This window comes from Cupressus sempervirens, chromosome 2 (genome assembly GCF_028749045.1).
Source record: "Cupressus sempervirens isolate cs-2001-9-10 chromosome 2, ASM2874904v1, whole genome shotgun sequence".
In the NCBI taxonomy this organism is placed as follows: domain Eukaryota; kingdom Viridiplantae; phylum Streptophyta; class Pinopsida; order Cupressales; family Cupressaceae; genus Cupressus; species Cupressus sempervirens.
In genome coordinates this window covers 195,375,858-195,447,946 of record NC_143119.1, presented here as the reverse complement: position 1 = coordinate 195,447,946, position 72,089 = coordinate 195,375,858, and positions in this window count along the sequence as shown.

The following is a 72,089-nucleotide window of genomic DNA, read 5'->3' as shown; positions in this document are numbered from 1 at the left end:
TGTCAAGATCTTGTCCAAAAGCATGTTGACTTATCCTCCGATAGAACAAAAAATCTTGCCATCCCACTTATTCCCCTACATGATCCACTTTTACCATCCCCTCCATATCTAAATCCTACCATCTTACTTACTCCATCTCAAGATCCCTTTCCCTCGGCCCACCCAACTCAAGATCTTATCCTCCCATCTCCTCTACTTCATGATCATACATCTCCCATAATCCATGATGATAGATCCATCGAAAAAGAACTAATTATCATATTTGAAGCTCCAACTCCTTTAGCTAGTAATGGACTCACATCTTGTGTTCCAAATAATGAACATCATATTGAAAAAAGAAATGAAAATGTATTTCTAGATGTTGGTATCGCCGCTATTCCTACATGGTCCCAAGTCCTTCCATCTCCACCCCAAAGTTCCCATCCATCTTATTTCGCATCTATTTTGGGCCCTCATCCTGCTCCTTATCTCCAACCCTCCATTTTGGGTCCATATATCCCTTATCTAAATCCCACACCCTTTCCATCCATTTTGGGTCCTTACATACCTAATATGAATCCTTTATCCCCTCCATCTATTTTGGGACCTACACCTTCCCCATTTCCATCTATTTTGGGCCCATATCCTTCCTTCCCTCCATCCATTTTGGGAAATTATATCCATCCATATCCTATGTTCCAATCTATCCTTCCATCCCCTCAAATCCACCAGCTAGATCATCAAAGGCACTCACCCTTGAATCCCTTCCAACCTTTAAACCCTATCACTCCATCAATTATCCCTCCATCTCCTCCATGCTCTTGTTCCCATCCCATGGCTAATAGAAGCATATTGGATGCCAAAATACAAAAGCATAAATCCAAAAATCCACAAAAATCCAAGTCTCAACATGTCCCTTCTAAAATACATGTTCAAAACAAGAAACATTTAATCCCAATCAAAGAAAAAGTCAAGAGGCCACAAAAGCCCAAGCTAAAAAAGTCAAAAATCATGTGGATACCCAAGATGCTCATAAAAGAAATGCATCTCAAAGAAAAATCTCAATTGGCATCCATTCATGCTACTCAAAAAGCCTCATCCATCCATCCTTCATCCAAATCCCCATATAAGCATCCTTCATCCCCCCAATCCACTTTTAGTCCATATGCTTCTTATCCTAAATTTCCCATCCTCCATCTTCCAACTCTACTTTTAGTCCTTATCTTTCTCTTCCTCCATTTTCTCCTCAACCTTGTTCAAAACCATCTTTCCCACTACCTTATCACCTCTCAAGGTGTGTGCCAATGATGATCTTTCCATTTTCCTCATCCATTTACCCACAAGCCTTATGTCTTCGCATCCATTATCTGTCAAACTCCCACCCACCATTCCACTTGTTCAATCCAATCCTTTTTCATCCATCCTACCAACATCTATGAGCCAAAAATAGGTAAAGAAAGCCAAAATCATTCCAGCTAAGTCCAAAGTCAAAAAGTCAAAAAAAAAGTAAAGAAAAATAAAGCGTCCACTAGTGAAAACTTGGCAATTCAAGTGCCTTGGACAAGTACCATGATGAAAACTTGACAAACAAGCGTCATGTGTAATCCAGCCATCCCTAGCTTAGCCTATCATCCTCATTCTTTTGGTCACATCTTGTCATCTAGCTCCATCTTCCAATTTATCCACCTATCTTTCATCCTCCAACTTTTATCTATCACTATCTACTTATCTTCTACAACCTCACCCCATCATCCCAACTATCATCCATCTCCCTAGCCCCTTCACCTTTTTCCATCCTAGCTTTAATCCTATCACATCCATCGTAAGACGTCCTTTCGCATGTCATCTTCTGACTGGGGGCACTATATTCCTTGGAGATCTTGTCTTGTCCATCCTCCATTGTCATTGGTATCTCGCTCTACGCTATCCTCATGCAAATCCAATGTCATCCTCTCATTAGCCATTCACTCTAGCGCCATCTATCAGCTCAGCTACCACCAACCCTAGCATTGTCCCCATCCTTGGTCGCAGATCTATCATCATCATTGGATGCATCCTTGCACATCCATATCTTACGCTATCAACTCATCCTTAGCTTCTGCATCTTGCACCAACTTGAGCCATCCCGCTATCTTATCATCTGGAGCTCTTGTACAGCTTGTAAATAATCTTGTATCCAATGCTTGTATCATACCTTGTATCATAGCTTGTATATCCAATCTTGTCCAAGACAACTTGTACATTTGTACCATATCTTGGTTCGTCAGCTTGTACATCCTCTTTAGCTTAGTATCATTGTATCTATCCAGCATTCGTGTCAGTTCATCCTCTATCAGCATCTTGCACCCATCGCACATCTTGGTTAGCTATTCCAATGCATCCTTTAGCTAGATTTCCTGTCACCAAAGTGTTATCTTTCTTAGTTGAGCTTGCCAAACGCATCACTCATCCAAATCCACTAGCTTAGGTGCTCTCTGATAGGTCCTTGCAGGACATAGCTTTCCTCATGTCTGATCTTGGTCTGTTAGTACCCTATCCTACCCATCTCGTTGGCAAACGGTTCTCTTTTGGATTTTCGCTTTCTTTTGATTTGGACTCTTCCCTGTTAGGTCTTGAAATATCTTTTCCAAGAAATCTCCTTGTTCCCTCCTCAAGGTTTCCATGATCTTCCATATCATGGTATACTATGAATGGGGCAATCAGAGCATAAGGTCTTGATCATGTCTTTTTCTTGTTTTCTTTTCTGCTTGTGGGTTACCCAGTGTCATTTCCACACTGCTTCCTCTGGGATTCATGTGTGATACTGGGGCAATCCTTGCATGTTTTTTTTGATTCAGTTCGTCAGTCCTCTGGAGAGTTGGTGAAAAGGCCTTGATGTTCTTGGTAACCTTGGAAATTAACCAACAGTCCTATAGCAAATCTAGTGCTCAACTACATGGTGGTACTTCTCTTTGAAGTATCCCCCTGCTCAAAAAGCTTCAATGGTTTTCCTTCATCTCCATTATCCCCCATCCATATCCAGCATTCGTCTCTCCTACCTTAGCTTATGCATCAATATCTCTTTGAATCACTCCTCACCTTTAGCTTTAGGGATCCACAATCCTATTCTTAGGGATCCACCAATCCAAATCAATCCACCAAGCCTCATCTTTCGAGATCCACAATCCTAGTCCTAGGGATCTCCGAAACTCATCTTCTGCCAATCTGACTCTTTGAAATCCTGTTGCATCAGCTTTTTAATCCCCTCATCCATCTCCCCATCCTGGATTCCTTTTATAGCGCTCTGCTCCTTCATCCTCTACAATCCCTGAGATCTTAAGCTTGCTTCCTCTTGTGCCTCTGATTCTCCCTTTATCATTCTCCCATAGTGAGAGTTTGAGCTGACTAAACCTCTTCTCTTAAGCCAATTTGAGTCTTCTTTCTCATCTCAGATTCTTGTACTTTTCAAGAAGTCATCGAGCCTTGCTTTCTCTCCCCACCGCCTTCTTGAGGGGGCATCTTGTAGTCCATTCTCTCCTCTTCTGCTCTAGCCTTGGGCATCTTATTTTCTTATCTTTGATGCCATGCCACTTGCGGCATCACATCAAAGAGGGGAAAAATGTACACACCTAAAAACCTTTAGAAAATAAAGTATTTTTATTTTTTGAAAAATTCTTGATGACATCATCATTTATTAATTAATTATTTTATTTATTTATTTATTTATTTTTATGCCATTAAATCCCTTTATCTTAATTAAAAATATTTAATTAAGGAATCCCTCCCAAAAATGTTTAAATCTTATTTAAACATTATTTCTTTATTTATTAATTATTTAATTAATAAATTGACCAAAAAACCCAAAATAAATAAAAAATTTATTTTTTGCCCAAAACTTGGCCAATTTCCTTAAGACCACTAACCTCTTCCAAAATCTTCTAATCCTTCTTTAATTTTGATTAAAGGCTAATTCCATCATTTCCTACCCCTAATCCCAACTCAAAATATTTAATTAAGATTAAATATTGATCTTCATGTTTATTAAAAAAGTTTTAATAAATATCTCCTCAAGCCAAACCCTTGAAATAAATAAAACTTTATTTATTTCCTAAAAATCTAATTTATCCTCATCTTAAGAAGTTCTAGACTCTTCTAGAAAGTCTTCATCCTCATCCTAGGAAATTCTAGACTATTCTAGAAAGTCTTTATCCTCATCCAAAGTCTAGACTCTTCTAGAAGATGTCTTTAAACCTAATCCTAATCCCCTCCTAACCTTGTCACATTTTCTAAACATGGGTTAAAACTTACTAACCCAAGCCAAAGTTAACAAATATCTCCTCCTTCACCCACCCTCATTAAATGCCATCTACTTTCCTATCCCTAAGCTAATCCTAAACCATCCTAATCCATCCTCTAATAATTTGCACAATCCTAAGCAATCTTAAAACCTTCTCAATCAAGCCCAAGTCAAAATTGCTCTCATCTCCCTCAAAATATCTCAACCATAAAACTTTATGAAGCCCACTAGGCCATAAATGACTCTTCCAAGCCTTTTTATTGCTCTTACAAGCCATTGTGAGGGTCTTTATGAAGATTTTATCCTTTGAGCCTCCTTTATTGACTCATCCTTCCCCTTTCCTCCATCCTCTAACCCTGTGACATGTGTCACTCTCTGATTGGTTGTAAGGAAGCACAATCCATGTGCTCTCCTCTCATGCAATCTGAGCCTTCCATAAGCTTTTTCTCATCCTTGCATCCTAGCCCTTGATCCCTCAAGCCCGTTGCCTATTTAAGGAATCCTCTCCCAAGCCATTTTAACACAATCCATGAAGTAAATTCATAATGCCATTTTAAGAAGCCATTTTACATCAAAACTATACACCCACACCCAAATTCCAACTCCATTTGAAGCTCTTTTTGAAGCATAAGCTTGAGCATACATCCTATCTATTTAGACAAAGCTACTCAACAAGAGAGCTTCTCATTGAGAGAGCCCATTAATGGCTCATATTCTCAATTGAGAGCTCATCTTAGTCTATCTTGAAGTTTATGAATTCTATTTAGTTTGTAGAAGCTTTATTTAAATTTGGTTTCTATTAGCATACTAACATTGCTCATATACAGCGACTTCATGGGAGGATGCAACACAGATGTGATCTCAGTACCCTTATATTTTTTATGAACTCCAGGAGGAATTTCATGCCTAGTGGGGGAGGATTTAAGGCCTCACCCCTACCCTTCGTAGCATAGTGATACATTAATTATTTTGATACTCATGACTTAATGTGTCAAGACACTATTGGATATATTGAACATATTATATTATTTCATGTTGTGTGATGTTTTACTTTGAGATATTTCATTTCATTTAATTCTTTATGAACATATAAACTAATGAAGTAAGTGAATGTAGAATTAGCACTTTGAGTATGCAATTCTAATGATTAAGTATATGAGTAGAATGAGATAAACAATTGATTATTTGAAAGATGAATGTTTTAACTTATGAGATTTTCCTGATATGTTATATACATATGTGCATGTGATTTTCTTGAGCAACTGATGTGTGCAATCAATGTGTAGGATATTTTGGCCAAGAGATCTAAAGGAGAAACAAAACTGAACCCTATTTACCATTTGTGGAAACCTCGTTGTTTGTATTTTATTTGTACCATTAGATGTATAAAAGTATCTTTTTGTATTTAGTAAATATTAATGTTTCGTAATAGTGTTCTTATAGTGTTGCTTGACACTCATGAATTGTATATGCATCCCAACATGATGGTTAGGGATTAACTGAGTAACCTAAAGATCGAAGTCAGACTAGGTTAGTGACCCTATTGTTAATTAGTTTATAATCGAGATTAATTACCCCCTAATCTGAATTAGGGTTTAATCTACATTTTGAAAGTTGTTAGTAAGTCCTAAAAATATTCCTAGCATTTGTTAGGTCCCAAATTAATCCCTAAGGCCTAAAATCATGAAATCTTAATACCCAAGGGGTATGGGTATAGGTTGGGGGCAGTTTTCACCCCCCTAGCCCCTTTTGTTGACTTTTATGGTCACTCAAAAACTCAATTTTTGCTTTGTTGCAAAAATTGATTGATTTCATCATGAGTTGAATGACCTTAATTCCACCTTAAGGTTAGCCTTAGGTCAAGTTGTGTTAGAAGCCTCTAGAACTTTTGGACAAGAGGGGAAGTTATTTCTTTTAGAAGTGGTTGATTTTAGGATCTTACTTAGAGGCAATTTTGAGAGGGTTTTGGTTGTTCACCCAACCTCTAGTTTTAGAGGGATTTTCAAAATTGAAGGGAAGGAGAGGAAAGCAAGCTCATCTTAAATTTTTTCAGTTTCCATAACCTATTTTTTTTAAGGTAGGAATATTTTACATCATTTTGGTTTCATGTTGTACTTCATGTTTCAGTTTCATTATTTATGTATGTATGTGTGTGTGTGTTGAGTATGTTGGGAGGGATTGAGATCAGGTTTTCTTAAATGTCTTTCTTTGTGTTTTGTTTTGAATTTTGGATCTTTTTTTTTGGAGTTTTTTGGCATTACTCACCCTCGGATAGGGTAGAAGTGGCCATTTTCAGGAGAAAGTCTTCAATTGGACTCCAACAGTATAGAGTCTCTTCTTGGGATGAGAAGAGGGAGAGTGGTAGGGTGTTATGGGCCCCTACCTATCAGTACAAACCACGTATGAGTTTTGGCATGCAAGAATGGAAAAATGAAAGTTCTTGAGTTATAGCCTCAATAGGGCATCTATTTCGATGTTGTGTCTAACATCTCTTGTTGGAAAAATCTACCTTCTCCCTAGTTTGGTTCAATGTTGGATCTATTGTGAAAACTTGGTATGAGAATAAATGTCTGATTTTGTCGTTATGTTATGATTGGTTGTCTCTTGGTCAGTTTTTGTTCTCTCCATGATCACCGTGATGTATTGCAATATTCAAAATGGATCCCTTGTTAAGGGCCAAGAAAGAAATTCAACTTGTTATTGTAATTTAGTTATGTTCGAGATTGAAATCTTGTGTAAAAATGTATTTTTAAAGTTATTGTTGGAGTGGCAAGGATGTCGGGTTTTGTTACTAGTTCTTTCTCGATGGAGCCTTAAATCAGGTGGTTTAATAGAAAAAAAATGATTGAGTAATCCTTGCTTATGAGATTTTTTCGTATTTTTAGTTATATGTATGTGTATCGAAAAAGAGATGAATTGATGTTTTACTCTTCCTATGGTAATTTTATGTTTTCAGAATCTTACTCATTCGATTTATGTTAACTAGATTAATTAGAAAGAAAAGAGATATATAGTTTTGCATTCTATAATCTAATATGATAAAAAAAAGAATATATTCATTGTTTAAATAAATAAAATAAGCTCTCCTTTAATATTTACAATTTACCTTTAGTCCTAGAGGAACTTTTTTTTTAAATATAGGACACAAAAGAAAACTATCTCCCTTTGGTGAATTTAAATTAGTTGGAAAAGAAAGAATAAATCCCATTAATATATATATATATATATATATATATATATATATATATATATATATATATATATATATATATATATATATTGCATTGAAAAATCTCACACTTAAAAAAAAATATAGACTTCAAAAAAAAATATTCACCCTCTTGTTAAAAAAAATGATTTGCCAAAAAAGTTTACACTTAAAAAAAAAGGTGCCTTAAAAAAAAAATACAAAACTCTAAAAGTAACAACTCTCTGGAGTTTGTATGGAGAAAATTAAAATTCTCCTTTTAACACAGAGAATCTAAGAGATTCTCCCAAATATCTTTGAGCTTATTAAATATTATATTTTTAAAAATATAAATAAAACAAAATAAAAATAAATAAATAAAACACATATGTTAAAACAAATATCCTCAAAAGAAATCCTAACTGCTCTACTTTTTAACATTACTTCAATCCTATCATACCAATTACCTCTTTGCATTTCTTCTCCAACTTGGAGCTTGTATTGGACTCTTTGGCCAACGTACCCCTTGTCTTAGTCAAATCAGCAATTAATTTGGGCAAGTCACATTAAAGTGTGACAATATTACTCATCACTTTCCTTTTTCACAAAAAACAAACTTTCCATAACGTGGGAGGAAAGAGGGGGTTGAGCATTTATTTCAGTTTGAAATTTTTAAAACTTCTTTTACACCCCTCTTAGCATGGGAGTATGTGGAGTGGGTAGGAATTAGTGTAAGGATGGGGTTAGTTTTTAGTAAAGGTTAGTAATGTTTGATTTTAAAAGTTAGTTTCAAATTAAAAGTAGTTATTTTAAGATAGTGTGTTTAAGTAGAGTTTTTTTTAGATTAGTATGTTTTTAAGTTAGCTAGTTTATATTAATTTAGTTTAGTTTAAATTTTAGTTAGTTTTTATTTTTTTTTAGTAATTTAGTTAATTCATTTTAGTATTAGTATAATTTAAGTTGTAATTCTTGTTTTTTTTTTAGTTAAGTATTTTGTAGATTGTAATTTAAATTAAATGTTTTTTTTTAATATTAAGTAATTAATATATTTTTAATTATTAGCTTACTTTAATATTAAATTTAACTTGGTTTTAGAATACTTTAGTATTCTTTTTAAAATGTTAATAAATTATAATCTTTTTAAAATTGTAGTTAGTGTAACTGTAGATTAATTTAGTGTTAGGTGTAGTGATTATTGCTTTTAATGTCAAATTTGTAGAAAATGTTATTTTGTTTTATTTTATTATCTAGTCATATTTAATTTAATATATATATTGTTATTATCTTTAGAAATATTTTATTTCTAATAGATTTATAGATTTAAATAAAATTGAGATTTGAATAAATTTTAATTAAAGTTTAATGGTGGACGTAATGTTATTTTAATTAGAAGTTCTTATTATTTCAAATGTTTCAAAATAATTTGTTTGGTAATTATTTAAATGACTATTCCAATTATTTAAATATTTTAAAAGTAAATAAAGGTGTTAATGAGTTAAACCTTTTAACTTACTAAAATTAGAATGTTTCATTAATTAATTGATTTAATTATCATTAAAGTTTATAAAAAAAATTATGTGTGTTTTTGCCCTCGATATTTTGGACATGACAGACACTTACTATTTTCTAATACTTGACATTGCTAATGCTTGGCCTATATTATACTTGACACATACTATGTAACTCAGCACTTATATTCTTGAACTACTCAATAGGTATTGAGCTTGACTTGTATAGACAATACTCAATGACTACACACTTACTCAGCTCCTATAGAGCTTGGTACACACATAATTATGTAGATGACTTGGCCTATATAGAGTAGCTTGGTCATAGTGATGACCATCTAACTTTTCCTAGTAAATGACTAAGTGTTTAATATTAATATACAACAATAGGTAGACATACCAACAATTTGTCCCTTTGACATTAGTGGTAAAAAATACTTTGTTACAATTACAATGTTACAAATACATTCAGATATGAGCACTCCTCCTATGTCCTATGACTTATGCCAAAATGAATAATAAATAAACAATGTTCAAATGAATACTTATCCACATATTTTTATTTATGACAATAATTCATTTCCCACTTGTTTTTTAACACTTATGTCATGGTTGTTGGGGTAGAATGGGTGGAAGAAAACCATATTTATGTTGGAATATTCAAATGGGAAGAATGCTTTTGAGAGGGGGGGGTGAATCAGAAGTATTACACTTCATCCATTAAAATTTTTAACTAAAAGTATATTACATGCATGTCAATGTTTGAAATAAACATAAAGTAAACACATGCATCAACAACACATAACACTAGATTTTAGTAACCCAGAAACTCTCTAGGAATAAGAAGGTAAAATTGGGGTGGAGATGATACCCACAAAATTACTCCAACAATAATTGTTTTGACCACTTCTGATGGTCTGCCCTATGAAAGACTTTCCCTGTTAAAGGCTTTACACTGTATCAATAGTGACCTGGTTAAAGGATTTACAAACACTTTTTATTAAGTGTCACCCTATTAAAGGATTTAATCACCTCTTCAAAGGATCTACAACCTAGTTGTTAAGCTAACCTATCAATATAGGATTTCCTTTCTAATACAATTGCTAGAGAATATTAGGTATAATAAACCTAATAGCTTACAATCCTTGATTGCTGAATTCAGGCACTTGATCTGCTTTCTCTAATCTTGATTTTCTAAAATCTGATATTTGTTTATATTCCTTGCTTTGTTCTGATCAATTAAATATCTAATTGTTGTTAGTGTAATTTTTTATTTTTCCTATTTTGCTAAGTTTTTCCTACACTTTTAATAATCTCTCTTAGGTTAATAAAGCATGTCTTATTAGGTGAATGGTTATGAAGTGTCACCTTCCTACATGTGAAAATCAATTAGCTATCTTGGGAAGATACTTTGCTATCTTTAGTCTGATAGATGGTTGCTCCTTATTGGTTAGTGTTGTCACCTCCTACCTCTTCCTAGCCTATATAAGCATGCTACCTGGCTTGTATTTGTATCTCTTATTTTTGCATCCTCTTAATGCTATTTTGTTTCCAGCATTTGCATTACTCTCTTGGAGACTAACTCTATCATGCTATTTTGATTTTGTATCATTTGCATTCATAGTTTAGATATTTACTCTTTGCACTAGTTTTCTGGGTTATTAATCTTTTCAGATTCTAACATGGTATCAGAGCTTTTCTATGTCCAAGAGTATATTTTAGTTTCCTTATTTGAGAGATTCGGGGGGGGGAGCAAATAAACTTTATTGTAGTTTTTTGAAAAATGAAGTATGCTCTTCTCTTGCATCTTTGGATGATCCTGAGAATCAGAAAAGTTTTGACAAAAACAGTTTTTCTCTGGGGTTTCAATCTCAAATCTGACAACCAACTTCCATATTTGGAGTTTTTAATCAGTTTTGCAGGTTCCAGCATGCCATTGATGGACTTAAGAATCTGATCCAGCATTTGCATGTAATATTTTGGTTGCTGGGGTTGTTTTTTGATTTTTGGAGCCATTTTTACTGTTAAAGGCATCTGATTTACACTACAACAACATCTTTTGTACATTAACAAGAAAAATGCTTTCTGGGTTTTGTTCGCAGCCCCGAAAAACCATCTGGGTATCTTTTAGATTTTGCATGCACGTTGTATATTTTTCAGAATTGAGCATGCAAAGCTACAACCATACCCCTCTCCATTGGCAATCGCAGATTTGGACGTAGTTTTCAAATGTCTCATTCTTGCTCATATGGACTCCGATTTTGATGATTCTTATTATGAATTTGGCTTTTTTTTTGTGCTTTATCCACTAGTGGAGTTGGTTTTTGATATTCATGCATGAATTCTTCAAAAATTGCAGATTCTCAGTCGTGACTATGCATAGTTCTCATTTTGAAAACTTCAGAGGATCATAACTTTCTCATACGACCTCGTATCGAGGTGATTCTTTTTTTGAAAGTGCATGATTTTTCGAGTAGATCGCATTGGTGCTATTTGTTTCTTTGATTATTGTGCCCAAGTTCCACTTTTAGCATATGCTCTTCATGAGGGTTTGTAATGCATTGAAATCAAGACCACTAAGTATTTATTTCTATTGGTAGTTGTAAATGCACTAAAATAAAGTGCAAAATCATATTTCTTTGGGGGGGTTCTTTGATTGAGTAAAGGAGGGTGGGGGGCATTATCGTGGTTGGGTTCTCTTCTTTCTAGCATTTCTTCTCTGCATTTCTTCATCATGGATCAAACAAATATGCCCATCCTAACTCCATACAATTACTTTGAGTGGAAATCATGCATGACAATTCACTTAAGGAAAGCTGGATTAAATAGGATAACTATGAGACTTGAAACTGAACCTGCTAAAGATCAAGATAAGCCTAAGTGGTTTAACAAATGTGATGAGGCATTTGGAACATTGTGTTTGTCTGTTTCTCCTGACTTGCTATTTCACATTGAGTCTTTGGATACACCAAATGAAGTATGGACAAAGTTAAAAATACTATTTGGCACAAAAGATTCAATGAGGGGTCATATGTTGGAAAATGAATTAATTAGTTTGAGTCCAAGAAATTTCAACACAATCCAAAATTTCTTCACCAAATTGAAATCAGTAAGGCTGCAGTTAAAACAATGTGGAATTGAAAAGAAAGATGAACAACTGATTCTTAGTGTTCTCTCTAAGCTAAGTTCAGAATATTCTGTGTTTGTCTCTACCTTCTATGCTACTAAGGGTGCACTTGGTACTCAATTCACCATGCCATCTTTAGATGATTTTGTTGTCAATCTCACTCGAGAACAGGACAAGCTAATCCAGATGGGCATTCTTAAGTCCTCTAAGTCACATGCCTTGGCTGCCAACCAAGGCACAAAAGAACAACAAGGACAAAGTAGTAACAACAATAGTAAGGACAAGAAACAAAAGAATAGCAAGGAGAAGAAGGATCAGATGCTAGTTTCTTCAAAAGCAACTATTGATACACCATCTTCCAAGGGTGATAAGCCTAAGAAAGAAAAGGTCAAATGTGCCTATTGTAAAAGACCTGGTCATGATGAACATAAATGTTTGCAGAAACAACTTGATCACTTAACATACATTCTTGAGAAGAATAATATCAGTGTTCTTGAGTCTATCAAACAAAGTTCTAATGAAGGGTCTAACAAAGAAAAAGAAAATAGCAAGGGGAAAGGAAAGGGCAAGGCTTTTTTGTAGTTGCTTCCTCACCATCCACTTGGGTTCTTGATTCGGGTGCTTCACACCACATGGCTTCATCTAAGGAAGAAATTGCATCCTTAGAGCCATGTACTATGCCTTCTATGTTGGTGGGTGATAACACTCCTATTGAGGTGTGTGGGAGAGGGTCTATTGATGTGGGGGATGGGGCATTCCATGATGTTCCTTGTGTACCCACAATGTCAACTAATCTCCTATCGGTATACCAGATCACTAACATAAGTTTAGACAAGCAGGTTGAGTTCACTCCTAGTTCAGTGGAGATATGTGAGGTTCACAATGATTCTACAGTTGCAGTTGGGAGAGCAGGTCATCAGTCACGACTCTATATGTTTTCTCACTTTGTTCCTAATCCTCCTTTGACTGTTTCACTCACTCACTCTAATGATGTGAGCAGATTATGGCATGAGCGGTTTGGCCATCTTAACTTTCACTACTTGCATTAGCTTAACCAGCAGAGCATGGTCACAGGGTTGCCTTCTACTTTGACATTGGAGTCACTTGGAATACATGATAGATCTTCTAATGGGTCAACTTCACTTGAGCAGTCTTCTACCTCCACTTCTGATGCAGAGAGTGATTCAGAGGACTCACCTCCTTCCTCTCCTAGTCATCATTTATAGGTTGATGATTCTCCTCTAGATTCTCCATCTTCTGGTCCACTTTGGGCTAGATAGACCTTGCAGTTTGCAGGTGATTGGGTTGGAGATCCATCAAACACCAAGTAGATTCGTTCACAATTCCAAGATGCTCTACATATCTTCATTGCTACTGCCTCAAATCCACAGTCCTTTCATGAGGCTTCTGGTATTTCTGAGTGGGATACAGCTATGCAGGAAGAGTATAGTTCCTTGATGAGGAACCACACTTGGGATCTTGTCCCTTTTCCTAAGGTAAGAAAACTAGTTCGATGTAAGTGGATCTACCGGACAAAATTTGCAAGCTTTGCTGGAGGTGCGGGATGCTTCATCTTTTGGGGGGCCCTCTTCCTCTCACTTGGAGTCCTAATTTTCTTTGGGGAGTCTCTTTTCTCTCTCTTTTGGGGGAATTTTATGTACATGGGTACCTCATCAGGCTTGACTTGTCGAGACCCATTTCTACATCCACCTAAGCTTCGCTTATGGGGGGGTGTTAGTGTAGTTTTTTATTTTTCCTATTTTGCTAGGTTTTACCTACACTTTTAATAATCTCACTTAGGTTAATAAAACATGTCTTATTAGGTGAATGGTTGTGAGGTGTCACCTTCCTATATGTGAGCATCAATTAGCTATCTTGGGAAGATACTTTGCTATCTTTAGTTCGATAGATGGTTGCTCCTTATTGGTTGGTGTTGCCACCTCCTCCCTCTTCCTAGCCTATATAAGCATGCTACCTGGCTTCTATTTGTATCTCTTGTTTTTGCATCCTCTTAATGCTATTTTGCTTCCAGCATTTGCATTACTCTCTTGGAGACTAACTCTATGATGCTATTTTGATTTTGTATCATTTGCATTATAGTTTAGATATTTACTCTTTGCACTAGTTTTTTGGGTTATTAATCTTTTTAGATTCTACCAATTGCTACTCTTTTCCTATAATTTTTTTCACTCTTCGCTCTGAATTTCACTATATCTTTCCATATGTTTCTTTTTTCATTACTTACAATGAGATTTTGTCTTCCTTATAAAGACTTTTGAAGACTTAGGGTTAGGTATGGATCTATGATCCATATTGAATCTTTATTTCTCGCTCATTCCTTACACTTTTATTATTTGTTGCATGCCTTCTCCATTTTTCTTATTGGTTGCATGTAGATTGCATAGGAAATATAAAATATTCTATCTTATCACTTAGATGCTTCGACATTCATCATACGTCGGCCATAAAAATGGTTTACATCTGAGTTTGTGCCTTTTCAAACTCATATATGCATTCTATGTTACTCATCACTTACTAATTCTTGATGCTCGGCACATATAAGAAACTAGCTCACTCGACTGCTCTAGTGATTTTATCCTGCTCGACATCATCTATGACTCAGCACCTAAATATTACTCGACACTTGTATCATGCTCGGCACTTGTAGTCACTCGGCACTTGATCTTCACTCGGCACTTAAAGATTGCTCGACACCTAAAGATCATTTTGCACCTGTTGGAATTCTAACTCGGCATACATAGTGTACTCGGCTTCAATGTAGAAAGTGGTTAAGTGTGTTGGCACTCAAATGTCAAAACCATTCTAAGACTAACAATCTCCCCCTTTGACATGAGTGGCAAAAACACTTAACTAAGCATTATTTGTCTGACCTTATAGGTACATAATTCATTCTGCACAAAATCTCAAAAACTTGTTCAAAAGTTTTGCAAGGAATAGTGTTCCTTAAAATTCTTATAACTCCTCCTGAGCTGATTGTGTCAAAATTCTTGTAACCAAAATTCTAATAAATCTGATACTCTTTAGCTATTTCTATACTCTGTACCTTTGTTATACAGTATATCTCCCCCTTTGTTATATCTCCCTTATTATATCTCCCTCTTTTTGTTTATCTCCCCCTTTTTGTTTATCTCCCCCTTTTTTGACACAAATGTCAAAGGGTACTAAGGGTTAAGACCATATTTTGCCAAAAATGCGCTATTTACCTCCATAATCATCTTGAAAGCTGCATCCCAATTATGCAAAGCAATTTCCAATTGCTTGTGTTGGATGGTAGTCTCTGCAGCAAGGTGAACAAGTCCATCTAGAGTAGAAAGATTAGGATCTTTCTTGAGAACAGTTTTAGCATAGGCCTATTCTTTATGGAGTACTTCCAAATGTGGGGTAATGGAGGATTGAAGTTGTATCAATTTGGCCTTGATGGTGGCCTCTTCTACTATCAACACAGCTACTTCTCTCTAGGTGTGAAGCATTTGATTAAAGTGCTTCTCACTTTGAGCTAGATCTTTTGGTAGTTACATGCTTGAAATCTTCAGATTCCTCTCCAGGCTCATTATTATTTGGCTTGTCTCCTATGTGAAGTATGAAAAGTCACACAACTTTTTGTACAATGAGAATATATTCTCAAGTACCTTTTTCACTTTGTCAAGCATCTTTGCCAATTCAACCTGGGAAAGTGCAATTTCACTATATATTTTCTCATTTACTTTCCCTTGGAATTTCCTTTCAGACCATTCCATAAGTTTTACATTAGTTTCTTGGTCTTCATTTGTCACCTGGTCAACAATATTTGATAATTGTTCCATTATATGCTTTGTCTCATCTAGTGACTGCAAATTGAAGGCATCCATAAAGATGTCCTTAATCTCATGTAATGTTTACTTTTGTTTATACTCCTTCCTAAGTATCTCCTACCTCTTTCTTCTATTATCTCCTGCCTCTTTCTTCTATTCAATGCTTCCTGCACCTCAGTGATTTGATCAATGCTTTTTTTTTTTGAGTCATAACTAGGCATCACTATCTCCTTATCTAATTCAGGGTCTCCATAGTGAAGCACCCTTGCAAATTTTGTAGTACTTGATCCTGGTGCTGACATTTGCAGTGGCATTGCATCATTGCTTGGTTGTTTTGAAGGAGTTCCTGAGGTAGGAAAATTTATCAATGTTTGTATTGCCTCCTACTCTTTAGGGGTTTTCTCTACTTCCTTCTCATTTTGTCTACTAACTTGATCAATTATAGAAATGTGAGGAAGTGCACCTTGTGTTTGTATTGTAGGATCAGATGTAATAGTTTGTCCTGTTTGTTCTATTTCTTTGTCTCCTGTTGTACTTGGCTTCTGTATTATGGTGTCAACTATTCTTGATGAAACAATTGTTTGCATTTGAAGTTGACCACTAGTAGCTGTAGAGATGATGGAAGGTGGTTCTTGTGGATTCACCTTATCTCTAACTATATCTTCTACTAACTTTTGTAATTCATCCACACTGACCAATACTAGATCTATACATAATTTTGTTTGTTCTGTGGATTTTTCAAGGATTCTTTTGAGATCCTTTGCAGTTAAAGGATTGATGTTCTGAGCAGAATTGTTAGGAACATCCTTTATAGTTATAGTATCTGCAAGTGTGATGGGAACATGAGGAGGGCTAGAAGGTGGCAATTGTGTGTCTTGCACACTCTAGTCTTGTTGCTGCTCCTGCTTAGTTGTTGTCATTTCATCTTGTTCTTGTGTCTCCTCCTCCTCAACTTTTTCTTTCTCCTCTCCATCTTTCTTTTCTTCTTCCTTCTTCTCTTCTTCTCCTTTTTCTATATTATTTACTTCTTCCTCCTCTTTCTCACTAGGCTCTTCATGTTCTGTGTTCTGTCCCTCAAGGGGATCTTCTTCTCCATCCTTGACAATAGTCAAACCATATATCAACTTCCATATTTTTGTTAACTTACTAACAACATCTTCAATCTTTTTTTGTAAGATATCAAAGGCTGTATACTTTGGTGTGAAATTTCCACTATTTTTCTTATTAGCCTTTGTTATTTGACCTCTTGTTAGGTTAGGCATCACCTGTGCTAAGGTAGATTCTCTTATCTCCTTGTCAATTTTTAGACAATAATGCCATTTGTTTTCAATTATCTCGTATAATTCTCTAGGCATGGTATTGTCTAGCTCTAGAGGTGTATACTTGAACTTAGCCATCATGGCATATATTGATTCTTCTATTTTTCTTTGCTCTTCTTTACTGAGCTTGTTGAAATCAATGCTTTTCAAATAAGTAAAATCTATATTCTTAATATTTTCACAAATTTTATCTATGGCTGATTTGGGAGGATGACTTACCACTATGAATTGGTTGATATCTTCTGACTTTGTTCTCTCCTCCTCATCAGAATCTTGTTGTGCTACATATTTTCTTCTTTTTCTCAGCACTTCACTAGTTTGGTCAATAGCTGTCTTCTTCTCTTTGATTTTTTCCTTGGCCTTTTGTGAAGATGCCCTTGTGGTAGCCCTTGTGACTGGTATCTGTGGCTTGGCTTGAGTTGGCTTAGCACCCTTCTTTGTTTTGGGTTGGGCTGGAGGTTGTACTATTTCCTTTCTTTTCTTTGGCTTGGCTTGGATTGGTGCTTCCTTGGCTTCTTCTTCCTCAGTACCTTCCTCCTTATCTTCACCTAGGCCTTGAGTCAATTCCATTTGGCCCTTGTTCATCCTCATCATCATCATCATCTTCTTCTTCTTCTTCTGCTTCAGCCTAAATTCCTTCACCAAATTTCTTCTTTATTTTCTTCACCAATTTATCTTTCTTCTTCATTATGGATGTAGTCTTTAACTCTGTTACAACTTTGGATTTAATAACATCATATGTGCCAAAAGGCTTGGCAGACTTGTCTATTTCTTCTGCAAGCAATGCAGTGATTGTTGTTGATGCTTCATCCACATCTAGTTCATAACCAAATGGCCTTAGCCATCTCACCCTTGGAACTACTGCTTAGATATAGGTGAAATCAATATCAACTAAGAAGCATATATCATTAATATATCTTTCCACTAAGGAAACTGGTATTCTTACCCTTTGCTTCATGGATTTCTTGAAATTCTCAAAATAGCTTGTCATATGGGCTTCATAGTTGTCACCCATCTGATCAATAAACTCATTAATTTGTGTAATTATAGTTTTGTTAGGATTCCAATTTACCTTTCCTATAGAAGGAAACTCTTCCATTATATAGAAGAATATACACATAAGAACTTAATCGAATTTGCATTGAGCACCTTTTGTTCTCCTTATTGCTCCTAGGTTTTCATTTATCTGTTGCAGCAAAAGTTCTAACAAATCATATGTGTGATCTCTCTTTACTAGTTTGTAGGCCACATCAATAGCTATGCATGGCACACTGTTCAATTTTCTAGATTGATAGAATTTGTGGGATATTATTCTCATAGAAAAATCTAGAAGAGGGTCAGTGATAGTATCAATAGTCGTACCCCACTTATTCCATTTTGCTCCTGTATTCTTTTCAATGATCTCTTTGGAATCACTGCTCAAGGTCTTAGTCTGATCTAGGGTTGGAAAACCTGTAACCCTATATACTATCCTTTTTGTAATCTTTACTGGACCTTTTTCTAGCCAAAAGCATCCATCATGAATTCTACTTAAAACAATTTGTATCCATTCAGTTTTGAATCCTATAGGGTAAACTAGGGCATTGGTCAAACCCTTTCTCTCGACTATCTAGAATTCATCCTTCACAATCTTGTTCTCGCATAGTCTGTGATAGGCTTTGAATATTTCAAGATCACTTATGGCACCAATTTTGCATTTATAACACTTCCATACATCCTACACCATGACTACTTTGGATGGAACAATGGATAATGCGCCAACAGGGTCATTTCTGTAGGCGACTTTTGGAATTGGCCTAAATTTGGGTTGTTTAACCTCATTACTGACTAGCTGAACCTCATGTCCTTCTTTTCCCTTGGGGTTCTTTGAACTAGAAGCCATTATTTTGATCTAGGGTTTTAAAGATTAAAAAACTTTTAACACTGCGTAGCTCGGCACTCGATAAATACCTTTGATCAACAAATTTTATGTTGAATCGCTATTGAAATCTGTACAAATGGCTTCAATGCAGTTCTTTGATCTCTCCTATGCTCTTCTCATCTTTGCTCTGCATTTGAATGGCAAGAAATGATCAAAAATTGACTTTATACCCTTCAAAACATAGCATTAAATGCTTAGTGCTTATACAGCTATAAACTTAGCACTTGAAGGTTTCAACATGACTCGCCATCAATTGACATTTCTCAACTTGGCATCAACCATCAACTCGATCGCTATTAGCAACTTGGCATGCGTTGGGGCTTTACTCGGCATCTGAAGATGACTTAACAGTATTTGCAAGAATTTCAAATTTTGACTTGGCATCTTTGCTTATGCTGATTTCTTCTTTGTAATACTTCTTTGTCTTGGGACTGATGTATGATATAACTTTGTATATCAATCCCATACACCTTTCTCATGCTTAGTTTGATGAAGTGTGATCACTTGACCCATTGGGTGAAGTGATTCCTTCACTTGATGTGTTGCAGTCATTTTTCTTCTTCCATGTCTTATTCATCTCTTCTCTTATGTGTTCAACGCCTACCTTTGCCTTCCCTTTGTTGAACTCAAAACTTGGTGCCTTAGACCTTGTTGGGAAATTCCTACTGATATGACCAATCTTCAAGCAACTGAAACATGTGGTTTGACTCAACCATCTGCTATAGTTTCCTCTAAAATGTGTCCTTATGCAATTTTCAGGAACATGTCCATATTATTGACAGTAATGATAGCTATACCTGGTGTTGTAATCCCAACAGTAGTGATTTCAATTGTCTTTTGTATTTGTTGGCTGATTTAATGTCCACATGGGCTTTGATCTGCATTCAAAGGCTCTATGTCCATACTTCTTGCAATTGTAGCAATGACCTTCAAATCCTTGTGTCTTGATAATCCTAGTTCTACATTTATGTGCTTGATATCCTTGCTTCTTGCACTTATGACAATAGCTTGCACTCTTAGGGTTATCAAGCTGATGGGCATTATTGCTCCTACACACATTAGAAGTGTGTCCTTTCTTACCACAGAAATAACAAGTAGGTTTGGTGTTCTTACCTTTCTTGTTCCTTTCTTCTGCAGTCTTGGATGACTCTCCTTCTTCAGTGTTGGTATATCCTGATCCTTGAGTGTCATTGCTGGACCTTGGGGATTTTAGTAACTGCTCAAAGTACTTGATGGCTTCATTAGGTTTGTTGAAGCTCTCTGAAATTTCCTTTTCTTTTCTCAAATTATTCTGCAATTGTTCATATTGCATCTTCAGTGTAGAGATCTGAATGTCCTTCATATTCGGCTCATGATGTGCATTCATCATCTGGCCTAAGGTTTCTAGCTACATGTTTGAGATTCTTTCAAAATCAATTGTCTTCTCCTCCAATCTATTTGTAAGATTTCTCTTGTCATCTTCTATCATGGCTTTTTGTTCAGTAGCCCTTTTCTTTTGTTCAATCACTTCACAAAGCATTATGGCTTGTGATTCTTGTTCAATCTTCAAGATTCTAATTTCTTCTACTTGAGATTTATTCATTTCCATTAGTTCTACTATTGTCACATCGAACTCTTTAGTATCACCATTGGAAAATACTTTTTTGGTATCAATATCCTTGTAGTTTATATCATTTTCAGCTATGGCTGTATCCTTCCTTCTTTTAAAGATTTTTGTAATTCTTCTCTGGCTTCCTCCAATTTGTGTAGAGTGAGTTGAACATCAATCACTTGATTTTCTATTATCTTCCCAAGTTTTAAGACCTCCATCTTTTGACCTTTTTCTCATGGCTGTTAGGCTTTTCCTTGTGAGAACTTTAGCTTTGATACCAATTGTTAGAATATTCAAATGGGAAGAATGCTTCTGAGAGTGGGGGGTGAATCAGAAGTATTACACTTCATCCATTAAAACTTTTAACTAAAAATATATTACATGCATGTAAATATATGAAATAAATATGAAGTAAACACATCCATCAACAACACATAACACTAGATTTTGGTAACCCAGAAACCCTCCAAGAATAAGAAGGTAAAATTGGGGTGGGGATGATACCCACAAAATTACTACAGCAATAATTATTTTGACCACTTCTGATGGTCTGCCCTGTGAAAGACCTGCCCTATTAAAGGCTTTACACTGTATCAATAGTGACCTGGTTAAAGGATTTACAAACACTTTTCATTAAGTGTCACCCTGTTAAAGGATTTAATCACCTCTTCAAAGGATCTACAACCTAGCTGTTAAGCTAACCTATCAATATAGGATTTCCTTTCTAATACAATTGCTAGAGAATATTAGGTATAATAAACCTAATAGCTTACAATCCTTGATTTCTAAATTTGGGCACTTGATCTGCTTTCTCTAATCTTGATTCTCTGAAATCTGATATCTATTTGTATTCCTTGCTTTGTTCTGATCAACTGAATATCTAATTGATGCTCTTTTCCTCTAAGTCTTTTCACTCTTCACTTTGAATTTCACTATATCTTTCCATATGTTTTTGTTTTCATTACTTACAATGAGATTTTGTCTTCCTTATAAAGACTTTCGAAGACTTAGGGTTAGGTATGGATCTATGATCCATATTGAATCTTTATTTCTTGCTCATTACTTGCATTTTTATTATTGGTTGCATGCCTTCTCCATTTTTCTTATTGGCTACATGTAGATTGCATAGGAAATACAAAAGATTCTATCTTATCACTTAGATCCTTCGAGATTCATCATACGTCAGCCATAAAAATGGTTTACATTTGATTTTGTGCCTTTTCAAACTCATATACACATTTTTTGTTACTTGGCACTTACTAATTCCTGATGCTCGGCACATATAAGAAACTAGCTCACTCGACTGTTGTAGTGATTCTATCCTACTTGGCATCATCTATGATTCAGCACCTAAATATTACTTGGCACTTTTATCATGCTCGGCACTTGTAGTCACTCAGAACTTGATCTTCACTCGGCACTTAAAGATTGCTCAGCACCTAAAGATCATTTGGCACCTGTTGGAATTCTGACTCGGCATACATAGTGTACTCGACTTTAATGTAGAAAGTGGTTAAGTGTGTTGGCACTCAAATATTGAAACCATTCTGATACTAACAATTTATTAATGAATGTTTGATAAACTTGGGTGATCATGGAAAGTGAATGATCTCATGTGGTTCTTCCTACCTCCAAAATGTGATTTTGCAACTATAATTGTGTAGCTAAGTCAATTAAGCTATCAACTACTGAAAGATTGGGACCTTCTTTAATAAGATCATGGAATGATTGCATCTCCCTTTGCATGACCTCTAAATTATGTATCAACATTACTTGTATAGAGATCAATTTTGATCTCATGTTACTGTCAATTATCTGAAGCTCAACCAATGTGCCTTGAGCATTCAATAACTTATTATAGTGATCTATACTAGATGTTCTTGGCTGCAAAATAATATTGTTAGATCTCTACATCTTAGCTTGACTCAGGTGCATTTTTTCCTGGATATCATTTATAAATCTTGGTACATATGAAAAATGGTATACAAACATTGTGCTTTCTATATAATTTTTGTCATAATCTATACACATTCTTGTAATTGAACTTTCTACTCAATAATTGTGATGGAAACTTTATCCAAAACCTTATTCTCAAATCTTCTTGCTAACCAATCCATTAATTTCTCATTGGATTTTATATTACCAACATTTACTTATTCAACAATATTTATAAGCTAGGTAATAATTGGGACAAATCATGCATAATTCTAACTAAAGTTTCAGTTCTTATCTTTTTCTCTTCTTCTTTTGCCTGGTGCCATCTTCTTTCTAGTATATCATATAAATCATTAGATATTTTCTTTTCAATTTTACTTCAAGCTAGCTTATGATTGAAATCATATCAACCATAGCCTCCTCAATTTTGGTTCTATCAGTATTATCCAATGCATCATATTTTAAAGAAATAAAACTTGATAATCCTAAAGATCTTCTAAGATCTGCACATACCTCATCAATAGAATTTTTTTTCCCTTTGGGGGGTCCTTTGACCAATCTTCTTCTCTTTTTTTTAGATGCACTAGGCTTGGTAGTCTTTACTACTCTTTGTTTTGCAATCTTCTTAGCACTAGTAGTTTCCATGGTTCTTGGCTTAGTTGGTGGTGGAGGAGAGAGGGGTGTCGCCACTGGTTTCTTTTTAGTTCTTTTAGCCTTCTTAATAGATGGAGTGACAACTAGGGATTTACCCTGTCTCCTTCTACTTCTTCCTCTTCCTCATCACCACTATATTTTTCTTCATCCTATCTAAGACCTTGTGTAATATACAATGGTTCCTTTCCCTTTCCTAGGGTGCCTATTTTGCTTCTAGGTCTTCAATCATTCTTTTCCTTTTCTTCTCCTTAGAAGATATCTTAATATTCATAATTATTCTAGACTTGGCTTCCTCATATTTTCCAAAATATTCAACCTTAATTTCATTTTTAGGTCATGATGAATAACTGGGAAAATTTTTCAAGTAGTTAAAGTTGGCTACTCAAAACCACATGACTAGATATACTAGTAAAATAGAGATTTGTGCAAACATGAATGGATATGGGAAAGTGTGTAGATGGATTCATTGGGATTTAAAAATTGGTACACTTGAAGCATTTTTAGTATTTAATCTCATATATCATAGATCCAAGGATATGACCTCACAAATAGGCCTCTTAATCATTTTATTAAACTGATATGCACCAACATGTTGAAAATTGCAATTGGAATCATTTTTGAAAAGTACTCAAATAGATTTGTGTATCATCTTAAATGGAAGCATTTCCATGTTAAGAATGTTTAGCCCTCTAATTAAGTGGTTTGGGGTCATTGTAAGTGCCTTGATTAGGTCTTTGCATATATCTAGTTGTTTCCTCCTATTTACTTCTCTCCTCTTGTTTCTAGCCTCTTTCTAACAACTTTCTCTAAGAAATTGAAGACTTTGACTTTCTAGGTCTATGACAACCTAATGGGCCAAGGTCAACCTTGACCTTGACCTAGTTTAAGGTTGACCTTGACTCTAACCTAGGGTAGAGTCAACCTTGACCTTGACTTCAGGTCCAAATTTCAAGTTCTGGAGGTTTCAGTATATCAGGATTTTGAAATTTTTAGTTTCTCACTTCTAGGTAAGTTGTTTATGATTTCAAAATGGTCAACTTTTAAATTGCATTTAATCTAGGTCCATTTCTAGGGGTTAAGATTAATTTGGATTTATTTATCCAATGTCATCCTCTCTAGAATTTTGTGCCCTAGATTACTACATAAGGAAGCCTCCTCCTCTAATTTTCTCTAATGCACATTATGATATTAGATAATTCATTATCTCCAAGATCAATCAAGAATTCCATCAAGAATTTTCAAGGAAGTATCCAAGATATTGTCTCCATTCAAGTTCTCTATTGAAGATCAAGGTTTCAAACATTCAAACCTTTGAAGGGATTTGGTTCAAGCATTCAAGATTCATCATTAAAAACCCTAGATCTAACCATTAGGGTGGTGTAATCTTCCTTCAAGATCCTTTGTTCATCTTCAAGATATATTCATTCTTCTCTCAATGTGGATTACAAGCATACAATCATGGAGGTTTTGATTTACATTTGGTAATGTTATGTTCAATCTTTCATACCAACATACTTGTTTACATTTGGAATATAATTGTATATCTATTGAATATCATAGCTTCATTGTTAGATCTACTTCTACTACATGCTAGCATTCTCTATTTCAATTATATTATTAAGGTTGATTCCAAACTAGGTTTTGACCAAGGAAAACCCCTCATCCAAACAACAAAACCATGTTTCTTGTAGGTATAGGTATTGGACAATGAATTGAAGTTCAGATCTGGATACCCTTTTCAGAAAACTTCTGAGATCCATGAATAGAATTTATGTTGGAGCAATGTAGGTCAAGATTAGAAATAAAGGGGTAAGATTGTGCCCCACTATCTAGATCAAAGTAAACCTGACCTTAGAAAGACAAACGTTTTCTAGGTTTTCTCTATCTTGACATTTCCAATCTAGAATAGGTTGCAGAATCCCCCAAAACTGAACATATGCATCAGAAAATAGGTATTTCTAGATCAATTCTATCATGAGGTATGTAAATTATCTTATCTAATTTCACATATTTCTAGATTGACATTACTTATTCAATTTCAACTATAAATAAAAATGAATGATGGGAATTTTAGATGCATTGTTAAATTTACATTTTTCACCTATTAAATTTGTCAAGAGCTCAAATTTAGAACATAACATGTATTTGACCCCTAGAATGAAATGGAGAAGGAATCGTCACATTTTGGTCAAGTAGGTCATAGTCACAATCAGTCAAAGTGGACTACTGTGTAATTGTCATAAAAGACAACTATGCAATTTTAACTTTTTGCAAATAGAATTGGCTTGGAAAACCTATTAGATGGATTCATCAAGGCTTAAAATTTCACATGGTTTATTTCATTTATGATTAAAATATGGTGAAATGACCATCTCTTCAAAATACTCAACCGATCATAATATTTTTGGTCTCAAACATGGCTTCTCAAACTAATTCAAAAGGTGGAAATATATGACAACAATAATCAACCAACTTTGGGAAACTCAAAACCCTATAAAAATTTATCAAAATGGATTGAAATCAAAAACATAGGCTCTTTGACATGTATACTAAACATCCCCAAAATGGTGAGTCCTAAAACTAAACTAGGTGCAAGATATTCAAATACAAAGTAGGCTTTGTCACATAGTTTGAGATATTGCCTCACCCATGCCTTGAGTACATCTATAGGCTAAAGATGGGAATGGGACAATACCTAGTGAGAGGTATGACTAGTTTTCCTCATTCTAGTTTTGCATGTGTCACATTGAGGGCCTAGGGTGTAAAGTGCCCAATCTAGGGTACCTCAATTCTTGAGGGTCTAGGGTCTAGTAAGAGACCAGTCCAAGGTAACTCAAGTAGTTTTACCATCTGATGAATAAACTCATAATAGAAACATAGAAACAAAGGGAAAATGCAAGAACAAGATATGGACTTCTTATTTGCACCACAAATGAAGAATTAAAGAATTCATAAGTACAATATGCTAACCCACATGGGCACCTTCAATACAATAATTTGTAAGACAAGCTGCAAACTATCACCCAGAGCTATCCTAGACAATGTTCAAGCCTTTCTTAAATAGGTAGTTTTATGCCACTTAGGAAGGTTCTAGATGCTAAAACTTAATACCTAGGGCCGAAAAAACCTAACAATACACAAAGAGTCAGCCAAATACATCTTTGAAAAATAATTTTAAAAAATTTCATAGCCCAACTTCCAAAGGCCATAACTCACGAACTGTTGCTCTAATTGGCCATTATAATCACTTTTTGCAGATGCTAGCTCCTAATCTATAGGCTCAAAACTACACTAGTGCCTCTCCATCAACTTTTTGAACCTCATCTAGGCAATCTAAGGCCTCCGACAGTGAGCCTAAAGATTTTTCTACAAAGCTTTCCACCAAAAATCTCCAATAACTTCTCTAATACTAATGCTTGAGCAATGAGATTTGTATGGTAGGCTTACAACTCTAAAATGAACCTTCTTATAGAAAATGAGAATATTTTAAACTCGTATGAAAAACTTACTTAAAATAGTAAGTTCCCATAAATAGTAAACATCCTATCTACTAGTCCTTATTAAAATGGAAAAGACTAAAAATAAAATATTTTTGGGTGATGCAAGATTGCCCTTGCACCTAGGATGCTCTTGCATCAGACATCTGGGGTAATTTAAGAACTGACCCTATCACATCTTAGATGTTCAAAAGAAAACCAAGACAATTAACCTCCTCTTTTGCTAGCCATGATGAATCCTCAACTGGTCTCCCTTTCCATTTGACTAGATATTCCTCATAAGTTTTGTTTCTGGTACTTTTTCCAACACAACTATCTAATATCTCCTCAATCTCTTTTGTAGCTAAACTAGCTGTTAGAATGCTCCACTTTGCTTTTGCAATTTCATCTCCATCACCTTCTTCATAATACTCTATCAAATCTAAAATATTAAATACTAGTGAAATATTCAATTCAGCAAGCAACTCCACTTCATACACATTGCTAGAATCATGCATCTTCACTATCTTGCACAGTCTAAATTTCTTCATCTTCTACTTATTATATGTACCCATTGGAAAATGCTCCTTTCTCAAATAAACCATAACTTCATCTCCAATCTGAAATTTCTTATATCTCCTTTTCACATCTGGCTTAGCCTTATACTGTGTATTCATCTTTATAATGTGCTTCCTCAACTCCTCATGGATGTTCTTCAAATGTTCAGCAAAATCTTATGCTTCAACATGTAGTGCCTACCCCTAGTTTTCTTTTTGGTATCATTGTCAAACTATTTTAGGCTAGTTTTATGTTTGATGATTAGTAGCATTATTTTGAGATTATCAGATATCATTTCAAATACAATTGATTATATGATGAAATCACTTGGTACTCTATACTTCATGTATGCATGATGATTATTATAGTATTTTTCAATTATTGATGATGTTTAGTTAGATGGATTATCATATGTGTTTTCTTATGGATACTTACCCCATACTGCATGTGTATGGTGTGCGTGTTTGTTTTCTTTATGTATGGCATTTCTGATGTGGTTAAGGAAGGGAGTTGTAGTCACCTGCTAGTCGGGATCTACACAATGCACCACTTCTTATCATTGCATGTTTAGCTTAGAATATTGTGTTTGTACATGTGTGGATTTTATGCAGGTTGCAGGTACTAGGTATTGACTTTCCTGAATTGCCAAGATGAGCGTACCCTATCACATTATCTCAATGGTAAGAGAGGGGAGATAAGTTCTTTAGTCCAATCCTAAACCCTTAAGCCATTTGTCCTAGTTAAAATTAGGCAAGTATCTGAGTTGAGTACCTTTCAAATGTGTCGAATGACATTAATTTGTGATTATAACCCTTTAGTTTAATTTTTTAAGTGTTTTTCTATGATGGATTTTCGTATTTTACTTTATGAGTCTTTGGTGTATTTTCTATGAATTAAGTCTAATTAAAAGATTAAATTAATGATTTAATTTAATCAAAAATTATTATGACATTTTAATATTTAATTAATTGAGAAATTAAATAAATAAAAAGAATTGATTTCAAAAAAAAAAGTTATAAGAATAAATTTAGAACATGATAATATTTATTTAATTTAATAATAATATATTTAGAGTTCATTTGTAAATAAATGCTAAATATTATTGTTATTTAAGTTAATAAATAGTTTATCAAATTAAACATTCAAAAATAAATTAAGTAAAAAGATATTAATTTATTAAAAGTGTTTAGATTGCATGATGTATGTATGAGGTTAAAATATAAGAAATTAATTAAAAGATAAAACAAGGGAATTTAATAAAGATATTTTAATGGCATAAAGTGCGCATGAGATTAAAATTTAATTAATAAATTTAAAATAGAAGTCAAGTGGAATTTAAATAAACTTATTTTATAATGCAATTAACATGCATTGAAAAGATAAAAGAAAGATAAAGAAAATTTAATTTGGAATTGAAGTCTGGTGAGCCAGGAGCTCTCTTGGGTGAACGTACAATTAGTGCCCCAATTTGAGGAGAGAACTCCTTATCACCAATTGAAGATTCATTTTTGAGAGATGCAAATTTTGGAAGCAAATTGGACACAAAATTTGGAAGGAAATTTTTGAGGAAATTGTTAGAGAGAAGTTGTTGGATAGAAATGAATTCTCTCGCAAATCTTCTTGGGCATAGTGATTAGCATTAGTGTCCAGGTAGATGCTTGTGATTATTTATACAATTTAATAATGCAAACTCCTTTCATGTCTTCTCCATGTTTGTAAAATGATTATTTAAATGATTATCTATGTTGAATGTTTCAATATAGTCAATTTCTATTATGGATGTTAAATCTTCTAAATGCATAGGGATTGAAACATCTTAGAATTCTCATCTAATAATTTTACAAATTAGATTGAGAAATTAAATCTGGGTAAGGTTTGAAAGAGAAGAAAAATCTAAAATAGGAAATTCGAATGGTTGATAGTAATTCTTCTATCAAGCTATATTTGCAAATGATATTTTATATATAGAATTTATATAGAATATATTTTCAAAAAAAAAGATATTGTCAAAATGTTGTTTTAAAAAAAATTAAATTAAAAATAATAATAAAATATTATTGGGGGGAGGTGGGGTCACCATCCCCCACCTCCCAACCCAACTTACCTTATTCGTCGACAAACTTGCGTCAACAGGGGGACGCATAGCCTTTTCTTAAAAGCCTATGGCACCTTGTAATGAGGTCGCACGGCTTATTAAAAGGATGATCGTTTATATTAAAATTTGTTTTGTTTAATAAATTTGTTTTAATTTTATTTTAAATTAATAATTTTATTATTAGTTTTCTTTTAATATTAGTTTTTAATTAATATTTTTATTAATGATATTTATTAATAAAGTTTTATTATTGTTTATTAATTTAAATAATAATGCATTTAAATATAGTTAATTTTTAATTGATAAAATTATTGATAGTTTATTAATTATTAATAACTAATAATTGTTGAAATATTAATATAAGTACTTAGTTTGATAATCATTAACTAATTTAATTAAAATAAATTAGTTTAATTAAATTAAATTAATGATGAATATAGTTAAATAAAAATTGTTTAGATTGGAATTACTTATTTATTTTAATAAGTTAAGTAAATAACTTGCGTTTAGATCATTTTAGAAAATTGATTTAAATCAAGTTGAGTAATTGGACTTTTATTCAAATATGGGAAATGGGTTAAACTATATGGATTAAGATGTACCCCTTTAAGTTCAAAAACTCACACTGAAATGAAAATTGGAACTTTACTATAAACTGACACTATGTGTATTCAAGACTAAACCAAAATACATACAACACAGTTGTTTGTATATTGTTTGTGTGTTTGGGGTTTGGGTTGACTAGAGTGTTGACCAATTTAGGACATTTACCAAAGGCTTGGGAGTTATGTGAATGTGATGTCATGTTGATGTTTTGATCTCGAATCTTTTTAAACCCAACCATGGTGATGTGAAGGTATGCTCTATGCTATGTTTGTATTTACTATTCATTATTGCTTTCTAGTGATCTTGTGTGACACTGAGGTGAATATATGACCTTCTTGATTTAATCATTTTGAGTCCTCAATCAGTTATTTTTGGGTTTCTTTCCAGTTGCTTTGATAGGACTGAAGTGTTTGCTATGTTCTTGATGATGTCATGTTGTGACATGTTTGACTTAACCATTTTGAGTCATTGATCAGTATTATTGGGATACTTCTCAGTTGCTCATTGAGAACCAATGGGTGTTGTGATTTATCATTTGATGCTTTCCACTTTCTCATGGAGAACTGATGTGATTATTATGGATTATCTTTGATGCTTTCCAGTCACTTGTATAGGACTGAGGTGATTTTATATGATTATTGATTTGTGCTTTTATTGAGCCTAGGGTAGGTTATTTATATGTAGTGTCGAGAAGTGGCTTGCAATGGGGGTTGAGGGCCCTAAGTGGTTTCAAGGGTAACCCATTGTAAGTTGTTTAATAAGTGAAAACATTACACTAAATGGGGATTAAAATGGACCTAATAAGGGTCTTTGTATATTCTCACTCATGTCTCAAGTGCTAGTATAAACTATGATGGGAGTAGAGAGAACACTTGGTTGTAACCTTGCATTCCATATTATGCCTTGTCAGTACGAGAAGATACTAGTGGCTGCATAGGAATCACTAGGGACCTAAACATCCTAAGAGACTACTCGGGTAACTCCAGCGTGATTCGTGCGATGACACTGGCCCGCTTACATAGTAGATTTTCTATGTGTCTTATGTACCTTTGGGAATTAGATGTCAATCTATCTTAGAACCTTTGAGTTAGATTACTTTTAGGATTTCTTAGACTTAAAGAGTACTTTTGATATGTGATTTGATATCTTGTTTGGGACTTGAGACTATCTCTTGAGCATGGTGGGAGTGGGCCATTTAGGTTCCACATAGTTGGGTGGTAGTGCTTTTTACTCTTACCATTGAGATCCTTCCATAGTCACCATGGCTAGAGCTTCCTTGTCTATATTTACTCTCATTCTATCTATGTATCATTTTGATGGATGGTTATATCTTTTATGATGCATGGATATATCATGTATGGTGGATGGTTTCATTTATTTTCTTGTACTTTTTATTATGGATCTGAGGAGGAGGATGTATTTATATTTCTACATATGTATATTCTTTTAAGCCTTTCATACCCTGTGACATGTACAGTGGATGATTGAGCATTCTGGATTTCATTTCCTAAGAGGCATTTGGAATAGATGTATATTATTTAGATGGACATTGGATTTTTTAATTATTCTTTCATGTGGATGTGGTAATTTTTAGACTTAGTATTATTTAAATTTAAATGTGACTCAACATCTTGGGATTCATAAGGAATGTAACCTGTTATGTATGCTTTTAGTTGATGTATGTTATTGCTTCCACTACTATGTGTTTAATGTATATGATTATCTTTCTTGCTTCAAAAAAAAAATTGGCAAACTTAGTAAAACTTTAGGTTAATTCTTTTGGATCCCTTGGTGGGGAGTTACACAACACTACTTATCTCTCCTTTATCCAACTACCTCAGTTTAGAAGCATTTCTAGGACTACTCCCATATACAATCTGGAATGTTGATTTACAAGTACTCCTATTGACAGAATTATTATATGAAAAATTTTCCTATGGTAAAATCATATCCCATCCATTTCGTTTATCTCCAACCAAGCATCTCATCAAATTTCCCAAACTGCAATTCATAGCTTCTATCTGTCCATCAGTCTATGGATGATGTGATGAACTGAACTTTAAATCTCTCTTTAACTTTTTCCACAATATATGCTAGAAATACCTAACAAATTTGGTATCTCAATCTAAAACTATACTCTTTGGAAAACCATGTGATCTCACCACTTCTCTAAAAAATAACTCTTCTACATGAACAACATCACTAGTATTTTTGCAATGAATAAAATGTGCTATCTTTTAAAACCTGTCAACCACCACAAAAATAGAATCATGTCTGCATTGTGTCCTCGGTAATCCAAGAATAATTTCCATGCTGATATCCTCCCATGGCTTCTCTGGTATAAGTAATGGCTAATACAACCTTGTAGTCTACTTCACTCCTTTTGTCATCTGACATACTTGGCAACCTTGTACAAACTTCATGACATCTTGCTACAACTATGGCTAGTAGTAATTTTTAGCAACCAAAGCTATTGTTTTATCTCTATCATAATGTCTAGCCAATCCTCCATTATGCTTCTCCTTGATGAGATTCTCTCTCATTTAACTTCTAGGAATGCACAATTAGCTTCCTTTGAACAACATATTATCTTGGATCAAGAAATCTAACCACTTTGTCTTGTCAAGTGTAACAGATTCTGTATAAGCCTTCCACGCTTCACCAACATCAGGATCATCTGGATACAATGTACTAAGTTCCTTGAACCCAACCACCTCTATCTACATTTTTGTTAGCAAAATTTTTCTTCTACTAAGAGCATCTACAAATTTCTTAGACTTCCCACTCCTCTGTTTCAAAACAAATTTATAACTCTACAAAAACTCAACCCACTTTGAATTCCTTTGGTTCAATTTTCCTTGACTATTCAAATATTGCAAAGCTTGATGATCAGTATACAAAACAAACTCCTTAGGAAAAAGATAGTGTCTCCACTTCTTCAATTCTTGAACTATAGCATAAAATTCTTGATCATAAATAGAATATTTAATTTTTGCATCATTCAACTTCTCACTAAAATAAGCAACAAGTCTATCTTCCTGGCTCAAAATAGCTCTTATCGCAGTACCACTAGCATCATAGTCTACTTGGAGCACCTTATTAAAATTAGGAAGTACTAAAATAGGTTGATCAATAACTTTCTATTTCAACAAATTAAAACTCTTGTCTACTCCTATAGTCCACTTAAACTCTTGCCTATCCCTTCTCATTGTTTCAGTCAAGGGTCCACAAATACTACTAAAACTTCTTATGAACTTTCTATAAAATGTAGCCAGTCCATGAAAAGATCTTACCATTTTCACACTCCTTGGAGTAGGCCATTCAAGGATAGCCTTCACTTTCTCTAGGTCCATTTTTAGACCTTCTTCTAAGACTACAAATCCTAGGTACACCAACTCTTTCTTTACAAAACTGCATTTTTTTAGGTTTATCAACAACTTTTCTTCCCTCGACTTATCAAACACCTTGCAAATATGAATCAAATGTGAGCCTCTAATGTCTTACTAAAGATCAATATATCATCTAGGTAAACAATGACAAACTTACCCAGAAACTCCTTTAGTACCTCATTCATGAGCCTCATGAACGTGCTTGGTGCATTGGTTATCCCAAAAGGCATGACTAACCACTCATATAGTCCTTCCCTTATCTTGAAAATAGTATTCCACATCACCTTCTCTTATTGTACCAACTCCTCAAATCTATCTTTGTAAAATACTTAGCTCCACTCAAATAGTCCATAATATCATCCATCCTTGGCAATGGAAATCTTTACTTTATTGTGATCTTGTTGATAACATGAGAATCTATGCACATCCTCCATTCTCCATTCTTCTTTGGTGCTAATAATGGTGGTATAGTACATGGGCTTAGACTCTCTCGAATCAACCCCTTTTGCAACAACTTATGAACTTGCATGTTCAACTCTTCACTTTTTGCAAGTGTCATTCTATGCACTACCTTGTTTGGAAAACTGGCTCTTGGAACCAAATCCATCTAGAAACTAATCTTCCTCATTGGGGGAAATCCATCAGGTACATTATCTGATAAAATATCAAAAAAATCTTTCAACATATTTGCAAGTTCTATAGGTGCATCCTCTACTTCTTCTTTACTATCTTTAGGAATTATAGAAAAACACATATGCTAATGTTTCATACCTTTAAGAAACTCTTTTCCATCAACAAAACATATTCTGGCAGCACTACATACCTTTTCTTCTTTATCCTTCAATGGTTTCAACTTATGTTTCACTCCATCCTTAGTTAGAGTGTAGGTATTTGCTCACCCATCATGTACAGCATGGCTGTCAAACTACCATGGCTTACCCAACAACATGTGACATATGTCCAACTTTACTAAGCACTACTCATTGGCCATGACCTTGTGGTCATCTTGCACCCAAGCAATACAGTATGGACGCAATTGTTTCTATCTCTTCAGCTTCAACTTGGTGAACATAATTTCTAACACTAGATTTTTAGTACTTCCACCATCAACAATCACATCACAACACTTATATTCACATCTACACCTTGCACAAAACAAGCTCCTTCTTTGCTCAAGTTCATTCTCAACACTCAGTAGGACTCTTTGGTTAACTAGGAATTCTCCTCTTTTAGCATCTTTAGAATGCGAGGATCTGGCATCTTCATTGACATGTGCAACTCTCGCCTAACCTTCTATTCTCTGATCTATCCTTCCTTGGTGTTGGGTACATTCAAATGCTCTATGCCTTTCTTCTTTGTAGTGAAAAAATTTTCCACAAAAGCCTCCTCTTCCAAATCCTTGTCCCTACCTCTTCCTCTCTAATCTCTATTGTTCTAATCATGGAAAGGATTGAAAATTTTTCCCCTCTAGTTTTGACTAGTACTTCTTGCCTCATCCTTTTTCTTTTGATCATCATTATGACCACCATAAGATCATCCACTAGATCTTCCACCATGACCTCTTCCACTATTCTTATTGTCAAACTTCTTGCTTAGTTTCTCCTCAACTCTTAGGGAAAACTAGTATGCCTCCTTAATACTACTCATTCGCTCATCCTAAATGTTGGGCCTTAACCCATTAAGATATTGGGCGACTTTCTCCTTATCAGCTTATGCATGGCTAGTTCTAATGAGAACTCAGTAGAACCCTTTAGTATACTCTTGAATAGATTTTTTCGGTTGCTTCAACCCTTGAATTTTCTTCAATAGATCAATCTCATAATCCATGAGAATGAATTATTGCTTCAATTTATCTTTCATCTAATCCCATCTGGTGATTTTTTCCTTTCCCTTTCTATTTCTCTCCAACTGAACCTCCTACCACTAGATCTTTGTTTTCCCTTTAGTTTTGCCTTTGCAAACTTGACCCTATCAGGATCATCAATATCTTCATACTCAAAGTACTCCTCTAGCTCATTGATCCAATCGATCAGCTCCTCTAGGTTAAGATTTTCCAAAAATGTGGGAACCTCAAACTTAGGTCTTTTTCTAATCTTGGAAATGGCCCTAAAAAGCATCTCTTATGGGAAGATTTATTCCTCTATGCATTTATTCTTCCAATGCTTGCATTTGTCTTTGGAGGGCTCAAAAACCCTTAAGTGTAATACCTACAGCTCTTCTTCCATGCTCTCTTTATGGACGCATTTTCACACTTCCATTGAAACCCTAGTGCAAACTACCTCAAAATTGGTGATCTATCTACATGATCAACCCAAACCACAGTCCTAGTATGAACTACCTCATAGTTAGTGATTTTTTCACACACTCAAGAACTCTAGCTCTAATACTATTGGATGTAGGGAGCTTCCCTTAATACCATAAACTCATAACAAAAACATTAAAAAAATAGAAAAATGCGAGAAAAAGATATGGACTTCTTATTTACACCACAAATGTAGAATTATAGAATTCATAAGTACAATATGCTAACCCACATGGGTGCCTTCAGTACAATAATTTGTAAGACAAGCTACAAACAATCATGGAGAGCTATCCTAGACAATGTTCAAGCCTTTCTTAAATAGGCAGTCTTATGTCACTAGGGAAGGTTTTAGATGCTCAAACTTAATAGCTAGGGCCGACAGACCCTAACAATACACATAGAGTCAGCCAAATACATCTTTGACAAATTATTTTAGAAATTTTGGTAGCCCAACTTCCGAAGGCCATAGCTCACAAACTGTTGCTCCAATTAGCTATTATAACCACTTTTCAAAAATGCTAGATCCTGATCTACAAGCTCAGAACTATGCTATTGCCCTACCATCGAGTTTTCAGACCTCATCCATGCATTCTAAGACCTCTAATGGTGAGCCTGAAGATTTTTCTAAAAATCTTTCCACCAAAAATCTGCAATAACTTCTCTAATACTAATGCTTGAGTAGTGAGATTTTTATGGTAGGCTTACAACTCTAAAATGAACCTTCCTATAGAAAGTGAGAACATTCTAAGATTGTATGAAAAACTTACTAAAAATAGTAAGTTCCCATAAATAATAACCACCCTAACTACTAGTCCTTATTAAAATGGAAAAGATTGAAAATAAAATATTTTTGGGTGATGCAAGATTTCCCTTGCACCTAGGATGCTCTTGCATCATATATGATGTTAGTATTGGATGAATGTTCTTTCAACTTTGATTATCTTTCTACATCAATAGTTTGTGTACCCTTCAACTATATTTGGCTATTAGGATTCATTTCCTAGGATTGATTTTATGATTTGATATTTTTATGTGGATCATACATTATCTCTCTTGTATGGTGGGAGTGGGAGTCTGATTAGGTGACCACTCAATTGGGAGGTAGTGACTTCTTACCATTTAGGTTCCACATGGGTTGGCACCAATGTTAGATGTTTGTTGATGCAATTGTGCCTTTATCATTCTTGTTCTTATCTTGGAGACTTCTATTCAATTGATGTATATATGTATCTAGATTTTCTTTATCATATCAGTTGTATTTATGTATTTCCTTATGATATTTTTTATTTGTTATTCATTTATGATTGTGAAAATTGTTCTTAAAATTAAAACTTATTAATAAAACTTTCTTAAGCATGACTCAATGTAAAGGAACCCTTGAGGATGAAAAGTGTATTTATAATTGCCTATGTGTACTTGATGTCTATGTGTATATTTATTTTGCATTGTTACTTAGGTTGTACAAACTTTATTTTTTTTTAAATGCTTGGTAAAACATTGTAACATAGTAGGTTATTTTCTTTGGATACCCAACCAAAGCATTACAACATCACTAGTCTTTTTGCAGGGAATGAAATGAACCATCTTTGAAAATCTATCAACCACCACAAATATCAAATCATGCTCTTTTTGTGTCCTTGGCAAGCCTATAAAAAAATATATACTAACATTCCCTAACAACTTCTCTAGTACAAGTAATGGTTGATACAACCCTTTATTCCACTTCCCTCCTTTTTTTCATTTGGCATACTCTATAACTCTGTACAAAATTCTTGATGTCTTGCTACAACTATAGATAGTAATAATTCTCAACAACCAAAGCAATGCTTTTATCTCTACCAAAATTTCTAGCACATCCTCCACTATGCTTCTTCTTGATAAGATTCTCACTCATAGAACTTCTTGGAGTGCAAAACACACTTCCTTTGAACAATATTCTATCTTGGATTATGAAATCCAACCACTTTTTCCTATCAAGTGTAACATGTTCTATACAAGCCTTCTAAATTTCACCAAAATTAGGATCCTCTTGATACAAATTCTTGAGTTCCTTGAACCCAACCACCTCAATCTACATCTCTGGAAGCAAAAGTTATTTTCTACTCAAAGCATCTACAACTATATTAGATTCCCCACTCCTGTGTTTCAAAAAAATTATAACTCTGAAAAAAATTAACCCACTTCAAATTTTCTTGGTTTAATTTTCCTTGACTATTCAAATATTGTAAAGCTTAATAATTAGTTGACAAAACAAACTCCTTAGGAAGAACATAATGTCTCCACTTCTTCAATATTTGAACCATAGCATAAAATTCCTAATCATAAATAGAATACTTCCTTTTGGCATTAACTAACTCCTCACTTAAATAAGCAACAAGTCCACCTTCTTGTCTCAAAACAACTATTACAGTACCACTAGCATCATAGTCTACTTGAAACACCTTATTAAAATATACAAGTGCTAAAATAGTTTGGTCTATAACTTTTCGTTTCAACAGATTTAAGCTCTTATTTGCTCCTATAGTCCACTTAAATTCTTTCATATCCCCTCTCATTGTTTCAACCAATGGTCCACAATTTCTACTAAAACCTCTAATGAACTTTCTATAAAAACTAGCCAGCTCATGAAAAAATCATACCTTAGTCACACTCCTTGAAGTAGGTCATTCAAGAATAACCTTCACTTTATCAAGGTCCTTTTTTAGACCTTCTGTTGAAACTAGAATTCCTAGGTACACCAACTCCTTCACAAATTTATATTTCTTCAAATTTATCAACTTTTTTTTACTCAACTTATTAAACATCTTATGAATGTACATAAAATGATACTCTAATGTCTTTCTAAATATCAAAATATATCTAGGTAAGCAATGACACACTTACCTAGAAACTCTTTAAGTACTTCATTCACGAGTCACATGAAAGTTCTCAGTGCATTGATTAACCCAAAATGCATGAATAATCACTCATAAAATCCTTCCCTTGTCCCAAAGGTAGTCTTCCACTCATATCCTTCTCTGATGTGAATATAATGGTACCCACTCTTTAGATCTATCTTTGTAAAATAAATAGCTCCACTCAAATAATCCATAATGTCATCCATCTATGGCAATGGAAATATGTACTTGATTGTGATCTTATTGATAGCTTAAGAATCTATATGCATCCTCTATTCTCCATTCTTCTTTGGTTCTAATATTTTTGGTATAGTACATGCACTCAAACTTTTTTGAATCAACCCCTTCTGCAACAACTCATGAGCTTGTATGTCAAACTCTTCACTTTCTACTAGTGTCATTCTATGATCAACCTTGTGTGGAAAACTAGCTCTTGGAATCAAGTCCATCTGATCACTAATCTTGCTTTTGGATTTTTTCGATTTGGAGAATATTGTAATGAATTGCAAGTATTAATGGATGCTTTATGAAGAATTTTTTTCATCTCTTTGTCTCCATCTTGTTGTGATTTTGGTTGTGCATTTGTAAGGATGGTGTTGCCCTACATCAGTGGTATCAGAGCCAGGTTCCTAAGTATGCGGACAGATCATCGAACGTGAGGCAATTTGCACCAGGACCTTGAGTTGGGTGAAGTTTGTCAATAAGTTCTTGATTGTGTAGACAGATCGCCGACTGTGAGGCAGTTTGCACAAGGTTCTTGTGTTGCACTACATTTGTCTTCTAAAGACTTGATTATGGAGAAGAGAAAGAAGAAGATGACTTTTGTGATTGGATGGATTATAAGGATTCCTCGACTTGAGAAATTTAGAGCAAGAAATCAATAGTCATTGCTAGTTGATTTGCAAAAGCAAGCGAATGAATTAGAAGTTGAGTTGCAGAAGAGAAGAGCACATTACTAGAAAAGAGACATTGATAATTATTTGGATGAAAAAAAGAAAGATGATCCAGTGGAAGAGCAAGTGGATGAAGAGGAAATCATTTGCTAACCTAAAGTTGAAGAAGATGAATGAGAAGAGGAAGAGCATAAAGATGACAAGATTTATGAACTTGAAGTAGATCAAGATGCTTTGAAGATTGTAGCAATGGAGGAAACATATAGTGCCTTAGTTGGAGATCAAGCGAGTGAAGTAGTTACATGCATTGTTGATGACATGAAAGAGGCAAGAAAAGATGAATATGTCAAAGAGGTAAATTCTTATGAATTATATGATGCTGAATTTGAGGTGAGTTTGAAAGATACTAATGATGGTTAGCATTAGGATCTTGTTCGTGATGTATGGTATGCAAAGGAAGATTGGTATGGTGTTGCTAGGTTTATTATAGGTGTGATTAATTCAACAAGATTGGATGAGGATAAGATTTATACTTGGACAGAGTTCATTGCAAAGGAGAAATTTCAGCAACAAACACTTGTTTTGACTAGGTGTTGGAAAAGAATAAAGAAGGAAATATATCGGCACCGGATACTTGTTCCAGATATGTGTTGGAGGAAGAGAAAAAAAATATTTCAATAGTGGCTACTTCATTTTGTGAATCCATATTCACAAAATTTTTCCTACCATGCGAGTCGAATGCAAGAGCATCATGCATCAGAAAAAAAATTGTGGAAGATTTGCATGTTGGTTTTCTTGTCCCTATTGAGGTGGAAGCTTGTGGTGAAGATGAAGATGGTTGTATATCTTTCTTTTGGCGTCAAAGTGTGGGACACACTTTTCTATCTACCAAGGGAGTCTGATGTAGGAGCATCTTGCATGGGAAAATTAAATTTTTAAAAAAATTAATTAAAAAAATAAAAATAAAAAATTGGAGAAGAGAGAAAGTGACAAAAATGGAAAGAAAATTATAAAAAATTGAAAAATAAGAAAAAGGGAGAAAAAAGGAATTTCTATTTTCAAGGTGAATAGGTGGCGTAAATAGAAAAATAATAATAAAAGTTGTTATTCCGTTAATTGAGGTGTGTAGGTGGCATCTTAAGAAGTTTGTGGAAAGTTCCTTAAATCATGTATTTAATATTCGTTGTGATCTACAAAAGAAATGTAATTTTCTAAATGGGCCACATCGTGGTGCTTAGTTGTATTTAGTTGGAAATTCTAGACAGTTGTAGATATTGTAGAAGGTTGTGGATATTGTGTGGGTGGCATTCTAGAAGGTTGTGGATGAGTCATGCATTGGGTGTCAAGTGCCTATTTAAGAAAGCCTTATGTTCATTTGTAATCAACCTCTTCGAATGTAATCTCTTGTAGAAGCTCTCAAGGTGTAGCGAACAAGATCTTTTGTTGTAAGCTCTTCTAATTGGAAGCCCTTAGTGAGGAATCTCTCTTATATTATAAGAGTTTGGAGTTTTTCCATTTGGAGAATATTGTAATGAATTGCAAGTATTAATGGATTCTTTATGAAGCATTTTTGTCATCTCTTTGTCTCCATCTTGTTTTGATTTTGGTTGTGCATTTGTAAGGGTGGTGTGGCCCTACATCACTGGCTTATTAATGGGAATCCATCTAGTACATTATTATATGCAATATATAGAAACTCTTCCAAAAAATCTACAACTTTTGCAGATAACTCGTCTATTTCTTCTTTTCCATCTTTTGTAATTACAACAAAATATATATGTTTATTCCTCATCCCCTCTAGGAATTACTTTCCATCAACAAAATATATTCTATAAGAACTATATACATTTTCTTCTTTTTCCTTCAATGGCTTCAACTCATGTTTCACTCCATCCTTTGTCAGAGTGTAGGTATTTGTACACCAATCATGTACATCATTCATGTCAAACTCCCATGGCCTACCTAGAAATATATGACATATGTCCATAGGTATTATATCACAACACACCTCATCCTAGTAACTTCCAATCTTGAACTTCACTAGGCACTGCTCATTGACCATGACCTTGTGGTCATCCTATACCCAGGAAATATAATATGGACACAAATGTTTATGTCTCTTGAGATTTAACTTTTTGACCATATTTTTTGACACTAGATTGTTAGTACTACTACCATCAATGATCATATCAACACTTATCTTCACATTTTCACCTTTTAAAATCAAGCTCCTCCTTTGATTGGGTTCCTTGTCATCACTTAGCATGACTCTTATGTTAATTGGAAATTCTCCTCTTTCAATATCTTTAGAATGTGATGATTTGGCATCTTCATCAACATGCGTGACTTTGACATCACCTTTAGTTCTCTTATCAGTCCTTTCTTGGCACTGGGGACATTCAAATTCCCTATGCCCTTCTTCTCCATAGTGAAAATAGGCTCCATGAAAACCTCCTCTACCAAATCATTTCCCTCTTCCTCTTTCTCTCTAATCTCAATTATTATGATCATGGAAACATTTGTAATTCTTTCCTCCCGGGTTCTAACTATTATTGCTTGCCTCGTCCTTCTTCTTTTGATCATCATTTCAGCCTCCATAAGACCATCTACCATTTCTTCCACCACAACCTCTACCACTATTCTTGTTATCAAACTTTATGTTTAGCTTTTCCTCAACTCTTAGGTAAAATTGGTACACCTCTAGAATTTTTGGCCTCAACCCATCAAGGTAATGAGAAACTCTCTCCTTGTCATCTTTTACATGGCCTATTTGGATGAGAACTCAATAAACTCTTTTGTACACTCTTGAATATATCTTCTCACTTGCTTCAACCCTTGCATTTTATTCAATAGATCAATCTCATAATCCATGAGAATGAATTTTAGTTTCAATTTATCTATCATAGGATCCCATATGCTTATTTTATCTTTCCCTCTTCTATTTCACTCTAATTGAATCTCCCGCCACTGGATCTTCATGTGACCCTTAATTTTGGCCTTCAAAAACTTGACCCCATCATGATCCTCAATATTTTTATACTTAAAATATTCTTTTAATTATTTGACACAATCTAGCAATTGCTCCAAATTAAGATTTCTCAAAAATATAAGAATCTCAAACTTAGGTCTTTTTCCAAGCTTGGAATTGGCCCTTAAAAGATTTTCTTCTTCTGATTTCAAAACTTCCTCTTCTTCCTATTCAATGTGTCCTTCTCTTTCTCTTTTATCCTCCCTTTCATCTCTTATGGAAAGATTCATCTCTCTACACATTTTTTTCCTTCAATTCTTGCATTTTCCTCTAGAGGGCTCTAACCTCAAATGTAACACCTCTGGCACCACACTCTCTTTATGGAGGCATTTTTGTGCTTCTATTGAAACCCTAATGCAAACTACCTCACAATTTTTGATATACCTAAATTCTTAACCCAAACCATGGTTGTGGTACAAACTACCTCATAGTCGATGACCCATTTACACACTCAGGAACTCCTGCTCTGATATCACTTGATGAAGGGTACTCCCCTTAATAGCACAACACGCAACAAAATTAAAGAAACAACACAATTTGTGAGAAAAAATATGGGATTCTTATTAACGTTGTAAATGAAAAATTAGAAATTGTAATATGTAAACCCACATGGGTGCCTATGTTACAACAATTTATGATAAAGAACTGTGACTATCACCTAGAATTTCCCTAGGCAACTTATGAGCTTTCCTTATATAGGCATTATTTACTACCCAAGAAGTGTCTAGGCACTAAGTCCTGAACCTTAAGGTTGACCAACCTCATATTATATTATTTTATTACACTTTATTACATAGAATTAATTTAAGACAAATTACAAATTACATTTTTGGATGGGTTCACTTCTAGAGACCATAACTCGCAAACCATTGACTAGATGGGCTATTATAACCCCATTATAGGATCCTTGAATAAAGTTGTACATTGGACAATTGCACAAGAATTCAATTGTTAAGGTTTGACCTCATTTTAGAGCTAGTTAGGCCTTCATCTTTGGACCTGAAGTTGGATAGCCAAAATTCATATCAAAAATTTGTAACAATTGCACTAGTACATATGATATTACAATGAAACTCATATGGTAGGCTAATATGTCTATAATGAACCTCCACATATGATATTAGAACAATCTAAGCACATAATACCAACTCACTAAAATTAGAAAGCTCCCACAAATAGAAACTATATATAGGAGTAGCCCTCAATACTACATTTTAACATAATTTGCAATGGCAGGTCATTACCCAAGAGGCAGTACCACAAATTGGCTCCTGTCAGATGAGAAATAGACTTTTTCTGTCACAAATTTCAATAGAAAGGGCATCTATTGCAATTACAAAGGATTAAACTATCATAACTTGGAAGAAGGCAAGGGCAAGAGTTCATCTTCATGTTGTCCCTATTGTGGCAGTAGACCATTACACTTACGACGGCTTAAACTTTCAATCTTGTGTCACAAGTGTAATGGGTATGTGATAGTTGTGCTATGGGAGTGATGTCTATCCGTTGGAATAGGTCATCACAAGTGAAATGAGTATGTGACAACTATACTATGAGAGAGATGGCTATGTGTTAGAACAAGCTATCACAATTATGATGGATAGCTGAATTATTTTTTAAAAAAATTGTTGCTTGTCCAATGAGGTCCTTTTTCTACTGATAAGATTATCAGTTCCTTTTTGCAATAGTGAAGATCAGTTATACATAACCACCCTATAAATTTAGTGGGAAGATGTTCTATGTACAAAATACCATGGGATATTGGAGTCTAATTTGTTTTATATAACCATATTATAGATGATATTTCTGAAAGTATAATAATGAGTGGCTTACTCTTATTTTTCTAGTTGGTTCTATTAATATGATTTAAGTGTTCATTTTCTTTTGAAGACCATGGGAAAAAGGAGCCAAATATATGTTTAGGTCTATATAATCTTGAGAGCAGAGTCATCTGAAGCAATCTCAGAGGCTACATGACCAAGTTAGGCATGCAAAGCTCAATAATATAAGAAATTTTATACAAGGGATAAAAATTTGACGTGTCTTACAAATGTTTGTAAATGGCTATTTTTAATCATTTATCATCCATTTCATGGACTATCTCTAGTTTCTCTACATCTTTGTATTTGGAGTATGATAGGGTGCTTACTAGAGCATCCATTGTGGTTTTTTTTATCTCCTTCTCTTTTAGTTGATCAACACTAAGTGGGGTAGTTAGTTCAACATATTTGACCTCAACATGGGTCTAGTAGGCATCTCCACTGGGCATATTAACTTGTGTGTTCCCATGAGAACAAAGAGTGTATCTAGAGGCAAATAGCTTACATTTTTTACAAACAATTTTTCTAGAGTGATGTGGAATGTTTATTTGAATGAACAGTCAAAAGCCTTTCACATGTTTGAAGTGTATAAGGAAAAAGTAGAAAGAGAAACTAGTAGGGCATTAAAGACCTTGAGATCAAAAAAGGGAGGTGAGTTCACCTCACAAGAATTTGAAGGCTACTATGATAGTTAGGATCACACATTAGTGTGCGTTACTAGTTGTGTCAATATACCAATTTAGATTCCTTTTCTTATGTTGCCAGCAATGACAATACCTTTGTTGACTAATTCTACCAATCTTTCCACAAGTAATTATTCAACAATTAGGCCAACAACTCTTAGTAAAATTAAATAAAAAATGAGAACCTCAAGCTAGCACCAATGTACAGTGCTTGGAGAAATATCAACTTTCAAAAAGGATCACCTCAAGCTTAGGTTTCATGTGAAACTTCCATAGTTTTAAGTAGAAACTCATTTCTTTTGGAAAACCTAGATCAGTTGAGCATAAAATGATTGTGTCCCCATGAAAAGCACAAAATTATGTCCTAAATAAAAAATAAGAAATGATCTTTTTCTCTTTTTTGACTGAATTTCACCAAATTTTATGAATTGATAGTTGATTTTAACATTTTTGAGCCTTCTAGACATGATTGTGAAGCCCATTTGGCTTAAAACCGCAGCAAGAGATTAGCTACACTATGAATTTTAATATGAAACCTCTCCTTCAAACCTTCACAAAAAATTTATATGGCTCATCTAGACAAAACAAAGAGTGATTTTGATGTCATCAAGTCATGCTTTGAACTCAATGGTGAGCACAAATTTCCTCATAGAAGTTCCAAATTACTTGCACTAATAAGAAAGAAATGTGAACCCCCTAGAACTAAAATTCCTTCAACCATTTATGATATTCAATTCCACCATCAAATGCAAGAAGTACTTACTTTCAAGAATGAAATCACTCTAGATTTCTATTAATTTGTTAACCCACAACTCACAATTGGCTACCATACCATGTTAGATTTTTCTAGGAAGCCATCCAAAATCGAAATGACTAAAGGAAAGCAAGAAGACAAGAATTTAGGTATGAAAAAATTCAACACTCACTTAGCACTGAACCATCACTCATGAATAGATGAGCTAGTAACCTTAGCATAGGAAGGCATGAGAGTTATTTTATATTAAAAAAAAATAGAGGCATGTAAATCCAAGAGTAATAATAACTCCCAACAACCAAAATTAGTAGGGAGCTTTACCTACTTCATAAATGCTAAATACATGGTTAAGCCAACTTGATTAATGAGAAACAAATGGTTTACATAATTTGCAAAATCAATCACCATGTACCAACAACCTCCCACTTGGAGACTAATTGGGTTCCACACCAAAACAATCTCCAACTTGGAGATTGATATTGTAGCACCATCGATGCCCCTGCAACTCCCACTAGATTGACATATGTGGAATTCAGTAGATATCATTTTCACTATGATTAAGCTTCAAGGACAATAGAAACTAAGAAGGTGTTGGGACTCAAAATTGAAGCCCCGATTTTGAGTACCATTGAAAAATCAAGCCCTATAAGCACTTTTTGATGCATATGTACCGGACAGTCCATTTGAGGCCTAAAAGGTGTTTAATGCTTCTAGCACCTTTCATTTAGTGTTTCTATGTGTTCCATGATGATAAATTGACATTCCAAGCTATTCCATAAAGTCCCATTTTGAGCATTTGTAAAGTCTGCATTTTTGCTTAAAGTGTTAAATAGCAACAGGAGGCCATGTTTATAATTGAATATCTTGCACCCAATAATGTTTCATGATTTTCTGCTTTGGGAATGTCTAGTGTCCATACTAGAGAGCCTATGTTTCATATTTTGAGTCATTTTGAATCTGTTTGACTAGGTTTTGAATCCCTCAAAGTTGGTCCCTTATTATTGTCATGCTGATATGAATTGTTCTAAATTTAGGGGAGCCCTATTTGGCTTGTTATAACTTTGACCCAATTGACCAAAATGCTAAAATTTCTTTTCCATTGCATTTTAGAGGTTAGAGACTTACTATGTTTCAAATTTGAGCTTATGAAAAAAAAATTTGTTCAGTTTCAAATGCGATTCGAAATGCAATTTCTAACTTTTTACTAGTGTCAAAAGGAGAAAATTGATCAGTACCCCTGTTCATGATGTCATAACTCCAAATCTCTGATAGATGAGATCAAATGGTATCATTGTGTTGTACTCTAAAAATACTTCAAGTATACCAATTTTCAAGTTTTGAAGAATCTATCTGTGCACTTTCTTAGGTCAATTCCATTCCCAAAAATTGCTTTTCTGTCAACTGTTTCCAGTCTACAAATTTGAGTAGCCCCCTTTGACCATTCACCAAATGTGCCTTGTTATTCTTCATGAGTCCAAATATCATATTCATAGTGTCCTCATGACAATGAATAAATGCCCCAGTTTTTGTTTCCCCAAGTGTCAATTTGCCCAGCTTTCAAAGCTAATTCTAAATGCGATTTATTGTTTTCTGACATGTTTTCTTGTAGGCAGTTCTGAGAGGGCAACTTTAATAGTCAATATCTTTTGACTAAGAATTCATCATGAGATGAGATTTGATAGGGTAAGAGTGTGTAGAAAAGAGAATCAATATGTTTGATTTCAAAGCTCAGCCAGGTGTTAGTATTAGTTTTTAAAGTCAATCAAAGGACCCTTCTAGCACTAAATTGACAATTTGCAGACTAATAGTAAAGTGATTTTTGATTGACTTTTCAGTGGTTGAATTTGATGCTAGTCAGTATGACAGGGACTACTAGATCAGTTTGATGGTTCAGGTGTTTGAAAATGAAAATTTTTTTAACCTGACCCACTTTGGGGCCCGACTGTTTTTATCAAATTAATGAGGCATTGGGATTTTAAAATGTTCAAATGGTGTTTGTTAGAGTTTGGAAAGTTTTGGAACTATGCTTCCAGCTTTTGGTTGTAGGAAAACAAGCAACTCAACGGAAGCATATTTGGGCCACCCAATCCATGAAGTGAAAATGCATATGGCCCATCAAAGATCGTTGTGTTATCCAATCCTTCTAGCTCCCCATAAATGCCATTCCCAAGAAAGCATGTTTGATTACCCACAAAAAGAAAGAAACAAGGAAAAAATCTAGGTGCTAGGGCAAACATTTTCTAGACATGGTCACTCATTCCACCTGCATAACAAGTGGAAATGCATTACATTTATATCAACTATGCCCTTCTATTTCTTCCTAGTATCGTTTATTAGGTTCCAAAACCTATATAGCATTTAAATGATCAAAACATGCTTCTAGTTCATTTCAGACTTCCTAGATATGTTTGGTTGCCCTAAAGCGAAGTGACTACTTGTTAATTGTTATCTCTACATCAACTAAATCAATAAAATCCCCAGTGGAAGAAGAGTGGAAGATCAAACGAGAATTTTCACTGAAGAAGAAGATGTGACTAGTGGAGGTGAACGAAGCATTCAGACTTTAGAAAGAAAATGGCTATGTTATTTTAGATGTGCATCAAGAGGAAGAATTTAGAGAATATCATCTAGAAGGAAATTTAAATGTGCAAATTTATAGATTAATAAAAGAGGAACACATGCATTAACAAAGGACATTCATATGCAATCTTCCTCTAATAGCAATCACAATTCATATGAGTTTTAAACAATACCAAAACACAAGCAAGATGAAAATGAAAAGGATTTAGAGGTTCTTAAAAAGGGGGCAACAAAGGGAAATTGACGAATCGCACATGCAAAAAATTGTTAGTGGGGAAGCACAAGATAATGCAAATTTTCAGTCACTTACATGTGATTGGAGGGAATGGGTCCAAGGCTTTCATTGCTGAAGCTTTTTCTTTTAAGCCATATTCCACTGTTGATCATACATACAATGATATCTTGGCCATGTGCTTAGTATTGTGACCATAGTCCTCTAGTGGAGAAGGGACCAACAATGATAAAGATTCCCAAAGGAAAATGCTAGGGACCAAGCTTGTAAAGAACCATGGTGAACCAGATCTCAAAATGCAAAGCAAAGAAAACATTCAAAGGCAATTATCCCACATGCACCGGGTGGGAAGATTTTGAAAGGTTTAAATACAAATCTACTCTATAGTCAAGTGTCTTTAAGACACAAGGCTTTTGAAGCTTAAACCATGCATGTGGATCCCTATCAGCCAGAGGAAAGAGGTAATAAATTTTGACCAAGTCACTGGAAAAGTTGAAACTTGTCAGAAAAGTTGACAATCTGGGAAGGCACCATGTCACTACTAGAAAATGACAAGGTTTTCTGGTAGAGACATAGTGACCTGCTAGAAAACCATTGAGATCTAGCAAGGAAGTTGTGGGATCAGGCAGTAGTGACATGGGCAAATTACTATCTAACAAGTGGCAACTAAGAACAATGTGTGCAGTGACTCAGCGATGATGTAGAATTCTAACCAACCACATGATGACAAGTGGCACTATGGTGACTAGATTTCAACAATGTATAGCATGGCAACACATGGCACATCTAATGACTATTACTATATTTCCAAGACAAAGATGCACGAAGGATAACATAGTGACATGGCAACTCAATCAAAATTTGACATGTGGTAGTGAGCTGGCGGTGAGGTGGACAAGTCAAGAACTAAAAAATGGCAGAGGTTTCAGATGTGGCACGCTTCCTAAGGTGTTGATGTGGTGAGAAGATGACATGTGTCGCAAGGTCACTATGTTGCTGATGATGTGGCAGAATGCTAACCAGGATAGCAACATAGTGATTGATGACATGGCACAGTGACATGGTGTAGTGATGTAGTGAAATAGAGGACCAATGAGATGATGTCACATGGCATCCAATTGGAGGGGTCGGATGACAAATCAAAAAGTGAGCCAATCACAAGATGAGACATCTCAGAAGGGTAGTCAACCAAGTTTGACCCAGATAGAAAAATGAGAGAAATTCCAAAAAGGCATAAATTTCAATATTTTATTATATCTTCCCTGAATCATGTAGAAGTTCCTTTTAAATAAAATTTGATTTACCCTATAGTTTAAACTCTATAAAGAGGTCAAATTTTTGCAATATTGCTTGGCAAGACTATAGAAGGAGCCTAGATTTTCAAAGGGGCATAATTGAGGGATTTTTTCACCAAAATAGGCACTCCAATATACCATTGGAACTAGGAGGAAATGAACTTTCTAAATATGGAGTTAGTTTTGCACATGTGCTCACTAGTTTGAGTTATAAGTGAATTTTTAATTTTTGGTTCATTCTCAGTAGAATGGGTAGTTTTCATCATTGTGCATCAAAGTTGGTTAGGAGGAAAATACAAAGGCTTGTTGAAGTTTGAATGTGAAGAAAATCAATTTTAAAAGGTTTTCTTAGCTCCTAGAGGTCATATTTTAACTAATTTTTACCTTTTCCTTGGTTTCAAGTTTTGCATCAAAATCAATTATGTTCTTTCAATCAAATATCTTAGATATTTCTTGCTTTTGGAGGCCAAAATGATTGAAGATTTGATATGATGTTGTAGAGAGAGATTAGAGAGATTCTTTTCACTGCTAGCAAATGGAATTTCAAGTGGACACATGTCATCTGTACATCAGATCTAGGAATTCACTTCCTCCTATATTATTCTCTTTCTTTTTCATTATAAGGGTTCCATTTTTTCATGGTGAGACCATTGGTTCTAGTTTTGGGATGAAAATTGCTCACTACTAAGATACCATTCTTCACCAATTTCTCTTGTATTGAGCCACATTAAGTCTAATATAGATAGCTCTTGTTTGTTAGGTGATTTATGAGTTATTTCTATATATCTTTCATGTATTTTTTTTCAAGGAAAATGAATAAAGCACAACTAAGGGTTTACATTCATTCTGAATCTTGTCTCATGTTCATGGATATGTAATTTCTTCTAATTTGTGAACCAATTTCATAAATTAGGTTGCATTTTGTTTAAGAACATATGTGATTAAAGTATCTTGTTGATGGCACAAAGAGCCATGTAATTGCTTGATATTTATCATAGAGTTTGAAAATTTCATATGGGATAGTTTGAGTATGAGATTCATTTTGATGCAGATGTCCATTCACAAGGTGAAAGATAGATCAGGGATCTTGATGTAGGAGTTATGTCAAAGATTTTGAAAAGATGTATGGTTGTAATTCATGTAATTTCCCAATAGATAAGGCACTAATCAAAGGTAGGATCATTTAGTTTGGTTGCTCATACCTAGGTCTTGCTATTATCAACATCATTAATCAATTGTATTTCCCTTTTATGTTGAAGAGCTAAAAAGTGTTTCCCTCACTTAGCTTGTGGATTTCATAGAATTACAATTTGTTATTGCAGATCTATGTTCTTGCATGAGTTATTAGGAGAAATAAGGGTTTCATCTATTAATCTAGATCCTAATTATGCTCATTACATTGGTCACGTAATTAGATCTTAAGAGGTTCACCCACCTAAGTTTTGCAAAGCTTGAAGTGAAGGAGTGTAGCCTTATAGTTGGCCAAGGTTCTTGGAGAATTTTGTCCATTATTGGAGATAGCTACCCATAGATGTATTCTTGCCTTGCATACTTGGTTTTTCAAACTCTGTTAAATTAGGAGCCAACAGAAGGAATTTAGTTTCTCTTGATTATTTCTTTGGCCAACACATTTGCAGGATTCTTGCTAATGCATATCTTCTCTAGCTTCAATTGTCCATCCTTTAAAATTGTGGAATGGTACCGAAGCTATATGTGTTTGGTCGTAGAAGGAAGGGATGAATTTTTTTTAAGATGAATCACACTCTAACTATTACAATACATCTTTTTATCTTATTTTGTCTTTCCTAATTCCTCCATAAATCATTCTAACCAAATCACCTCCTCACTAGCCTTTGTAGCAACAACATATTTTTCTTTTGTTGTTGAAAGTGCTACAACATTTTTATAGTCTATTGATTGTTGTACCACCCAAACTAATAACATAGCTTGTAGTGCTCCTCATCCTATTACTATCTCCTTCTAAATTTGAATCAATGTAGCCCTGTAAATTGGAATGAGAGCTTTCAAAGCATAGGTAGATTCAAAGGGGATCAATGCTTCAGTTTGTGCATCCTTATGAAATCAACCTTGATACTATGGTAATATGGAATAGTTGTCACCAAGAATATGATGATTTGATTTCTAGGAAATGTTATGAATTGGTTATTTTTGTGTCCTTTTTATTTTACCTAGAAATTTTGGGAAGCTTTCCTACAAGTTCTTAAAATATTTTTATATCAAGGATTTACTACACTTATAATTTCCATCTACTAGCTTAAAAATTATGAATTTATTGACCATTAAACTATAGTAATATTTGAGGGTATTACCTTGGAATTCATTGAACCATTCAACTTGAAGAAGTGCTCAAACTTCCCCAAGAACTAGCCAAGCTCTTATTTCTTGAAAAATTGATGCAAAAGAACTTTGTCCCTATAGATTTAACATATATATGAACCGTCTGATCTTGTAGCTCATATTTTTAGATTGGAAACTTGAGCCACACTATAGAATAGAATATTACTCATAGAAATATTTTCTTGGAATAAAACCATTACATATAGTATCACAGCCATCGGATGCCTTGAAACAAATTAGGTCAAAATGTAGAGAAATATATCCAATAAATAATGTAGCTTGGAATGTAAAGGCTTAAAAAGTAGCAATCAATTTAAAAGATTGTGTTTCTCTTTGTGGAAACAAATCTATTGGTGTAAATACATACTTTACTATTTACACTTACTTAAGTTTACTTCAGTTAATGCATTATTTAATTATATTGCATTATTTTATTATTTTTATTTTTGAGACACTTAGGAGTTCGCACACCTTTTGAGTTGTCATGTAGACAACATAGGAGTATGCAACTCTATTTGAGCACATGGTGTCTACAACTCTGTTTTGCATGTCCCACCCTTGTAGACTTATCCTCACATCACCGCACTTACTTCTGTGCTTAATGGAGGATAATCTATATCTGGTGGACATGTGCTTGGTTGTATGAAACATCATGATGCTAACGTCTATGCATTCTAAAAGCTCACTTGAGGCCTTTATATTCAGGCACTCCTAGTGTATTCTGAGAACAAGTTATTGAATACATTGTTATTTTGATCATACTCTCTCTCTTTGGTCTACTGTGTGCTTGTGTTTGAGTTCTTGGTTCTTGGGTGAATTTTTCTCTTAGGAAAATTCTTACATGGTATCAGAGAAACTTAGAGACTTTCTCATCACAAGCCATTCGAGACCTCTTGCTTGCTTCATCACCTTAGCCTGAATCCGGAGTGCTGCAGAAATTGGGAGCGTCCAGCATCATATCCGACCTATCCATTACATCTAAAATGTTGAACCAGTGAAAATTGACTATAAGCACACCTACCTTGGCTCAAAGTCGACTGTGACGCAAAAAATTTTGGCAAATCAAAACCCGGAGGCCCAATTTGCGGTATGGGTATGATCTTATTTTCACATCTATAATTTCATTTTTTTTCGGATTTTCAATTTCTCTATAATTTTTGTCAATTTTCAAGAATTTTTTTCAAAGAAATTTTTTTAGCAAACCTAGGCAGTGACACCCCAGATCTACCAATTTGGAAGATTTTTATTATTTGTCGCAGGGTTTTATTTTAATTAATTCAAATCCTACCATCAAATTTGGGAATCTGACAAACCAGACACAGTTTGATCAAATTTCTACCAACTTGGCCTTTGTTCTCTACCACTCGACAACCAAATCTCCCCCAGTCGGCTCTGCCTTAAACCCGACGGCCCCTCTTGTTTGGTTTAAACTCTACAGCATATCTTTTTTAAATAGCGCATTGTGCTAAAACCTGTTGCATGTGGGACTAACCAACCCGCACACCAACGACAGGAGTTTATCTGGCCATGCATCAAATTTTAGTGAGGGTTTGAAGAAAATCCAGTGTTGTTTGTACACATTCCAGTGTCTGCTGTTAAAAACTCCAATGTTGCTACATCTTTCCTGCCTATTTCATACTCCCACCCACGATTTGTACCTTCTCGGCAATCAACTACAATTCTGACAACCTGTTTGGATATTCCACCCATGAGTTCTAGATTTTGGCATCTGTGTGAAGTTTTTTGACGTCGTACATGAACTTTTCTGGGACTGACAGTTTGAACTTTCTGGCAGTTTTCTCGCCCAGTGCTAATCTCTCGACCACATCAACGTTGGACACGTGGAAGGCTTCATCCATCCACATCTACTATTTGCATCATTTAGAATTGCCATGTTTGCCACATGGACAGTCAGATCATTTTTGCTACCACGTCACTGTTTCGTACAGTATGAAAACCCTGATCAACAGACATGTCATTCGCCACATCATTAGACAGCTCAGATTTTTGCTGACATCATCATTTTAGTGGGTTAAAATTGATGCTCTTCTGGACATCATTCTTGGTCATTTTTAAACTATAGTGACAGTCGTTTGATCATAAAATTGAGACTCACAGTTTCTCCTCCAAACCCCTCTCTTGATTGCTTTTCAGTTTGGCAACTTGACTTTGCGAGCCGATAACTTGGACATCCAAACTTTCATTTAGGTGCAATTTTTTTGAAATCAGGTAGAATTTCTTGAATTTTCTAGTGGTGGTGTTGTTTTCTAGTTTTGGTGCATAGATTTTGCAGAATTTGCATTTTTTGGCCACTGTACCTGCATAATCCTGCCTTTTGCAACTTCAGAAGCTCCGTACAGGCACATCTGTTCACCTTTTCAGGTTTCATTTTTTTGAAAGTGCATATTTTTTCGTCTACTTTCCAGATCTAAAGTTAGATTCTAGGGTTGTGTGCAAAAATTTCTCACTTTCAAAATTAGGCCTTCTTTGGCATTGCAAAGCTTTGATTCTTTTTCAGAATTGTTGTAAAAGGAAGCTACAGTGCTTAAGTGATAGATTTCAGCCTCATAAGGTAGTTGTAAAAGAAAAATTAGAAAGTCCACTTTGTTCATTTTGACAAGTGGCCCATTGTAAATGCACTACTTATAAAGTGCCAACAACATCTTTTTTGGAGGGGTCTTTTGATTCAGTGAAAAGGGGGGGGTGTACTACGTTTTTGTGTCTCTCTATTTTGTGCTCTTTCATTTTTGCATTATGGGTTGTAAATTTCCTCCTCTAACTTCACACAACTATTCTACATGGAAAGATATTGCATGGAGTAGATTAATGGAAAAAGGATATAGTCTTTATGTTGATGGTACTATTACCAAACCTACTAATGCTAAAGAACTCATTGAATGGAAAAGACAAGACCAACAAGCTTTAGGTGTTATCAGGAGTTGTGTACATAGTGATCTTCTCTTCCACATTAAAAATTGTTCAGACTCTAAGGAAGCTTGGGATAAACTTGAATAGTTGTATGGTAAAGTGGATGAAGAAAAGGGGTTTCAGATTGAGGATGATCTACTTCTCTTGGATCCTAAAAATTATGACACAATTCAGGATTATATCATCAAAGTCAATGAGTATAGGGCACTTCTAAAAGATTGTGGAAATCCCATTAAGGATGACAGGTTGATACATGACATCCTGAAGAAGCTACCTTCTGAGTACGCCAACTTTGTTTCGAGTTTTAATACTCATAGGTTAACCATGGGATATGCTTACTAGAAGCCTTTCTTTGATGGATTTGCAGACATGTTGATTTTTGAACAATCTCACTTGGTGGATTTTGGCCTTCTCAATTCATCTAAGCCCAAAGCCTTAGTGGCTAGTGATGATCATAAATCTAGTCCAGGGAAAAAAAGCAACAACAACAAGAAGCAGTGGAAGCAGAAAACACAATCTAAGACACAACATGACTCCTCTCAACAAGGTGGTTCTTCTTCAAACAAGAAAGGAAGTAATGAAAAGAAGGACAAACTCTTTTGTGCATACTGCAAAAAGCTAAATCATGACGAGCATCATTGCAAAAACAAAAAGAATCGATGAGTTAGAAAACCTACTCAAGAAGAACAAGATTCAAGTGCCAGGTACTTCCAAGGATTCTACTCCAACCTCTTCGAAGGTAAATGTCAAGAACTTATCGAAAACTCAAATTCTTCTTTGGAATGGATACTTGACTTAGGTGCCTCTTACTACATGGGTTCTTCAAGGGAAGACTTTTCTTCATTGAAGCAGTCAAAGGTACCACACATCTTTGTGGGAGATGATGCTAAGACGGAAGTTGAAGGAAAAGGACATGTTGAAATGGAAGATGGGGAATTCAAAGATGTTCTCTATGTTCCAAATCTAAGCTCCAATCTCCTATTAGTTTACCAAATCACTCACCTTGGAGATGGTAATAAGGTTGAGTTCCTTCTCGATTTAGTGATGGTGCGAAGTCTCAAAGATGATTCATTGGTAGTAGTGGGGAAATTCAATGATGACAAGAGGTTATATTCCCTCCCACTTTGTGCCTAAGATCCTTCTCAATCCTTTTTAACTCACTCTACTTCAAAAAACATATGGCATGAGAAATTTTGTCACCTTGACTTCCGCTCTCTTCAGTAACTTTTCTCAAAACACATGGTCAAAGGTCTACCCAACATTAGCTTTTCTAAAGGGGTGTTCATCTTGTTTAGTGGATATGCATCTCAAGGAGAAGTATGATAAACAGAAGTCTTCTCGAGCTCCAATTCTTCTTCAACTAGTTCACATGGTATTAGCAAGTCTATTTTCAGTGACTTCAGTCAGCCAAGGCTGCTACATACTCACATTTGTTGATGACTTTTCCAGATTCACTTGGGTCTTCTTCCTTCATCACAAGAATGAAGTAGTTCATAAACTTCAAGATTTCAAGACTCATGTTGAACACAAGTCAAGGAAAGCCATCAAAGTATTAAGAGTGCATAATGAGAATAGATATGTTGACAGAAGACTTAAGAACTTTTGCAAAATTGAGGGGATTGATCTTCATAACTCACCAGCATTCAGTCTGCACAAGATAGATGTTGCAGGCTCTATGAGGATTAGGACTCTCAAGACCATGGCAAGTTGCATGATAAAGGCCAAGTCTCTCGATCCTACATTAGAAGTTGAAGCCATTAGTAGTGCTACTCACATACTTAATAGATCTCCTCATCCAGCCTTAGATGGTAAGACTCCTTTTGAGGCATGGTGCAGCAGAAAACTAGTTGTGAGTCACCTTAGAGTCTTCAGTTGTCCAGCATGGGCTAACCTTTCCTCCAAGACTTGCAAGGCACTGACACCTAGGCCTTGTACCTTTATCGATTATGAAGACAATGTGAAGGCTTATAGACTTATGGATCTAGAGACTCATAAGATTTTTGTGGAGAAGGATGTTCACTTTGAGGAACATTCTCCCAGCTTGTCCTCTACTCCTCTCTGCACTTCATACACAGTGGAAACTGATAGTGACACCAGCGATAGTGCTTCAATAGGTTTAGACACGTGGGGTTCTATCGATAGTTGTAGTGAGAGGTCACATCAGTCTAGTCCACATGCTTACATTGCCACAGTGAAAGGTCCATCACAGCGTGGTACATCTTGTCTTCCAACTCCAGCTTCAGTTAACTTGGGAGACAGACTTGAGGACTTACATCTTCTCATTGATGATGATACTTATATAGTTGTTGTGAGGGCTCACTCTGACCCTCATGTCCATTCTCTACATGATCAATCTGAACAAGTTGGTGTGATTGTGGATCCTTATGAACAGCAATTAGTGGAGGTCTCTTTTTCAGTAGAGGAGATAGATGGTTTAGTGGAACAGGTTCAATAGACATCCTTGACAGATTTGCATTCATTCTTTTTAGCACAGTTGGAAGGGGTGAACTTCAGCATCACTACAGGGATACTTGACTAGGTTTCAGGGCTAGCACACATCTTCAGCAATGTACCTTTGGCTTTGTTTCTTCCCAAGGGGAGGAACACCTTTCTGCATTCTTGGACTAGCTTCTTCATCGAAGCAGCTTTCACCTGTTGGCATTCTTCTTTTGGGGGGGGGGAGCCTATTTTGTCTCTCTTCCTTCTTTTATTCTCTTATGTATATATTGGATGTATGTTGTAATGGGGGGGGGGGGTCTTGATTACTCCATCCATCGATGTATCCTTCTCTATCTCTCTTTTTGGGGGAGGGTTTTTCCCATGAGGTTTTCTCTCTTTCCTCGCTTTATGGAAGATTACATTTCATTATGTACATGGGTACCTTACATGGCCTAGTAGTCGGGACCCATTATGCATCTTCATCCTAATTCGTAAGCTTAAGGGCATTCCCCTAACTTGCACTTAAGGAGGGGGTGTTGGTGTAAATATGTACTTTACTATTTACACTTACTTAAGTTTACTTAGGTTAATGCATTATTTAATTATATTGCATTATTTTATTATTTTTATTTGTGAGACACTTAGGAGTTTGCACACCTTTTGAGCTATCATGTAGACAACATAGGAGTACGCAACTCTATTTAAGCACATGGTGTCTACAACACTATTTTGCGTGTCCCACCCTTGTAGACTTATCCTCACATCACCGCACTTACTTTCGTGCTTAATGGAGGATAATCCATATCTAGTGGACATGTGCTTGGTTGTATGACACATCATGATGCTAACTTCTATGCATACTAAAAGCTCTCTTGAGGCCTTTATATTCAAGCACTCCTAGTGTACTCTGAGAACAAGTTATTGAATACATTGTTATTCTGATCATACTCTCTCTCTTTGGTCTACTGTGTGCTTGTGTTTGAGTTCTTAGTTCTTGGGTGAATTTTTCCCTTAGGAAAATTCTTACAAAATCAACCAAACTTCAAAAAAAAAAATCCCTAAAATCCTACACATGTGAGCTTAAAGAAGAACTAAAAGAAAGAAAAATGGCCTAATGACCACTATAATAGCCACCAATGGCAGTTCAACAAAAATTACAAAAATACCTAAGGCAGAAAAAATTTAAAGTAGACTATCATGTGACTCATATCATTTTATTGTCAGATCAACCTACCCATCTTTTAAAAATTATGAACATCTATGTCCAAAGCAATCTAATTTTTTAATTGCAAGAGTTTTTTGGTAACCCAAGTGTTCTCAGAGTCTTAAATAAATATATCTTATAATTGGTGGAGCTCATAACAGCAAACAATGCTATTTTTTTCTTTAGTCTACTCCATTTGTTCCCATGTTAATTAACTATTCAAAGTCTCCCACATACCCTCCTCTTGACTTTCATCACTAGTTGAATGATAGGGTTTATGATATGTGAAAATAAATATAGTATTGATATCAAATTCTTAATGCGAGTCTATCAATTAGGCATTCTCAATAATCTTCTTTGGTATTATGTAAGGGACAATTTGTATTAGCTTTAATTTGTTGTATCTGCCTTGAGGTAATTTTTATCTATGCAAATAAACTATAATTTTCTCACCCTCTTGATAAACCCCTTCTCTAGGATGTAAATTGCATTACTTTTATATGGTTAGTTACAACTAACATCTCACCCATTGTTGCACATCCTAGATATAACTCATGAATTCCAATAGTTAGTTAAGTCTACATTCTTTTGTATGGCTAATGAGTTAAGTGAAACCCTTATGATTGTTGCCAAAAAAATTTAGAAGGAAGAGTTAACAATAGACATGATGATGCTCAAAACTTAAAGAAAACTCAACTAATAAAAAACTAAATTCCATTACCTTCATCAAAGAAAATTATCCAAATTTATGTATTCGAGCCAATTTGCCTATCAGATTGAAGCCTAAACTATAGTGTTGATGCAACAATAATCTGATGGTACCCCTATTGAAAATAACATGGACCCATGCAAATAACCACACAAAAACAACACAATAACAATGCAAGATCTGATACCAAAAATGGAAAAAACCATTTTTCCCAAAAATCTTTCAAATATGGTAATTTTTGGAATTGTAATAAGTAGGTGTTTTGTTTTCAAGGCAGAGTAGAGTTGTGAAAGTTTTAATGAAGATTTATCGTATTCTGAAACATTTGTCTTGTATCAATTTCTAAATTATTCTTTAATGAGATTAGGTTACATCAGGATGTACTGTTGGCCCTCTAACAAATTGTACATGTTTCCACAATCTTGCCCATTTTGAATCAAGTAGTGAACATATTCAATGTGATAAGCCTTAAAGAAGTTAGAGCACACCTTATAGATGTCTTTAAATTCATTATCATATTCATACATGCATTTCAAGGCATTGATCCCTACACTTTGGAGTTGGATTTCTTGCACAACCAGATTCCTCCTACTTAGTACATTTGCTACCTTTTTGGCAACTCTATTCTTGTGTTTTATTGAAAAGGTGTAGGCTTGAATGGATTCTGCCCATTTCATGCATTTGTGGCTTAATTTTTCTTGGCTATTCAAGAAACTTAAGACTTGGTTGTCTATGAAAACAAATATTCTTTTTGAAGGAAGTAGTGCCTCCATTTCTTCAATGATTGGACTGAGGCATATCATTCCAAGTCATAAGAGGAGTATTTCCTATTGGCTCCATTTAGTTTTTCACTAAAAAAGGCTATTGGCCTCCCTTATTGACACAAGATAGCCCCTATAGCCAAGTTAGAAGCATCACATTCAATATTAAAGATTTTTTGAAAATCAGGGAGCACTAGGATACATTTTTCTATCACCTTCTTCTTTAGCATTTGGAAGGCCTCCTTTACATCCTTGTTCCACACAAACTTTCACTTCTATCCACCCTTGATTATCTCAAGCATAGGAGCACACAACTGACCAAAACCACTAATGAACCTTTTATAGAAAGAAGCAAACCCATGAAATCTTATGCTTGTAGTCATGGTCCTAAGGGAAGGCCAACTCAAGATGGCTTCCACATTCTTAGGATCTTTTTTTTATGTTACCTTCAAAAATCACAAATCATAAATAAAAAAGTTATCCCTACATAAAAACACACTTGCCTAAGTTTATAAAAAGCTTTTCTTCATGCAATCTCTTCAACACCAAGTTAAGATGTTTTATATGTTCCTCCTTACTCCTACTGAAAATAAGGATGTCATCAAGGTATACTATGAAAAAATTTCCAAGGAATGGCTTTATCACCTCATTCATTAATCTCATGAATGTTCTTAGAGAATTAAATAGTCTAAAAGGCATCACTCTCCATTCATACAAGCCTTCATTGGTTTTAAAGGAAGTCTTCCATTCATTACCATCCCTAATCCTTATTTGGTGATAACCAATTTTTAGATTTTTTTTGGAATAGTACCTTTCTCCCCCTAGTTTGTCTAATAGGTCCTCTAACCTAGGCATAGGGAATCTATACTTAATAGTGGTTCTATTTATTTCTCTAGAATCAATGCACAATCTCCATGTGCCTTCTTTCTTGGGTGCCAATAGGGCGGGTACTGCATAAGGACTGAGGCTCATTGAGATCAATCCTTTATCTAAGAGTTCTTGTATTTGTCTTTCCATATCTTGATTTTTCTCTAGGGTTGACTTATATAGTACTTTTTTAGGCAAGGTTGCTCTTGGGATCAGATCTATGTTATGACTTATATCTCTAATTGGGGGCAACTCAATTGGCAATTCTTTGGTGACAAAGCCCTTATACTAGTTCAATAGGTTTGCAACCTACTTAGGACCTACATGTCTCAAGGGCATCACTTCTTTCACAACATTCTTAGGTCTATCATCCTTAGAAAAAATTACTAGAGCTTATCATGGAGACTTTTCCTATTTCACAACTTTTAGAAATTCGTTTCCATCTAAAACATAAAAACTTGAATATTTCTGCTCTATTGCAGAATATGGTAAGGATAAGAGAGTTACTTTTTCACCTCTATTGTTGATGGCATAAGTGTTCAACTTACCATCATGGTGTACCTCCACACCATATTGCCATGGTCTCCCTAATATCAAATGACATGCATCTATAGGTACAATATCACAAAGAAATGTGTCATTATACTTTCCAATATGGAATTCCACTTGGCCTTGCTCCTCTATGATGATATTTTTCTTCTTTGTGAGCCAAAACACCTTATAAGGGTTTGGATTTTCTACCCTCCTCAATTTTAACTTCTTTACTACCTCCTCAAATACTAAGTTATCAGTAGATCCACTATCAATCAGCATCCTTCAAACTTTTTCCCCACACTTGCATGTGGTTCTCAATGAATTCTTCCTCTAAGGTGGTTCATAGGTGCTTGTTGCATTCAAAAGTGTCCTTCTTTTCATAAAGGCTTCTTCCTTCTTAGTTTTTCCATAAGATCCTTTGGCTTCCTCTTCTTGACTATCCTCTTCCCATACTAGGTTTTCTCTCCTATCAGTCTCATTCTTTACCTTTTTAGGACACTTAAATGTCAAGTGCCCTGGTTGGTTGCATCTATAACATCTTGGAGGTCCTAATGATCTTCCTCCAAATCTCCCCCTTGAGCCTCCTCTTCTACTCCTATGGGATCCTCTAGCATTGTTCTCACTAAAGGAACTATCATGATTGGTCTCCCCATAGTCTTTAGGAGTTATTCATCTATCACCAATTTTTCCTCTTCCTCTATTGCCAAAATCTCTTAGATTTCTTCCTTTCCCTCCTTGGTCTTATTTCCTCTTAATATTTTCCTCCACCTTCAATGCAATTTGAAAGCATTTTTGGACTATGTTAGGAGAACATAGACTCATTTCATCTTGGATATTCATCCTCGACACTTGCATATATGTAGCAAGTTTGATACACTCTGGTTCCACCAATTTGGACTTCATTGTGAGTTTTTGGAACTCTTCAATGTAACTAGAGACATCCATCTCCTTTTTTCTTAGACTTTACCTCTTTTTGTGAAGTTGAATCTCATAGTCCTCATGTACATAGGATTCCCTTATCAAGATCACCATCTTCTTCCATGTGTTGATCTAGTTTTTGTCCATCTTCACCCATTCTACTTGAGTGAAGTTCCACCAAGTTAAGGTAGACCCCTTCAACATGGATTTTTCTATTTTCACCTTTTCATGCTCCAGTATCTCCTCACAGTCAAAGAAACTAGTGAGTGCATAAATACAATCCATCACTTCTTCTGGATCCATCTTCCCATTATAGACATGAAGATCAAGTTTAGTGTCCATGGTCCTTCTATCCATGGATTTTAAAGTCTTAAGGAACAAGCTTTGTTCTACAGGGATCTCTTCTTCTTCCTCCTATCAAGGGGTTTCTTCATCACTCCCCTCCTTCTCATTCTCAGAGTTACCACTGAACCCTTTCTTGACTTGTTCTTTTAATTTTTCCATCTCTCTCTTCATTTTCTTCCTCTCAGCATCATGCTCTTTCACCACCCTCAGTAGTTTAGCATTTTCCATTTTTTTAGGAAGTTCATTTTCATTTTCTTCTCCACCATCTCACATGGTTGCAACTTGTCTTTATCCAAAGATCTACTAAGTTTCTATGATACCACTTGGAGTGTGCATGAGCACTTCCAATACCTACCATTTCAAGTACATTAAGAGGATAAAAAAAAAAGGGTTAGAATAGGATTTGGATCTAGAATCCAATGCTAGAAATAATGTCCAAGTTGTAAGGCAAGGAGACATTAGGTGTGTTATAAACATGATTGTCTACCTTAGTCATTTTAGGGGCAATTTCTAGGTAGAATGAGGATAAGATAGTCTAAAAGGTTAAATAATAATTTTTTATTGATTAAACCCTTCTTAGAATCCTAGATAGGGTCTAGGATTAAAGTTAGTAAAGCTCAAAGACATTTGACAAACTTTTACAAAAAGTTGTCAAAGTTGTTAATGTTGCATAATGCAACTTTTGTGTAAAAATGAAACTTTTGAATCCCAACACTCACAACCACCTTTATCAGTTGGAACTATTTGAGAGTTACATAAATAAAGTTGAGAAACCTATCTCAACATAGGAGAGAAAAATCTATTGTAATCATTGTTTCAAATCAATAAAATTCTATTGTTTTCCTATTAAAACTACCTGAGAAACTACTTGTATAGAATTGTATAGATTCACATGCAATTCTAAAAGATTGTAAAATTTGAAGAATATTCTTATGAAGGATTTTAAAGTGGTTTGATACTTTGAAGACACACTAATAAGAGAAATCAAATTTTTATTGCTTGTTGGCCAAAAGGGGCTTCGAACTAAGGTTTTGAGAGAGAAATTATCTTTCCTCGGGATTCCACCATGGAAAAATGATAAGCCTTAGTTGGAAAGAAAGGGGAGGGGATGTACACTAATATTATTTGGGTCTCAAAATAGGAAGTAGAATATGTTGGGATAAAATACTAAAACCTCTAGACAGGCATCTAAATGTGACTGTCTAGATTTGGGTTTTTAAGGCACAACTTGGCCCAGAGGTGGAATAGAACCATATGAATTTGGACTTAGATGTTTTTACATGTCCCTAAAGTATTCCAATAGGATTGGTTGGAAGATGATTTTAATTTCTTGTAATTGTTTTGTAAAAGAGACCTTATTAGCCCTATTAGACCTAAGAGAGTTTTGCAAACAACTTGAGTTGGGAGATTGGTCAAGAGTCCTAACCTGGCAAGGGTTGTTGATTCAAGGATTGGAGTGTTTGGAGGTGTTTAATATTAATTGTGGTGGAATTCCAAGAATTTTTCCTTCACAAATCTTTCATTTCTCCTTATGGCTATGTTTGAAGTTTTAGGTGAGTAAGTTGATTTCTGAAGTACATGGTTGATTTCCAAAGTACATAGTTTATTTTCTGAAGTATATATTGGGGGGACTTGTGTGTGAAAACATTTGGAAACTAAATCTAAGGTTGGAAGAAGCCCTATTTCATCCCTAAAAAACCTTGGCTTAAAGTTTGTGTCTTGTTAGGCCTCAAAGAGGTGTCTTAACCTTTGCATTTGATCTAGTCTAAGGAAAGTGGGTATTGGGAATCACATAGTGGAGTCTTGTCTTGTATGGTTGTGAAACATTTGTGCAACTATAGGGGACACACCTTGGGTGTATTGAAGAGGACTCTGCTCCATGCTCATAGGTAGAGAAAAATAGTAAGACTGCTAATAGAAGTATTAAATGGTTGAATATAAGTAGTCACAATAGGAGCAACATAAGAAGGAATTCTATAGATAGGTTTGGAAAGAGACAAGGTAGTTTCAACACTAGTGATATGTGAAGCCATTCCTATTTTAGATGTGGCTTGAGTTAAAGGCTTAATGTGAGTGTGGACAAGGTGAGTAAGACCATGTAAAAGATCCATGTTCATCATTACATATCACTTTCTTAAGAGCATCAAAAGTAGCCATAGTATCAATATTGTGATTCTCTTGAAGAAGTCAATCATGCATTTTATTTATCTCAGTAGCAATCTTATGAACTTATTCAGGAGGAACCCTTAAAGCATTATCCTCATCATGAGATGAATGAGAAGATTCATGCTCCATAGAAGGATTAGGGTCATGAGAAACCATAAGATACTATAAGTAGGGCTTAAGGTATATAGAGAAGCTTCTAAACATGTATCTCTTTATATTTCCCTCAGTAGGTGAATACAGAAGCTTCTCTTTATCTATATGTATGTGTATATATAAATACATTCACATATATGTATGTGTGTCTATGTATGTATGTATGTATGTGTATATATAGAAGCTTATCTTTATATATATGTATGTGTATATATACATATATTTACACATATGTGTGTGTCTATGTATGTATGTATGGATATATATAGAGAGATCTTTTTTAGGATGCTTATTACATCTTAGCACAATAGAAAAATTGATCTAGCTACAAACATATTCTAGAGTCCAAATAATAAAACAATCAAACTCACTCAACCTATGCTAAGTGACTTACCTCAAAATCTTGCACACAAATAATGCAGACTAGGAAAAATGGGCAAAGTTTTCAAGAAATTTTACAAAAATATATTATAGTAGATATTTTTAGAAAGAAACAAGCCATAAACTAGTTAAATGGGTCTATTTGTTGATTATCTAGGTTAACTACAAATTCTTGTAGAACTGTCATCAAATTAGGTACAACAAAATGAGCAATCAGTTGTTCTCAACTAGCGAGATCAAATACAATTTTCAAAGGTGATAAAATTGCATATACAGATGTATCACTTGCATGCCAAGTGTGAAGTGCATTCCCCAACTTATAATGAATGGTTGGATATAAAGGCTCCATACTGATGCAGAGATAAGGGTGGTAGGATTCTAAACCAAGTTAATCCCACTTAAACCTATAAGGGAAGTACAAGGTCCCCCAAACCCTCTACAAAGAAAAAAGTACACAAACAACTCCAACACCTCCCCAATGATTAGGATGGGTGTCTTAGGCCAAATAAAGGTGGATTCAAAAGGTTTCAAAAAAAATTTGGTCCTCAAGTAACATCCAACACCCAAATCCCTTAAATTGTCCATTTCCTAGTAGCCCTATAGCAACACAAAAGTGAACTTTCCCCTCAAACTTTCTAAAACACTCCACAAAAAAATGGTGGATTCAAATACCCATTAATCCATACTACAAAATATCAGAAGGGTTCCATGTGTTTCTTTGGACCATATCCTATTGTTACCATATTGTGGCTCAAAAATGCATGAAAAGAGGGTAATTTAATAAAGCAACTACAAGTTTCTTGTATTCCCAAGATCCTTAACTTTGGACAGTCTCTCCTTATATTGTAAATGTTCCAAATCCAAAAGAAATTAGTCCCAAGACTTCTGTAACCTCAAAAGCCCTAAATCAATCTCTTACAAACCCTCAAAGGTAGGGTTTTCTAAATCTCTAACTTCCAAGCACCTTTAGACTCAATTAAAGGTTGTTTCACCTTGTCTCCAACATACCAAAGCACTTCCAATCATTAAACATTAACCTCTAATGGCTTGAACTCCTGCTACTACTCCATAGCCATGAATTTAGTGCCCTTTACTTCACAAACTCTAATGGTGATCACAAATCCATAGAAATTCCTCTCAAAACATTGTTAGATATGATTTTTACATTCTATTACAAGATCTTTCCATGAGAATCAAACTCCTGCATTCATGGAATGATCAACATTTCAAGTAGAAACTCAAACTTATTAATGAAAATAATGAAACCCTTAAAGCAACGACAACAAACTTGAAAGGAATGAACTTCACAAATCTCAGTGCATAAAAAATTGATCAAAAAATATGAAAAAAGGCTTATGAGATCATAAGACTACAAGAAATCAATGATAGTCAAGCCATAATGCACCAAATGCTTGAAAAATGAAGTTTTTATTGGCTCTCTTTACATTGTATGTACAATTGATCAATCTCAATACTGATCTCTCCATACAATGCCTCAAACTTGACTTAATAGCATCCCTTAAAACTATCCTAGCCAATTTGGATTGGTTGGAATGCCTAGTTATGCCTAAAACTCATTAAATCTAATTTCCCCCCAAAATGGAACTAATCATTGGAATTCAAATATTTCAATTTCTCAACTTACAATTTATTGAATAAAACAACTAATTAACTAACTAAACTTTCCTATTAGGTCCTCAAGACCAATTTAACCAATCCTAAACCTTTTTAAGTCTCCTAAGGACCCAATTAACTCCAATATGTCATCATTCCCATATTTCACTATCAAAGATCCTAAGGCCCTTAATAGGACCTTTAAGATTCATTACATTTTTATCTTCAAAGCCTTCTAAGGACATGATTGGCTTCAACACATTCCAATTGATTGGTTTAAACTCCTCCTTGCCTCTGATCCATCTTTTGTCTTCTTTAGGGATCCTTGCATATCTTGATACTCCTGCATCACATATGTTGGCCCAACAATATGTATGTATGTATGTATGTATACAAAGAGATCTTGGCACAATAGAAAAATGATCCAGTTGCATACATATTCCAAAATCCAAATAATAAAACAATAAAAATCACTCTACCTGTGCTAAGTGAGTTACCTCAAGATCCTGCACAAAAATAATGCAGACTAGGAAAAATGGGTAGAGTTCGCAAGAATTTTTACAAAAACATATCATAGCAGATATTTTTGGAAAGAAACAAGCCATAACCCAGTTAAATTCATCTATTTGTTGATTAGTTGGGTTGATTACAAATTCCTATAGAACTGTCATCAAATTAGGTACAATAAAATGAACAATCAGTTGTTCCTAGCTAGTAGGATCAAATACAGTTTTCCAAGGTGATTAAATTATATATGCAGATATATGTATGTATATATGTATGTGTATATGTATATATAGACATACATATACATAAAGAGAAGCTTCTTTATATATGCATGCATACATACATATACACACACATGTGTGTGTGTGTATGTATACACATACATATACATAAAGAGAAGCTTCTCTATTCACTTGCTAAGGGAAATATAAAGAGATACATGTTTAGAAGGGAAAAAAAAGAACATTTGTTCATAGGTACCTCTTCTCCCCTTGAAGAAAATAATAGAGAAAGGGAACGAAGATCACAAGGGCATGACACAACAACAAAATGCAATGATCACAAGGGAACAATAACAAAATCCTAGATCTCCATTGATCTCCACCAACATTCAGAGCTCTCCACCCTCTTTCACATGCAACTCTCCACAATTGATCAAAATAAATGGAGAATGATTAATTTTGGATTTTCTTCTTTTTTGTTTATAATCCATAATCCACAAGATCTCTCTCTCTCTCTCTCTCTCTCTCTCTCTCTCTCTCTCTCTCTCTCTCTCTCTCTTTCTATATATATATATATATATATATATATCTGTGTGTGTGTGTGTGCATACATACATAGACACACAAATATGTGTATGTATGTATATATACACATATATACATATACATATGTATATAAATGTATATATATGTATATATTTGTATACACATGCATACATACATACATATATACATAAATACATATATGTATGTATGCATGTATATACAAATATATACATATATATACATTTGTATACATATGTATATGTATATATGTGTATAAATACATACGTATATTCAACTCTTCACTAAATCTATTCTTCCATTAGTGAGAATAGCTGCTACAAATTCTTGAGAGTCATGGTACCCTAAACCTATAGTATATTTTCTGGAGACATGGGATAAGTTACTACTAGCTTCAGTACTTCATAACATTCTAGATCATATAGTGATGCCCAAATTAACAACAACATTAATTACTTGGCATCCCTACAGGGTGAGTGTGTCATTACATGCATGGTTACATCCATGGCTACTATTTTTGGGCTAGTGTATGGAGCCTTGATATCCTTGGCTACCATTGTTGGGCTATGGTATAGAGTTTTATTATTTTATTATTTGGATTATGGAATATGTATGCAGCTGGATCAATCTTTTTGTTGTCCTAATATGTAATAAGAACCTTTCAAAATATATCTCTCTATATATAAAGATATACATTTTTAGAAGGAAATATAAAGAGATAAATGTTTAGAAGGGCAAAAAAAAGAACATTTACATAGCCCCTTGAAGAAAATTGCAAAGCAAGGACATAGAGATTACAAGGGTATGACATGTCAATGAAACCATAGAGCAATGACACGGCAATGAAATGCATAGATCACAAGGGCATTGTAATGAAATGCACCAATCACAAAGGCATGACAATGTTTAGAGCTTTCCACCCTCTTTTGCATGCAGCTCTAACAATCAAAACAAATGGGGAATGGTTTATGTCATGTTTTCTTTTTTTGTGTTTATACTCACATGGGCATTGCAATAATGACGCCAACATTGGTATTGCGATGGCATCGAATACAATTGCAAAAAAAAGTATGAAAATCACCATAAATTACATTGTCTTCACAATTTGACCCCAAATGTTGTAGTGCCTTATTGAAAACACAAAACTAGAAATGTAGAAATAGAAATGTTTTTGGATGATGCCTTACACCATGATACTCCTACATCAACATAATGTGGCACAATTAGATTTAGGTTTTTAGTTCAACCATTTTTGTTATTTATGGACAATTTTCTTTGATATCAATTAGGGCACTCGTTATTTCAAAAAAAAAAATTTTCATTGAATCAACTTCTACAAAGGTATTTTTGAGATATTTTGGAAAATTTTACCTATAGTAAGCTAAAATTTATCTTGAATCTTAACATAATCATATTTACTTTGATGTAATAGACACCAATCCCCTTGAACAAGATTCTTAATCACACCACCTTTGAATAAAGACTTTGTATTATTTTTGAACAATCATACATTTTATTTTTAATGTAAAAAAGAAGAAAGATATTTTATGAATAAGATTACCTCATATAGTTAACAATTATTGGAAATGATGATGGGAAAGTAATTTTTGAGTTGGGAGGGAGGTGAATCAAAACTTAAACTCTTTTTTTTTGTGAGGTGGGGGGAGGTGAATTAGAACTTAAAACTTTTACCATTAAAACATTTCACCATTCATCCATCTCATAACTTAACATGTAAACTAAAATATGTAACCATGCATCACATCCAAAGTATAAAGTAAATCAACACATGACACATAAGATTTTGGTTACCTAGAAACCCTCCAAGGAGAAGGTAAAATAGGGGTGGAGATGACACCCACAAATATTCACTACTATAGTTGTAAAGTATGGCCTATTATGGCTACAATTTTTTTATCATAGTCTATGATCTACCTTGTTAAAGGTTTACCTTGCTAAAGGCTTACAAGATTGTTAGGTCTCACCTTGATTAAAGGATTTAAACTCACAAAAAAGTAAGCATTTTTTTAGGAGATTTGCAAAAGTTTGTTAGGATTAAACTATTAAGAGATTTACTCTATATCACCTGTTAAAATGATTCAGCACCTAATCCTTTGGTTAGCACCTTGTTATTTGATGTCAGAGCTCCTCTTTAATGGTTATCTCTTGATCCTCCTAATTAGATCTATCTTTCCTATCCTTTCACTACTTGTATATGTTCTTCTCAAACTAATTTTTCATTGTAGTTCCATTACTTAGCCATCATTTCCACCATGAAATGCTCTCTATGCTCTTAGCTTTCCTCTCCTTGCACATGTAATGATTCTCTTCACATCTTCCTTTGCATGCATACTCTACCTTAGGGTTTACCTCTTTTTGTAGGTATTATGGAGATGGGTTAGGTTAAAATCAATGGTTGTGGTTAATCCTTATTATCATCTAACTCTTCACTTTATTTGATTGGCTGCATATACTAGCATAGGGATTCATGATATTATAGGATCCTTATTTCTTAATATCAAAAATTCATGTTCATGTCAACCAAAAATGGTTTACATAGAAGTTTTTTCCATTACAAACATATATGTCAAAGACTAGTAACTCACCATCAATAGGCTCTGATGCTTGGTCTTCACTATGCCCTTTATATTGATACTCTAGTTCTGAATGGCTTAGCACTTACTCTTGCTCACTATGCTCTTTATACTGATACTTGGCTTCTGAATGGCTCAACACTTACTCTTGCTCGACACTTAAATCACTCAAAACACATTTTTTTTCTTAGCTCCTTCTATTGGTTGGTACATGAGTGACTCAACACACACTGACTACTCAGCACATACTAGTGCTTGGCACTAACTGTTATATTACTTAGCATGTATTGTCTGGAGGCTTATGCTCGGCATACACTATGCACTTAGCTTGCACTATTCTTTGTTAGATAATGACTAAGTATTTTGTCACTACTTTGTCAAAACCACAATGAGATTAACAAAAATTGCATAAATACTTTGAATAAATACTTTTTACAAGTTATTGTGTGAATGCTTATTCCTAAAAAAATTGTAGATTTTAAGTAAAAGGGAGAGAATCAAATAATGACCTTGAATTAATTTTATTTCATGATTTATGGTGGATGTTAAGATCATTATATTATCCACTATACCAAATTAAATTTAGGTTACACTTATAGTAGAGTTGGGACAAAGTGGAGTGGGATCCAATACCAAGAATAACAAGAGCTTTGTAGAGCTTGAGTCCCTACCTTGTGCAAGTAAGGAGAAGTATTGAAAGAGGATATTCAATCATGTTATTTTTTAAGGGAGAAAAAGTTGAGCAATGATTACAAATTAGAAAAATGTATCATAATATCTTAATTTTTTTATCCAACATTATCCGAGTACATTATCACAAATAAGACTTTGAACATTTCATGCAACATGGTGTAGATTTAAGTACTTTCATTAAAAAAACTCATATCAAAATAATATTGTTGACCTCAT